Raw genomic sequence first — 60,948 nt, 5'->3', positions numbered from 1 at the left:
TTAACATAAATTCATATTAAAATGTGTTCTGGATATACCCCCAATACCTCAATTTGAAGGTTGTTACATATATCTTATTACAAACAATATCACCAGGTTGTGAACTCACCTCTACTTCCCATGACAATTTCGAATACAATTGTTCTTCAATCAACAATGAATGGAACGTTGGTTTGTCGAGAACGATTTTTTACGAATCTGTACAATATCTGTCATTTAACTATTAAAAAAGGTCTCTCAGCTTCAAGTAAAGAATATATTTCTGTATATCATTAAAGTTTAATTAAATATTCAATAAAAATAAAAATTAAATGTTCAATTCTCAACAAATCCTACCCAGAACTAGTGATTAATGTTTATTTCGTAAAGATATTCGCCAAAACTTATCATCAGAAGCCATTTAAGCAATGCTTTAAAAGAACAACTGTTGAAAAATTATGAACTGAACATTGTTATTGTGATGCATAGTGAACTTTAAAAGGTTTTCTGCAACAAAGAGCTATTCGTGCTATTGTAATGAACACTTAACATTTAAGATTGATTTCAAAGGACATGTAAATAGGACATTTTACTTAAATATAGATGTTTTATCTATAACCTATTATATTGTATGCAGGCCATTTTTAAAACTGCAAGAGATGATGTAAAACTACTTTTCTGCTTTATGATATATATTTTTTTTTCAACCCTCCGCGAGATTTTTTTGCACAATATTTTCATTACAGTAAAGTTACGTTTACGTATTTTTAAAAAACCGTTATCTGAAATGATCGGATATATTTACATAGATGGTATGTCTGTCATTTATGACTAGAAATTGTCATATTAGAGTATAACCTTTTTTATAAATTAAGTTAAAAAGTAGCCTTTGCGAATTATAAGATTTGTGTTTATTGATTATTTTATGAAATATTAAATCATTCAAAGTACTATAGTTTTGTTCTATCCCAGGCTTAATATTAGTTAGCCAGATTATATATACGCAATATCGAATGAATAATCCATTGCAAAGACCTTTAGGATAATTATAGTCGTATTTGTATAGTCTTGTCTTAAGGGCATTCGATACAGTGTTGATCCAACGGTGAAGTTTTAACGAACATTTGCATACAAGCTATTTTCAACCTAGTCAATTTAAATGTGTTATACAAAGTATACCTTCATATGATACTTTTAGAGATATATCATGTCAAAAGTTTAGACATTTGCTCCAAATTTTGATTTCTTAGAATTTTTATCCTTTGAACGGACATACCTTAATGTTTTTGTTTTAAAAGATAATCACAGGCGGATTTTTGTTAAAACATTTGGCATATCGTCTTAACATAGTATACCATAAGTTTATGTAACAATTCCTTTATTATTTTTTTCGGATTAAAAAAAAAAAAAACTTCGTTTTTCGCTAGTCAAATTTGTATTCTTGAACGAAGATAAATCGATAGAGTAATTATATCCTGTAATAAGTTACTTGTATACTTATTCAATTTAGAAAAAAAATTCCATCTAATGTCTTGATTAAAATCAGTCGAAAAATGCATTTTTTCCCAATATTTCACTGTTTGACGTCGCGCAAAATATCTTGTAGCGTAAGCAACGTCATCATCCCCCCCCTATACCTGTATCGCATGCCATTATATCAGGCCGTTTGGTTTTTACATTATAATTTAACAGTTTTTAATTTACTATGCTTACGCTATTGATTAATCTTTATTCACGTATAAATTTTCATTCGAGCTAGCTAATTTAATTAAACGAAAATAACATTAAATACATGACGGTTATCACTAGCAGGATGTCATAAATCTTCTGGAACACCTGAAAATTTCCCAGTTTCAGCAGTGCTCGTTTTGCTCATTCTCTAGTTTTGTGGACTGGCTTGTCGTTTCGTCGATTTCCAAATGTTTTCCATTGTCAGTGTCAGTTTTTTGCGACAAATGAGTTTGAATGCCCTTGGTATCTTTTTTTTTTCAAAATTCACAATATGTAAAAATGTTCCAATGTTATAGAACTGCATTAGGCGTGAAAAACGTTCAAAAATAGGACAGTTTTTTTGGTTTTTTTTTTTGGAGGGGAGGGGGAGGGGATAGTAGGGAGGGCACCTTGCTTTCTGTTAATACAAAATAAATGCAAAAAACATTAACGGTAAATATTTTGATGCATCATATGCAGATATATCATATGTGTTTTAATTAATGTTCAGTGATGCACAAGGCCAAAATAATGGAAACTAACAAAACTAATGCATCACCAAAACTAGACGAATAACAAAACGAATACAAATGGTTTTTTGACTGTAATTACTAAAGTTTTTTAACTATTGTTCTGATTTATTCTTTCTGTTCTCCATTTGAAAGTTAGTTAGAGTGTGTTCTAATATCTTTTAAGGTTCTTTCATTAAGAAAGGAAGATCTCACTGGATTCTTTTGATTATTTTTCTTCCTCAGAACTGTTGCTTTTACTTTATCATTACATTATCATTACATTTCCGTATACTTGGTGTAAGCTGTCCTCGATTAATATATCCAAATTGTTCTCTGCGAAAAAATGTCTACACAAATGAACGATTTAATGATGGAATACCAATGACGTTTACACATATAGATACCATGACGTTACAAAAAGACAGCACTAACGCATATAAGTACATGTATAATTCCTGCGGTACTACGATTTCCCCTCACATGTACAGACAGTTTCAATCAAAATCTATTCGGTGTAATTAAACAGAAATTTGGGACCAAATTTCCCTCGCCTAGCGGCTTGGGTAATTTCACACTCCCTTGACTGGTATTTTTCGCAAATACCCCTCCATAACATGATATATCTGTTCAAAGAACCTTGGGGTATTTTCTTTAATAATTTGGATGTAGTTTTTTCTTTTGAAGATCAAGTAAAGTTTTCTGTACACATTTTTAGTGTGGAAAATATTGCTGATACTGAAAGCATTAAAATCTTCATTTGCGAATTATGCCTTAAAAAGAAACAAACTACGTATTCATCGTCTTTGGAAGAAGTTATTACGTAATATAATAATAAATATATGGGGTAAGCAAAGTCAATATTAATTGCAACAAATATGTACTAAGCAGGTTTTGAACCAATACCAAAAGCGTTTCTTAACCTCTTGGAATAGAAAGTTGAGCTTTGATAATGATATGAAAACAATTTAAATCAGGTATTTAGAATTTTGTTTGGCTTTGAACAGAGATATCAAAACATCCATAAATAAAGTGTGAACTTCAAATGAAGTATACTTTGGATGGCCGAGACTCGTATAGCATCGAACAGAGCAAATTTGTTGATACATTTTTATCACTACAGCTGGGACTATACAAACGTCTTACACCATCAATTATGAAGATGCCTCCATAAGGAATAGCTGTTCACGAATATAGTTGTTTTACTCGTTGTAAGTGATATAGTGTTCTGAAGTGATATCATTGGTTGAATAATAGATTGTACAGGTAATCCTGTCTGTCATTGTAAAAACGGAATGACCAGGCTATATATAGTGTTGAAATGAAAGTTGAATTGTATTCAAGATCATTGACAATAAACCGGTGATTTTACATTATGTCTTTGTCATTTTTCACTGTCATCGCTCAATCCACAAAGTGTACACAATATTAAGTGCACTACAATTCGATTATAATGACTGCGTGTTTACTACCATGTGGTATTCTTTCAAACATGAAGGCAGGAAGCGTGATGCGTATGTGTATTTTACACAAATCGTAAGAAATTATACTGAACCCGCGCGCTTTCTAATTTTGAAGGGAAATTATTCAATGGTATATATAAATCGCTTTACATTTGTAAGTATGACTGAAACTGCAATGTACACGCGTTTAACTGCAATTTTCGTATTGTTATATAGTAATGGATAGGTCTATAGTACGGCTTGAAAATGATAAAAACAACACTTTATAACTTTATGCGTCAAAAGCGCTTTCCAGGATTTACCTGCATATGGAAAAGCCAATTTTTTGCTATTTTATATTACTACTTTAACTCAAATATAAAAACGCACTCATAAGTCAACATAATAAAATAAATCAGCCACAATAAATCATAGAGAAATACAATAAAAGAAGAAAACTTAATGACAAAAATAAAAAGAGTAGTGTAAAACCATGGCAAAAATCAGATAACTTTATAATCTTTTTTAGAAACGTTCTAGAATATTTTAATACAATTTGAAACAATGAGTAAACTACATTTTTTTTGTAAGTTGTTAAAGACTGAAGGATTTGAAAGCAATCGTTGACTTGAGAATCACGAACATTTAGATTTATCCAAAGCATAACAAAAATGATCACTTCAACGGACTTGCCAAAATTGGACAGATTGATCTACATTAGGTATAATTACATTTTAAAAGGTATTTACTATGACTAAAAATAAAATGAAAATTTCACGTGACCTCTGCATTCTTATATAACACAGCGAAGGAAAACTATCGACGCACTGAAGACAGACTATATGGAAAAGGCAGTAGAATATATCAAGAGGAAAATACAGAATTGTAAGTCAAATATTTCTGTAAAGTAAATGTATTTGCCGTAATATGTATTGACAAGTATAGAAAAATATTAAACGCATATCAAAGAAAGAAAGGTAAAAGACATAGTTCTGCTCTAAATGAAATAACATCTTTCTATACATAAAAACCTTTGATAACATTCGTGAATCACGATTCATGAATGGGTAACTGAATTGATGAATATTTGTTAATGAACGTATTTACATATTAAAATGAATTGTTAAATTTTGACTGCACTTATTTGAACTTAGCTACATGAATGTATACATCGCTAAACAAATCCCGAACTCCCTGAAGTTAACGCGTCAATATTTTGCATTGATGTCATTAAAAAAATATGAATCTATCAAAACAAATATTTGATAAAGATTTTATTGTTTTTTATCATAACTGTTCAGCAAGTTATTGTTTGCTAATTGTTTGAAAATACCAAATAGTTAATCCAACTTCTGGTTTTACAAGGAACAACAACGAATCATAATTATCATGATTCGATATTTTCGAAGAGAAGACACTTCTATCTATGTCGAACATTTGAATTGATGCTTAATGAAATAAAAATTGCGAAGGTTATACACATGAATATTATATATTATTATTTTTGCCTAATTACACGTTTGTCTTCATGAGTGATTTTTTAAGTACATTCTTTAACATTGAACCTATGACTATTGATGTCGATGTTACTACCCTCTTCAAATCAATGTTGTTAGTATCGTTGTATTCAGTCTGTTTAACAGCATATTGGCCAATATTGACATTATCAACAAGTAAAGTGCTAGAGCATCAAACACAGTCCAACGAAACAGACATGTTTTAAGAGTACAAAAATTGATAAAAAGTTTTCGTCGACAACAAGAAATGAACTAATTTAAAAATAAATAATATACAGTTTAGGTTTTCCATTTAAACATAATTACAACGATGACTGTAATAATTTAAATTCAGTGGATACATACAAATACGAATAGCAACAAATCAATACAAATGATTGACTCATTTTCAAAATCATAACATACAATGCGGGAAAATAAATACTGTGAAGTTGAAAATTTAGTTTGAACCTTTATTTCTGTTTTTTTCGTGGACAGATGTAATCAAAAAAATTAAACCCAAACGGAGATTTAATCAATATTGAAAAATACCTTCGTTCATATACGTCAAAGTAAATGCACGCACATGAAACATGTTGTCTTGCAGTTTGAGTTCAATAGAGGCTATTCTTACATGCTGTAAAACCGTATTCTTTCAAAAAAATGAATTGAGTGATATTAATCGTTCCACTTGAAAACCTATTTAGATATTTGATTTTGGAAAATCTCATTGATATTTTTGTATTTTTAGTCCCCATTATAAAGTATCGGAGGAGTTTGCATGTAGAAAAGGTTACCATATCTGGCTTTAGTTAAAATAGAAATATCTCGGAAATGTGAAGTGAACTATACATCGATGCCTTTTGAAAAAATAAATTACTGTTTTTTTTTTTTAAATGATATACCAAAACATTTTGTTTTATCCTTAAAACATTGGTATTGATAGCTACTATTTGTACTAACCATAATTATTTCCGTATGGACAAAAATCAATATTTGACTAACCTGAGGTTATTGAACATACTGGATTTTTAAAGTCGTCCGAATTTCAAAACCCATAACAGATTTTTTAAAGTTTTTTTTCTTTGTGAAACAACTCTTTCAATTTATACATGCACCTACACCAGTTTTCTAAGACTGAGCATTACAAATGAGCCTGGCCATAAGAATGTTGCAGACAGGAATACGTAAACGTGCTGTTGCTAGACACTTTCACTTTAAAAACCCGTCATACTGTCCTTACAACAACAGTACAGACAGACGAGATTTGTTGGTTACCACCCATGCCCGGATAATTGTGTAGTGACAACGCCAAGTAAAAAGATTTTGATAACGCAAAGTCATTTGCGAGACATCTTTACGGCCACAACGTCAAGTGCTACTGTAGTCGTCAGATCCACGCCATAATTGTTTCCCATATACTTAAATGCCAAATAATCGACTGCAGCAAAAAAATATTCAACGCCCTAAAGTTAAAACCTCATAATTCTAAAAACATTCAATAGAGAGTTGGACAGAGGCTAAATCAGAAGGTACATAACATGCCAACCGAATTGGTTGACCTTTCAATCTTCATTTAGGCGTTGGTTAAAGGCAGTCATTGTCTACAACGGTGACACATACATTGATAAGGTGAAAACCAGGGATTTAGGGCATACCTCATTATTTTAAAATCAAACATGTCGTTAACAATTCAACTTTCGAACTCCAAACTTTTTAATACAATGAAGTAATGAACGAAATGATAATTGTACCATCATTTTATAAAAATTGCATACTAATTATGTAAAAATGACGATTAAAAAATTAATGTTGTGTTTTGTTTTTAAAGTCCGTCAGTATATTACTATCAATTTGAAAGGCGCTACTGGAACAAAATGAAAACAGACACAACCCTTAAATACTTCAAATTGTACGCAATGTTCCCTAAGCTTAACAGTTCTTTATTCGTTAGAAAAGGAGTATTGGAAAAATACGGCATTCAGGTCAGAACGGAGTTTTTCAGGGACAGAGTAAACCGGCTTTAACGTAAACAAAACAAGTGCAGATATTTGCATTGGTCAATGATGGGAGAACACCATTCAAACAGTTTGGGCACATGGAAGCTGATTCAGTTTCAATCATGTCAGTTATGTATCAAGGTTTTTAAAAATATCATGACAGATTTTTAAATTGCAGATATGAAATTCAGAACTATGAGAAATAAAGAATGCTCAAACAGAAGGAATCTTCCTCATTTCATTCTGTTAAAAGGATAACTTTTTGCTTTCAATTCTAATAACTGCAAAAATAATGAATTTGAAGCGGCTATTCGCTGAATCATCTTTTTTGGAATTACCCCCATTTTATAAATGTAAAATGTCGATAGCAACTATTTATTTACAAATAACAGTTTATTAAGTTTTTTCTTGTCGATAGCTCTCACGTTGTCATTAATGTAATAATTATGATTCATGGTTGCCATTAAAAGGCATGCTAGAAAAAACATTTATTCGTTATAATGCAATGAATGAATACACACTTCACTTTTACATTTATTACAATGACAACTTAAAGAAATTCCCATAGGAAAATTTTTCACCTAAAAATAGATGTTTTATCGATAATTTTAGAGTTTACACGCAAGCTATTTTCGTTATAGGTGCAATAGATGCCCTTTAATACTTTTTAAAGCTTTGTATAATCAGGTAACCATTGAATGGATATAAAAGTGAATAGTTTAATAACAAAGTGTCAACGTTTCGTTAATATATTTGATTACTAACCAAATGTGACCTTCATATTTAATCTCCTTTATCTTGACTGTATGACTCTTCATTAGTCAATAAAGATTATGCTAGATAAATCTAACTGGTTTTTAATTGAGAAAAGTCCTACATTTAACATGGCAAATCGAATCATCATTAGAAAATTTCCTTTAAATATATATTTCAGATTAAGTAGATAAATTGTATGACATAATTTCTTACATGAAAAAGCGCTTTTTCGTTTAAGCAAGCTTAGGGTGATTGTCCAACATTTACGTTACCTTGTCTAAATATTATATTTAGACAGGGGATTATCAACATTGAAAATAAAGTGCATTTAGCTTTTTCGTCGTATCCTATTTTGATTAATTCTATGGTTTGTTCAACAAATCTTAAATAACGTAGTCTTTGTTTTTCTATCCTTATACAACACATCACAGCGTGTTTGTTTTCAAGTTGGAATTATGCAGAATTAGATAATGAAACTTAAATTTGGATTGGTATTCATGATTGATTTATAAAGAATTAAATCAAATAACATAAATGTTATCAACTTAAATGTACAAGAGGCGCATTTCAACAGCTCTGTCTCTTCATTGATGCTCGAGTCCATAATATCAAAAAATCCAAAACCATAAGCGAACGTTCAAAAACTCACAAATGACTAAAATGTATACAAAGTCCAGATAAAGATTCAGAGCTCAGCTTGAGATAAATATACTCTTTAATATTGTATAATCTACAAACTTTATAACAGCAAATTTCATTTCAACAATATCGGTATTTTCGTTCAAGTACAAGCTATACTGAAATAGTGATACCCTAGGAAGTAAGCATAAAATCCTTTTATGTGACCGTAGCGGTCATGCTTCAGAATAATAAAATACCATTATAGTCGCTTCCATATTAAACACAGTGAGTTCAGAGACTTAAACAAATTGTCACTCATATTTACATGACGACCGTTGACATCATAGCATCATAAATAGCTAGATACATTTCCTGTCAGAATGGCGTTCATTTATCAATTTTTATATCTAAGGTTGCGCTTTTTGGATTATCAAAAATCTATGAATACTATTAGTATTCCCTTCTGATTTGATTAAATTTCAATCAACTGGAAACAACTAATGTATGACGTAATCGATTAAATTATTGGTACTGTATACACTGGGACATAGTCTGATTATTTATCAGTATCCCCTATCTCTTGCATTGGATGTCAGGCATTTATTGGGGGTCATAAACCATGAACTGCTAGGGAAGTTAATATTGCTACCTGCTGGGTCAATTAACAGGTGGTCAACCAGGTGTGTAATTTTATTGCCACAGGTTGACAATTTTGTTTCATATTTTGTGCATGCAGAGGTTTGTGATTTTCTCTGTTTTATAGTTGAACTGAAAAATCAATAAACACAGGGAAAAAGATATATTTTGTATAATTCAAAATGATATTTATTAGTTGTACATTTTCAAAAATTATATAGATCATATTTAAATGCTAATTTCATTTTCATTACTTTCAAAATGATCAAAAGTATTATCAATTAATTGATGTTATTTATATATGCAGTATGAAAGGAATAAGGTTTAAGGAAGGTTAGCTAAATGCTATAAAATAAGATATCACATAAAACAAAAACCAATGATGGTGTCTGTTGCAATTGGAACGGGGATCCAATTATTTCCCCCATTACTTCAATGCAATTTTATCATAATTGAGGGGCAGATTTTTTTATTCCCTATATTAGACTGCAAATTTTCAATTACTTTGTCATACTAGTAGCCCCCTCAATGCTTTCTTGGAGAATTCCTGAAGGTTCATGACCGGCATTTAAGAGAGCAATACTATTTTGAGTATAAATAGGGTAATTTTTTTAACTTCCTGGTTACAATCGAAAATAAATGTTGGACCATTTACTCACACAATCATCCACCCTATACATTTCAGATTCACTTAAAATTTAACAGAAGTTGAAACTTTAATGCATACCCTTTAGATAAACTACAAATTTAAGTATCTTTCCATAATTTTCATCTCGGTACAATATCCCATTTAAAAGATTGTAGATTTATTAAAGGACTTCATTCGTGGGTACCGAACTGGTATCCCGTAACTGGGATCCCATTCCTATCAGACTTGATGATCATCTCAAAAAGAAGAAAAATCATGTTATTTGCTGAAAGAAAGCATTTATTTTCATTAAAATAAATTTGTTTTATGTCTTAGTCTTTGCTTTTGCATTTTATAGCCAGAAACAATAGGCCATCCCTTCACACCAAAAAGAGCATATTTTCAGCCAAAATTTAATGTTGACCAGAGAAGTCTCAAAATTATTTTTTCTTAAACCATTCAATTTGTCAGCTTTATAATGACTTTTTTCATGAAGGAAATGCTATATAAAAGCATTTTCTCTTTATTACAAGCACCAAAAACCTAATTTTAGCTTCATAGATATGCAAATATATGCAAAATGAGATAGTTTTTGAGATATGTATACAATGGCTTAAATCTCTATTTCTCTTCAAATTCAACCAGGGAAACAAATAATAAGTCATACATATTTGAAGAGTACTACATGTAGTAAAAAGTAAAATCACAAAAATACTGAACTCCGAGGAAAATTCAAAAGGAAATTCCCTAATCAAATGGCAAAATCAAAAGCCCAAACACATCAAACGAATGGATAACAACTGTCATATTCCTGACTTGATACAGGCATTCTCTTATATAGAAAATGGTGGATTGAACCTGATTTTATAGCTAGCTAAACCTCTCAGGTATATGACAGTCGCATCAAATTCTATGATATATTGACAACGATGCGTGAACAAAACAAACAGACACAATAGGTTAAAATGTCAAAAATAGGGGTACAACAGTCATCATGTTTGTTATCATCTTAATCGCTATAAAAACAAACAATGTAACATGCATACATGATCAGTGGCAGAATTCAATATTTACATGAAAACTTAATGAAAGAGTGTATTGGATTATGTTACAATATGATAGAAATCGGTTGCGTTGCTGTAGAAACAATAAATATGCTTTAATTTACCATTTTGTTTGCCAACATTGAATATTGTATGAATGAAAGAGTCACATCAGCAAGTCTTGCAACAACAAAAAAATATTTTCATAATTAGAAAATGGAGCATTCTCTCAATATATTGACTATTTTTACCAAAATTATCAAAATTTAGCTGAATTTTCATTGACCGTCTCATATGAAATTGCACATTACAGGCAAACTATGACTTTTAAGTATAAAACTAGGACTGTTTGACCCTAACTATATATCAGGCTTACCACAAAATTGTATAATTTGTGGTCCAAAGTTGCCTTTTTGCATCATTTTGTTTGTTCGGTATCAAATTACGCACACTTTATACGATTAACATGTTAATAAATAAGGGTCAACTGTACTTTAAATGAAAAATTTAACAGAAGTTGAAAGTTTAATGAATATCCTTTATATATACTACACATGTAAGCATCTTTACATAATTTCATCTCGGTACAATATTCTATTTAGATGATGGTAGATTTATTAAGGGAATTCATTCGTGAGTACCGAACTGGTATCCTGTAACTGGGATCCTATTCCAATTCCTTCTATCCCTTTTAACCACATGACAAATGACAACATTGGAAGTCAAGTTTAGATACATGTTTCAATATTTTATTTACGTTTTTTTCTTCACTAATTCAAGATAATACTTTTTAACACTGAAAGTCATAAGACAAAAAACTGACAGCTCTGTTTTGAGACAACATTTCTTTGATAAGCAAACAATGTACATGTATGTTCAATATTAATTTTTGTATTTTTCTTGAATGATAATACATTATATAACTTGGTAAACAAAATTTATAGTACAATCCTTAATCAAAACTATAAATTAAATAAGATAATGAGTTCTTTATATCATCAAATAAAAACAAAACAGTATACCTTTTTAACAGTAGAAACAGTATATAATAAATTGGTAAAAAATTATTTATTTTTATCACATGTGTATGTATGTCATAGCAATTTTTCCTTCTTTTTATATACATTTTGTATATATAAATGTAGTATTGTTTTTTTTAATCCAACTACTTTGGAACTATTATTCATACTGCGAAAGTTTGATTTATAGAAATTTCAGATACCATGTATATTAAAAAAATGAATGAAATTTAAATTATAACATATCATACTAGGAATATTGAAATCAACAAACGCTTCCTAAACAAAGTTGTTTAAAATTCATTTATCTTGATTTTATCTGTAATGTTTTGTTTTTTTATCTCTGTTGTACTTAATTATCCTTAATTATTTTATTACCTGACAATTTTATTAAACCTTTTTGTCACCTCTTCTCCTAATCACAACAGGTGATCAGAGCATGTACCTAAATGCCCAACATGTCAGACATACAAACAAATGCTCAGCATAATTCAGATTATTCCTAGTTTGTACTGTACATGTATCTTGAATGACACTTTCCTACAACTGTTTCAATACAAAATCTAATAAATATGTGTATGGATATAATGAAAACTTGCATTACTTAAATGCAAATGAAAATCGATGTATCTGTAACCTTATTTCGGATTGAAAACAAATCTCTATGAGAAGCTTGTAACTTTCAATTGAAAAGGAGGCGATATAAAAAAAAACCTACAAAAATGACCAAAATTTACAGATTGACTTAATTGTTTAACACTAGAATAGTGTAAAGAAATAGTTAACTTTAGTTAGATGAAACATTTGAATTTATTTAAGATACAACTTTTTATCGTCTTATACGGTTGCATAGACAGCTACCGGTTGATTAACTTTTATCATTCTATTTTAAGACGTAGAATATTAAGTACAATCAAATTTTAGTTTTTAAATGACACAATTATCATAATTTCAAAATTAGATAGTTGAAAAGAACTGTTTTCCCACCTGATATAATCACTTTTGGTTCTGGCTAAATAACCTCTAGATGTCAGTTTTAAATTTTATTTATATTAGTTTATAGCTATAGCACTACATTTGAATGACTTCGACATATTGCTGCTAGAACATATGAGAAGAAGGAACAAAGAAGATAATTAAAGAAGTGTAAGTTGAAACCCTTTAATTATTAAGTGACTGTCTTTTTAGTTAATATTTCCGCAGTAGATATATGCATAGCTGAAATATAATACTGTTCTTCCATCAAGTCTAATCGAATGTGATCATTTTTGATACTGCAAGGCCAATAAATGCGCATATATCGTTAGGTAATCACGACTTAACGGATATATTATGAAAATGCCAGAGAATCTTGATTTATAGACAAATATCATTTACAAAATTCCCAGCTTTAACTTGGGTTTGAAAAAAAACATTATTTATCATAGATCGGTCATTGATATTCAAATATCATTCAAATAACAAATCCAAAAGACAACTAATGGTGCGGATCTATGGCATTGGTAATTTATGTTTTTCTTATCTTTCACTGCTTTGTTAAATTTCAAAAGCTACTTGAATATTAAACGTAATCGGGTTATAAATAAGATAAAGGCAACAGTAGTATACCGCTGTTCAATAGTTATAATTCGATTAATCACAAACAAAAGCTTGGTCTAGTTTACCATAAATTTTGGAATTAATATTTAAATTGGAAGCTAATTTCACAAGTTCTAACAGTAAACTGATTACTATTATTAATATGTATTTAGTTACAGTTATTTGTGCTGAATTTGTTGCATGAATTGCTGGTGGTTTTTAGGAAATTTGACATATATGACATCGGCTTAATACAATGTAATATATGCATGAACTCTTAAGAGTATCAGCTTTTTTATTCAGTGAAATTGTGATTCAAAACACTTAAACGAAAAGAAAACTGTTTAGAAACAAAGCTTTTTACAAAACACCTGAACATGGCAAAGAAGCTATAAGTTTATCGGCTTGTATTTATTGACCGATACGATATGTCTGTTTCTAACCGCACTATTTTGGCACAGTTGTAGATCTGTACATGTAAGGAAAGACGTCTAATCTTGTAGTTTAACGATTCTGTCATAATTCCGATTGGGACATTTTGACTAAGTGTGGATTCACACAGCAGGCAAAACGGTCTCTCTCCCCTAATTTTTTTTTTTACAATACCCATGATTTGTCTTCTTGATCCTTTTCAGAGATTTGAACATTGGTAAAACAATGTCATCTTAATTAAGAAACCATAAGAAATAACAACTTTGTAGAATATAGGTCTTACGGATTGGTGCTTTATAAATTTTAATCGAGTATATTAAAGTAACTTTATTCTGCATTCACCAAAACACGATGAATACAGAGATTGTTTTAACTGGTCGTATAAATCCTTTGTATATATATATTACAGTCTAAAATGAAAATAAATGTATTCATTCGGGTATCCCCAAGTTTATTTGAACATATGTTGAATGCAAAGACCACTGAATACTAACAAAATTTACTTGTTTTTTAAGAACAATCATGTTATGAAAACAGGAAGAGATCTGAAACAAAATTGATATGATTTTCAAGTCATTTGACATAAAAACAAACACTTAAAGTGAGCTTATAAAAGTTAACACATTTGAAAATAACTTTTTAGAAAATCCTCTCAGCAATATATTTTTATATAACAAGATCCACATATAAACTAGAGGCTCAATTGTTTAAACAAAACCCTCGATAAAAGTTCATAATTTAGAAAAGACTTATCTTTTAATATAAAAACGTATAATGTATAATGTACAAATATACAAAATTTTGTATGTGTGAGGAGGGAGGGGCGTTTCAATTGTTAACATGTTTTGTACGATACTCTTTGATTTATTCGTTCTTGTTTTGGTAACAATTGTTTACTTAAGCAAAATTAATTTTAAAATTTGACAAATACAAGTCATGTTTCACGTATATTTTTAGATACTGGAAAATCTCAATCATTGCAGTATAAACGTGACTGATCATGACCTACTGATTTTATTTAAAAATCGACAAAAAATGATGAATCATTTTACATGTGACTCTCTTGAATTAATTTAAAGTTCTTACTTTTAATGCTTGAATGGGAATTTGTTCATGTGCTATATATTCTGACGTGGATTTCGAGGGTTGTCTTTTTACCGGACTGTTCGATCTATTTATAGTTATATTGTAACATAACTTCCCAAATCATAGGTATTAATCCCACAACAGTTTGAAACTCGACTATTATTCAAAATAAATTTTGAAATGGAAACTTTCAGAATTTAGTTTAATTCTTGGTGTCAAATGAAGAAGTTTTTTTTTTATTTGTTATTTTTCTTGTAACATTGTATTTTAAATAGAAAGATTTCAAAGCCCTTATGTCTTGCATTTGTTCACCAACATGAAAATTGTGTCAAGGTCAAAGGTCAAGCTCGTTTTCTTAATTTTGCACTCTGCTTGTGTGTGCATCTTATCTAATACTATAAAAACTATATATAAAAGAACTGATGCAAAATGTTTGGGGTGTTGAGACAAACAAATAATACATTTAGTCCAAAGCGATCTGATTATACCTTATAGGAGTTACTGCCCCTTAAATGTTGAAATTTAAGGTAAATCAAAAAGAACTTCATTCTGGTACATGATGAAGCCATACTGTTTTTTTCAAAGGGTTAGGTGACACATGACCTTGAAAAATATTAACCGGAAGTGATCTTGTGCAAACTTGAAGTAGTTTTTTTTTCCACTGATTGAAGGAAAAAATACGTATAAACTATATATTTTTTAAATCAGCATACAATAGCCTTGTAAATGACACCGGAAGTCGCCTTCTTTAAATTGGAAATAGCTTATTATCTCATTTACTTGAAGGAAAAGTATATAGAATAGGGACTTTGTGGGAACTTCACGTCAATAAACTCATATCTACCGTAATGCATAATTGGTGTTATCGACGTTTGTAAAGATAACAAAAAAAAACTTTTTCATTCGATGTCAGTTAAAAATAAAATATCACAGGAAACTTGATTTTTAGTTCTTCAAACTAGTCTAAAAGTTATAGACTTAACGTTTTTGTATCTGTATTTTATAACAATGTGAAAATCGGTAATATTATCCACAACGTTTATTTTTCGCTATCATATGCAACAATTTAATATCCTATCGGGACCTAACGCTATTTATAGAATCGTAAACAGACATCAACGTTTTGCATGCATCATCCTCAAGTTGAGAACAGTAAAAATTTTGTAGGTATCTTAGTCAAATTTCGTCAATAAGGTGTCTAATTTTGAAGAAAATCAACACAATTTAGAGTTTCCCCCCGAAAAGATACCCCATGTTTACATATTTTTCAAGGATCCATCGCTCCTCGCAATCTACGTCATAGTATCTTTATAACAATGTCCAGTTTATGTAAATGTGTTACGAATTGACGAGGCGCCAGTGAGTCAAGGACGGCAAGGTCCAGCCTTAAAAGAACAAAAAAAAAGCGCCGTAACGTTAGATTTATTCACTGTTCACATCATCATACAGTCAGTTTAACTTTCAATTTCTGCTAAAAAAAATTCACTGACGAACGTAATGGTTGCGTTATTCACGATCCATTGTTGTCAAATAGTTTGAGGTACTGTGCAGGTTATTCTGTTCACATGAATTCACATAACTTAATAAAAATTGTAATGCAATAGTGAGAGTTAAGTATAAATAATTTATTAACTCAACAAATTAATACTTTCCTTTAAAGAAAAAAAATATTTATCATTATAATTGAATTCAAACAAAATATGCAATACAAGCGACGAAAAATTTTTCTATTTCAAAAATCAGAATGGTCCAGGTTTTGTAAAATAAATGTTGAAAAAAAACTATCCCCATCCCTTCCAGTTTTCAAAAAATAAAACACAAATAAAGCATGACGAAAAAGAAAGGTCAAAATGATTGAAAGAAAAATTAAAATGAAAACAAGCAAAAAAGAATTAACCACTTCATGTTTTATCTCAAAATGATGTGGATACAAAAAAATAAAAATAAGGAGATGTGGTATGATTGCCAAAGAGACAACTATCCATCAAAGTTCAAATGAAGTGGATGTAAGCAATTATAGGCAACTGTAGGGCCTTTAACAATGAGAAAAAAAATGGTCGGCTATAAAAGCTTGTTATTAATTGTCCTCAGTTATTACCATTCAGTTTTGGTTAAATTTGAAGGAAACAAGTATAATATTTATAATAAGCATTTGATTCAACATTGAATTTGTGTCACGGAACACATAATACATGTAACACGTCTTCTTTAAAATATAGAAAGTTACATCAATGCTTCCAATCAAAAAACACTAAACCACTCACTAAATTCATTTCGAAATTGCAAAATTGCTGCACTTTTTTTAACCAAGCGTATGTCAACGTGTTACATGTATATGTTTAAAATCTAACAACATTTATCAAGTTGAATTTAGATTTTTTACTACTGTAATCACTAGCCAGTCAACACTGAGGTTGTGAGTTCGAACCCCGCTCGTGCGGGTGCACTCGACTCCAATCTTAATTGACTAGGATGTCAGTTCTATCGAAGGTCGGTGATTTTCTCCGGGCACTCCGGCTTCCTCCACCAATAAAAACTGGCAACCACGAAATAGCCCAAAATCGGTGCTTAAAAGTGGTGTTAAAACACCAAAAATCAAAATCAAATCAAACAATTTATACGCATTTGAAACTGACACCGCCTAAGCAAATATTTTCCAAGTAAGAGTTATCTCCCCTAACACTGTTTGTCTTGTTATTTCTAATACTTCACAACGGTAGAAAAAACCGACAAATTTAATTTTAACCGAAGCGGTATAGAGATTCGATGTGAGAGTTATTTAATCTTCTGTATTTGATATAAGTGAAATGTATTTGTAACTGGCAAACCATAAGTGATAGAGACCTAGGGTCATTGATTTGAGGTCATTTGTCCATGAAGAAGAAAATGAGGTCAAGGTCAAATGTCAAGGTAATTTTCAAAATTTTGACTTTGGCTTGTTATCACTTATTTTCAGAGATAGTATAAGATATCGACAAAATATTTTTACAGAATTGTTATTTGCAAGATGTTGTACCACGTAAATTTTAGTTGAAACGTTACATAGACACTAAATGGGAGTTTTTCTCCCCTCTAATATTTAAGATTAGCCATATGTTGTGGTGATATAACCCATTTACCATGATTTATTGTTCCTGGTTTATGATTTAGAAATTAAGGTCGAAGTCATATGTAGTTTTTAAGTTCTATATTTTGACCTTTGCTTTTTTCTTTATATGAACACATGATAAAGCCATGGAACTTTTTGCATTAGGCTGCAACCCATATCTATATATAACCATATAATTTTGAAAAGGGCAACCGGAAGTGACCTTTTTGTAAACCGGAAAAAGCTATTTTTTGTACTTATTTAATGTAAAAGTATCTAGAACAAAATATTTTAGAATCAGTGTCAAGTAAACTATCAAATACCGGAAATGATATTTTTCAAAACCGGAAGTAACAAATTATCTTCCTTATTTCACACAAAAGTGAATAGGAACCATATATTTTTGGAAAAAGTATACAAAAAGCTATAACTTGTCATTATAGATAACATGTTAAACTGGATTTAAATATTTTCATATGAAATATATCTATTCGGGTGGAAGGACTTCAATTGTTCTCTGAACAATTGGATTTTAATTATTATTAGGTCTTTCCACTTTTTTTGAAAAGACCTTTTGGTTCTGTTTTGCTTATTATAACTATTTTTTTCTTCTTCCGCCGAACCTATTCTTGCGGTATAAAAATGTTTCGCAAAATGTCGCTGAGATATTTTAGATATTATATCAAACAGTTATTGCTCTTTTAAAACTCATCTTTTTAAGCCGAAGACTTTTTCATTGTAAGTGTTATCTCCCCAAACACTGTTTTTTATTGTTATTGTATCACCTCCGTAACCAAAAAAGATAACGACGAAATTATTTTTGTCACAAATTAATTTGTCGTAATGTTTTTGTAACTCATAAACCAAGAGCCGTATAAACCTAGGGTCTTTTTATTTGAGGTCCTTGGATCCTAACTTAGAAAATGAGGTCAAGGTCAAAGGTCATGGTCATGTCCTCATTTTTGTCATTTGCTTGTGTTTGCATTTTCTCTGATACATTGGGTCTGAAATAATCCACTGACATCTTATAGGAGTTATTGCCCCTCAAATGATTTATTTTAAGGTAAATTAATTATTACTTCAGATTAGTACATGATAAAGGCTTAAGGTTTTTTACAAAATGTAAAATGACACATGACCTTGAAAAACATCAACCGGAAGTGACCTTGAGTGAACCGAAAGTAGTCATGTTTGCATTTATTTTATGCAAAAGTACCTAGAAACCATATATTTTTTAAATGAGCATACAAAAACCTTTCATTTAAGATCAGAAGTGACATTTTCTAAACCTGAAGTAGTCAATTATTTTCATTTTTAGAGGCATACGTAAATAAAAACTATATATTTATGGAATCATTGTAGAAAGAACTATCTTTTGAGACCGGCAGTGACATTTTCTTAACCTGAAGTCGGCAATTATCTCCCTGATTTTAGGCAAAAATATATAGAAACCGTATATTAAATGAATCATTACGAAGAAACCTATGACTGAACACCAAAAGTAACTTCAAATAAACCAGAAGTAGCTTCTTATCAATTATTTTTAAAATTGAAGTGGAAAGACCTCCAATTGTTCTCTGTACAATTGGTTTTTAATTATTATTATTATTCTTTTTTTTTCCGCCAAACTTTGACAAATTTTCCTCCCGTAACCTTCAGTTTCACTTGTATTGGTGTCACAAATACCCACCCAGAACTCATCTTTCGAGAAGTAAAATTTTGTCTGTCCGGAGTTATCTGCCCGAAACCTAAAAATTTTGTCATCAAACACCGTAACCGTAATAGGTAGAAAAAACTAAAGGGTGGAATTTGTTCAGGACCAGACCCTGGTTCTTCGTTACATTTGGATCGAAAAGATTCAAAGACTCATTGGAAGGGTTGTGCCCCTTTGAAAATTAACCGATGTCGGTTGGCCAATAGGAACCGTAAGTTGTAGCCACCTATGATCTTCCCCAATAAACATCAATTCATGTGACGTTGAAAGTGTCAAATTTGTATTTTGACCTTGACCTTTGACAATACACCTTGTTATGGGAAAATTTCAGAAACCATTACACTTACAAAAGTCCTGAATAGTGGAAAATGTTCGGTACATCACGTAAGGGGCATGACCCCCGTTAACGGTTTCTTAAAAGACACAAATTAGCTTTTAAAATTAAAGCAAAGATAGTCGACCCCTGAAGTAACATCAGAGACCAATGACCTTGACCAATGTCACAAGTTCAAAGGTCAAGGTCATAACCAAGATTTCGAATTATGTGTGTTTGACCTTAAAAAAAGGATATTTAGTGTGTTTAAAAAACAATTGGGTTGACCTTGACCTTTAACCTTACAATTTTTTATTGGATATCTTAAAAATCATTATATTTACAGAAATAGTGAATAGTGTTTAATGTTTGGGTCATATAGGCGCAACTTTTTGTTACGTTTGACCGAAGAGATTTGACCTATCCGTAAAGGGCATAACCCCGTTAACAGTTTCTCAAAGTTGAAAACTAGCTATTACTTTTAAACCAAAGGTCCTAGAGCCATGGAGCTTTTGCGTTGACATAAGGAGCCAATGCCCTTGAAAAAGGTCACAACGTCATAGGTCAAGGTCATGTGTCATGATAGTGAATTATGTGCATTTGACCTTATTTAAAAGAGTTTAGTGTGTTTTAAAACTTTTTAAGGTTGACCTTGACATTTGACCTTACAATTTGTTATTGGATATCTCAAAAACCATACTTACAGAAATAGTGAATAGTGAAAAATGTTTGGGTCATTGAGGCGCAACTTTTTTACATTCGACCAAAGAGATTTGACTTTGCCGTAAGGAGCATAACTCCAATTAACGGTTACTTAAAAAAAAAATCAAAATAAGCTTTAACTCTTGAATTAAATGTCCTAGAACCATGGAGTTTTGTGCACTGACATTGGGGACCAATGTCACAAGATCAAAGGTCAAGTTCAAGTCCCAAATAACTAATTTTATGTTTTTGACACTATTTTAAGGGTTTTATGTGTTTCAGAGAATTCAATGCATGTAACGCCTATCTTAACATACTTTACATTACAAAAAAAAATCCCTCTCAATTGTTCACGAAAAATTGACATTTTAATTATTTTTATTATTATTATTATTATTATTATTATTATTATTATTATTATTATTATTAGGTTTTTCCACTTTTCCGTGGAAAGACATAATGACATTGTTCATTGTTCTGATTATTTTATAAATTTTTTTCGTCTATTTTTTTTTTACTTTGCTGTTTGGCTGTTTCACATAATGTCGCTTAGATATTTTGTATATGATATCGAACAGTTTATACGCTTTTGAAATTGGCACCGCTTAACTAAAACTTTTCCATGCAAGAGTTATCTATCCGAACACTGTTTTTCTTGTTATTTCTTATACTTCGCAACCGAAGAAGAAACCGACATACTTATCTTTCCAAATTGCTCGTTATATCCTCAGGATGTTTCGTTTAGTTTTCACCGAAGTGGTATAGAGATTCCATATGAGAGTAATTTCCTCTTCTGTATTTGATATTAGTGAAAAATATATTTGTAACTGGCAAACCATAAGTGATTGAGTCCTAGGGTTTAGGTCCTTGGTCCATATAAAAGAAAATGAGATCAAGGTCATAGGTCATGGTTATGTTCAAAATTTGGATTTTCGTATCATATATATATATTTTTACAAAATTGTTTGTTGCGACAATTCGTTACACATACATTTTGATTGAAAGGTTACGTTGACATTTAAAGGGAGTTTTCTCCTCTCTTATATTTCAAATTAGCCGAGTGGTGATATAACTCATTTACCATATACAGTAGAGTCCTAGGGTCTTTTCATTTAAGGTCTTTGTTTAGTGACCTTGTAATTGAGGTCAAGAGCATAGCTTGATTTGACGTTCTAGCATATTTTGACATTTGCTCTTACTTATTATTGGTTTAAGATAAAGTCAGAGGGTCTTATTTATTTGGTAACAGATATATGACCGAATGTGACCTTTTGTAAACCGGAAGTAGCCATTTTTGCATTAGTCTCATGTACAATTTATGAGATCTTGGTATCTTTGGAATCAGTGTGAAATTAGGTTAAAATTTATCTGGAGTTAAGCTGTTTGTAAACAGGAAGTACCTACTTATCTCCCTTATTTTAAGCAAAAAGTATATAAAACCGTATATTTTCCGAATGATCATAAATTAAGCTATTATCTGACACTAGAATATTTTTTAAACTAAAATTTGATATTGTCCTGTCTAGATAAGTCTATTTGGGGTGAAAACACCTTCAATTGTTCTCTGAAGAATTGTGTTTTTATTATCATTTCTATCATTCAACCGAACTTTGACGAAGTTAGCAGCCTTTACCGTAGGACATGTCGCCTTCAGGTTCACACTTCGTATGGTTGTTACGAATACCTAATCGGAACTTACCCTGTCAGTCCGGATTTATCTGTCCTAAAACCTAAAAACCTTGTTTTCATTCATACACCGTAACCGTAATAGGTAGGAAAAACTAAGGGGTAGAATTTGTTCTGGACCAGACCCTGATTCTTCTTTACATTTGGACCCAAAAGATTCAACGACTTATCGGTAGGGTTACGCCCCATTGAAAATTAATCGATGTTGGTTGGCCACTTAAACTCAGAAACCGTCGTAGCAACCTATGATCTTCACCAATAAACATCAATTCATGTGACTTTGAAAATGTCAAATTTGTATTTTGACCTTGACCTTTGACCTTACACCTTGTTATGGGATAATCTCAGAAACCCTTATATTAAGAGAAGTCCTGAATAGTGGTTAATCTTTGGATCATTAAGGCGCTTCTTTGTTACATTTTAACCGTAGAGATATTTGACCTTTCTGTTAGGGGCATAACCACTGTTAACGGGTTCCGAAAAGACAAAATTAGCTTTACGGTCTTTTGATTTGAGGTCCTTGGTCTATAAAAATAAAAATGGGGTCAAGGTCAAAGGTCAAGGTCATGTTAAAAATTTTGATTTTGGCTTGTTATTACTCATTTTCAAAAATCGTATAAGATATCGACAAAATATTTTTACAGAATGGTTAGTTACAACATGTAATACATACATTATAGTTGAAAGGTTACGTTGACATTTAATGGGAGTTTTCTCCATTCTTATATTTTACATTAGCCGTATGGTAATATAAATTATTTACCATATATAGTAGAGACCTAGGGTTATTTGATTTTAGGTCCTTGTTTAATGACCTTGAAATTGGGGTAAAGGTCAAAGTTTAATTTCACGTTATAGATTTTGACATTTGCTCTTACTTATTATTGGTTCAAGATAAAGTCAGAAGGTCTTTTACATTTGGTTACAAAAATATGACCTTGAAGAAAGTCAACCGGATGTTACCTTTTGTACACCAGACGTAGCCATTTTTTGATTTTTTTTCATGTACAATTTACCAGAACTATCAATCTTTTCCCGCCAAACTTTGACGAAGTTACTAGCCTTAACTGTAAGACATGTCGCTTTCAGGTTCACACTTTGTATTGGTGTCACAAATACCTATCCAGAATTCATCCCTGTGAGTTGTAAAATTTTGTCGGTCCGATGTTATCTGCCCGAAACCTTTTTTTGATTTGTATTTTGACTTTGATCTTTAACCTAACACCTTGTTATAGGATAACCTTAGAAACCATTATATTTACAGAAGTTTTGAATAGTGGGATATGATTGGGTCATTAAGTCGCTACATTGTTACATTTTGACCGAAGAGATTTGGCCTTTCTGTAAGGGGCATAACCCCCGTTAAAGATTTCTGAAAAGGCAAAATTAGCTTTTACTATTAAACCAAAGGTAGTATGGGGACTTTTGCAAGGACATCAGGGATCATTGACCTTGACAACGGTCACAAGGTCAAAGATCAAAGGTCAAAGGTCAATGTCATGTCCCAAATACCGAATTATGTGTTTTTGACTTTTTTAAAAGGATTTTTGGTGTGTTTTAAAGTTTTATGGTTGATCTTGACCTTTGACCTTACAACTTTTTATGGGATATCTCAAAGACATTATACTTACAGAAATTTCGAAAAGTGAAAAAAATTTTGTGTCATAAAGACGCAACTTTTTTTTAGATTATGACCGAAGAGATTTGACCTATCCATAAAGGGTTTACCGAAGGGATTTGACCTATCCATAACGGGCATAACCGAGTTAACTAGCTTTTACTTTTGAATTAAAGGTCCTTAACCCATGAGGTCTTTTGCAGTTACATACGAAAAAAATGACCTTGACAAAAGTCACAAGGTCAAAGGCCAAGGTCAAGTCCCAATTAGCTGATTCTGTGATTTTCACACCATTTTAAGGATTTTATGTGTGTTTTTGAGCTTTCCAATAAATTCTACGCCTATTTAAACATATATTTTACATTACGAAACAGAAAAAACCTTAATTATTATTATTTTTATTTTACCGCCAAGCTTTGACGAAGTAAGCAGCCTTCAACGAAGGACATGTCGCTTTCCGATCCGTACTTCGTAACGGTGCCACAAATACCTATATGGAACTCACCCTGTGACAGGTAAAATTTTGTCGGTCCGGCGATATCTGCCCAAAACTTAAAAAGCTTGTTATTATTCAAGCACCGTAACCGTAATAGGTAGAAAGAAACCAAAGAGTGCGATTTGTTCAGGACCAGACAGTGGTTCTTCGTTACATTTGGATCCAAAAGATTCAACGAATCATTAGTAGGGTTATGCCCCTTTGAAAATTAACCGATGTCGGTTGGCCACTTAAATTCAGAAACCGTAAGTCGTAGCCACCTAGGATCTTCTTACATAATCATCAATTCATGTGACTTTGAAAATGCCCCAATGGTCACATGTTGACCTTGACCTTTGAACCTACAACTTTTTATAGGATATCTCAAAAACCATTATACTTACAGAAGACGTAAATAGTGAAAAATGTTTTGGTCATTAAGACGCATTTTTTTTTACATTTTGACCGAAGAGATTTGACTTTTCCGTAAGGGGCATAGCCCCATTTAACAGTTTCTGAAAAGACAAAATTACCTTTAACTTTTGAACCAAAGGTCTTAGACCCATGGGGTCTTTTATAGTAAAATTGGGGACCAATGGTCTAAGGCCAAACTCAATTTCCAAATAACAAATTTTGTGTTTTTAACTCTATTTTTAGGGTTTTATGTGTGTTGTGGAGATTTCAATGCATTTTACGCCTATTTAAACATACTGTAGACCAACTAATTTTCGCAAGCGATTTATTGTCGTGTCTTTCGCGAGTAGAAAAAAAAACTCGAATATAAATCATAGCGAATATGTTAAACTTAGATCCTCTTTTATATTGATACATCGATGAAATTACGACATCGCGAAAATAAATCGAATAGAAACGGCTAAACGCTAAATAAAGTATCCGTGAAATTAAATTTGTTTGTAGTATATTTTACGATCCGAAAAAGAAAGACCTCTCAATTGTTCATGAACAATTAATATTTCAATTATTATTACTATTATCATTATTAATATTATAAGTAGTAGTACTAGCAGTAGTAGTAGTAGTAGTAGTAGTAGTAGCAGTAGTTGTAGTAGGATTATTGTTATCAGTAGTATTTATTTCGCTTCCGCTGTCGAATTTGTCTATTGCAAAGTCCTCTCAATAACTTACATTTTTATCTCTTCAAGCAAAACAAGTACCTTTTTATTTACTAACTATGTTTACCATTTTTTACAGAAACTATCCTTTTTATGGAATTTTCTACCTTAGCGTCGCTTTAACAATGAATCAAAGAAGACGCCGTCCACCCTTTGAGAAAGTTGGTAATGTCAATTTAAAGCATACGCATTTATAACTTCAGGATTTTAAATTAAAATGGCAAGTAAAGGACAACTAAATGACAAGCTCATAAAGTAAAAGTAACGTTCATCAAATAATTTATATTTTAGAACTGGTGCAAGTAATATTAATTTCTAATAATTTAAGAGAGAAGCATTTGAAAATTCACACTTATTTTCTAGAAACATTTATACATTAAATTAGAAAATTTACTGATTTCTTAATGTGTTGATTACTAATGTTTCTCTGTGACATTTAAAGTAATATTTTCCAGATTGTCAAAGCCTTATTGCTTTAGGTGTGAATTTCTTTGGATGGCTAAGAAGTCGGAACATTATGAATAAATGTAAGCATATTTGAAACAAGACACATATTTTATTATATTAATTAAAGTTCAAAATAACAAGAACTCAAACGCAAAAAAGAAAATGTATTGATAAAAATATGTGGTGAAACATCAATGAAACGGCACCCATAAGATCATAGAAAACCAAAACCCTCTCAAGATCAACAATCTTAAACAATAGACACGTGAATGGCATAAAATGAGTCATTGTAATCCATATCTTTAACCAGCCATCAACTAAAAGTATAATATAGTACGGTATATGAGGTTTTGTGTAATTCTATAATGCAAGATGTGAAAATTTCACAGCAATGCTTCCTATAAAATGTGCATTAAATATTTAATTCCTACATTTTGCTTTTTTTTTTTGTCTTTTTTTTTTTCATTTAGGGTCAAAGAAATTTGCAGTGTTATACAAAGGTCATGTCTATATTTTCAAGAATGAGAACAGTACAAATCACTTTAAAGAAACTTCTTTCTCATTGTATGGATATAAAAGGTGATTCTTTAACATCATTAGTTTTTCAGTAGTAATTATTATATGTTCTGCTTTTCAAGTAAACTAAAAGGTAGGGCTTATGTTCCTTGTATTTTATTCCAACAAATACAATTTAAAAACCACAATATTTTAAAACCAACCGTTACTTGAATATAAAACAGCGTGAAGTATACACGTTTAAAAAATAAATATAATTTTACACTAAACAACAAAAATGATTAATACTTCTCTTTGCTGTTCAAGACTTATTGAATGTGTAATACCACAAAATCATAGTACGTCACATCCGGTTGCATACAAAAAAGGGTAAAAAAAAAATAATTTCCTTGAATTTGACAGTTGTAGGAAATATTTTCTACATTTCATTGCAGTAAAATGTCGGAGTCATAAACATATATCTTGGGTGTTTCAAAGCACCATAATTTTTGTTTTTGGTGTTTTTATAGAACATTTTAGAAACATGAGGTTACATGGTTACTTAAGCTTGTACACAGGAAAAAAGGGTTGACAGTTTGATCGGTTAACCTCCAGTGTTGGTTATTTTCTTATATGGAATGAAATGCTATGTGAAATTTTTACATTAGTACTGGACAGGATAAAACGTTTAACTTTACTCATTCCAAGTATGTCTTTATTTGAAACAAAGATAAATTCTGCACAATTTTTTGAAAAAGTGAAAATTTAACAAAGACTAGTAGGGGAAAATCAATGGTGGTATTAAACCTGAATTCAATATCCCAATTCGAAAAGAGTATGATTTTCAGTTAAAAATTTTCTATCGACATGGATGAAACTTTGTACTTCCTTAACTTGCACAAACAATGAAAACAAAAGTATTATCTGGCAAAAAACAGCATAATAGTCAGGGTCTTCATTAAGTCAAAACATAGACCTCTTTTTATCTTATCTTATTATTGGCAAAGATGACCCCGGTCTTTATGGGGTTGGTGTTGCGCAGTTTTTCAATTTCTTTGTTGTGCTCTGTATACTGTTGTTTGTCTTTTATTTTTGCCACGGCATTTTCAGTTTGTTTGGGACTTATGATTTTAAATAACCCTTTGGTATATTTCACCCCTCTTTTATCATCTATCTAATATAACGATTGGGAATTTATAGATATCATATTTTAATATTTATATGATTATAACGACACTCAAACCAGGAATATCTTGTAAACTATCTATCATATTATACCGGAAGTGACACTCTCGGTGATTTATATTCCATAAGCAGGGATGAGGGCGATTACTTTAAAAATCTAATCGATTAAATTATAATTACTATGCTAATTTTATGTAATCGATTACATAAGAATTACACCTATATTCAAATGTAATTGGTAACATTAGATTACTTTTCTTTAAAGTAGTTATGATTACTTAAAATTACTTATGATTACATTGGATATTGTGGTATTGAAAACAAATTTAAAAATGCTATCTGCACATTGAAAAAGCTAATAAAAATTGTGTTGTTAATATTTCAAGTATAAACATGTTACGCATAAGAACTAAGAAAAGGAGCAGTGTGATGGTTGTATCGTTTGATAACATAGTTTATATTATTTTATTTGACATATTTACTTTGAATGTAAATGTCTCTGTGCTCTCTTTTAAAGGAATAGCATTTTCTATTAAGAAGACAACACTAACAAATAGTGAATATTTAATAATCAGATAGCCTTTGATATAATTGAAACTACAGTGTGTTTTTACAGTTGTAACTTACCACTTCAAATTCTATACAAACAATAAGTAAGCTTGGGTAATTAAAATGAATTGTTTTGATTGGAATAAACAATTAATTTGTATACAATATATTGTTATTATATACATGATTGTAAAATTTATATTTCTATACAAACATATTAAGAAAACACATGATAAACAATTATGGAATATTTGTAATACAAATTGTGAAAAAAATAGTTGGTACTAAAATCCATTATCATTTAAAGTCAAACATCAAAATCAATATAAAGAGCAAAGTTTGCACTTAATCTTAACAGTCCGAGAATTTTCTGCATGCTAAGACAATAGCAAAGTATTTAAAAAGCAAACACCTTATATCACAAGGGCTAGATCCCAAAATGAAACTTTTGGAAAAGTAAATGTATGCAGTAAACTGTTCAAAAAGCCACACATGTACACCTTTCATACCTTTAAGCATGAGTGTACTAAAAACTGAAAGTATAGAATAGTTAATGGGATCAATCATGTTGAACCAAGATTATTCATAGTGAACGTTAGTTTGAGGATTATTTTTATTTATTCTTGTATATACAAAAAATTATGTATACAATGTGTAATCAGCAAGTAATCATTTGAATGTTACCTAAAAGTAGTCTTAAAGTAATCATGATTACATGTACATCTGTTTTTGCATTGTAGTCGATTTCATTACGATTACTTGTAATCATAAAATTCATGATTACTGGCTACATGTAATTACACTGCAAAATGTAATCGAATACAGCTGATTACGATAACTGATTACTATTATCCCATACCTGTCCACATGCAGCAATATTAGTTGAGGTATAGTGAAATCCTGAGTTAATTTGATAAGTCAACGTTTTGCATTGCAAATAAAAGATCATATTACCACTATTTTTACAGTGTTCAGCTACCAATACTTGAAGAAAATGAAGTTTTATGGGTTTTCAAACTAGTCCATTCGGATGCTGCTAAGTCGAAATGTTTTGCAACGTCTTCGGAGATAGAGTTACAAGTACGTATATATGTGCTACATGTAGTATGGCAATACACAGAAGTTGACATTATTGATATTAGTCAAGAGAAGAAAGTATAAAGCCAATGGTTTTATAAAATATTCTCCCGAAATATTTCCCATCTTACATTAACAATTGACAAGAGGCTAAGACAGTTCAGAATTATGCAAGGTTATCTAAATTTAGAACATAACAACGTCAGTTTATACATATAAATGAAATACAGTTACTCAAAATATAAAGATTTTAATGTTTATGGAGAGATTTGAATGATAATTTCATGTTGATTTAATACATTTTATTTTCATAATGCACTTGTGATGAAAAGTTCAACTACATGTAGGCATCATGCTTAGCGAGTCATTTTCAAAATCCCCCAAAAAGATGTCCAGTTCAGGACTAACTGTACACTTACGTAACATGCGTAACGTGAGAAACTGTTAATAATGTATAGATATACAAATTTCATATTGTCTTCCACTTTCATTTCGTCCCTTAAATCTAACCTTGAATGCGCAAAAATATCCCAAAAAATAAAAACGCAAAACAAAACAGTTTATTCTTTTTTTCATCAAAATCAGCATATGACCAAATATATACATATATATGCTATTGCCAATATAAATACAACAATACAAATATGGATAACGAATAGTATTTTTAATGTACCTATCTAAAGGGAAACATTTATAAACCACGATATTGAAACTACGTAATGGTTAGTTTTGTAAATGCACTGCTTTTATCAATTTAATGAGCTGATTCGTAAAGTGTCTAACTGAAGCCAGATTCAAATTAAAAACAAAAGAGATTCGTTTACAGAAGTGTACGGTGTTTTCAATCCTGCGTAACTTATTTTCAATTGCATATTAAGTTTGTTAACATATTCATCGTAAAGCCTAATAAACATATCTGGTTTACACAGAAACACCTCCGGTCACTTATCCCTTTGTATTTTGTTCGCATAATTCTTCTTGTCGCGTATGTAGAATGCATAACCATTTTTTATGATTGGTGATGATGTCACAATAAACATGCTAAAATGTCTTCACGACACCAACAGGCTCCCATATCACAAACTCGACATGAACTTTGTTTATATGAGTAACGTATCATTTTATTCTCTTACCTCTCCCTTCAAAACTTGATCCGTGGATAACCTACTGCATCTTAAACAATGTAAAATAAAAAACAGTAAAAGCGCTTATCCCAATAAATAATAAACAACAAGTATAATATACCGATTAAAAGCAACGCTTAACGCTATTACAATATACTTAACTTGGAAACGAAACATCTTATCCTCTAATTTTCTTCAAAATGATATCACTAGATTCTTCCATTTTTCTTCAGGAATGGACAGACAGGCTTCAAGAAGGAATCAATTTTGCTAACGACATGCTGTAAGTACACCAGGTCGTTTTAAACTCACGTTTAGTTACTGCGTTCTTACTATTTTAGTAGTATTTTGGAAATATTAAAAATGAATACCCAGTTGAGAATTAAATTTATCCTCAAAATATTAATTGTATCGCAAAATCTTTCCGTCAGCTGGTGTGAGAAAATCAATGATACTAGCTATTGCTACATTCTAAAGAAATACTGCCAATCATTTATTAATAAAGAAAACATTACATAAAGAATTTACAAAATAGAACCTTAGTCATGTCAAAATAGAAATGTGATGACATCCGCATAACATTCTATCCTAAATTGCAGTTAATTCTATATGTATCTCACTGAGGCTTTGCGGAAAAAGTAAAAAAAAAAAATACCGAACTCCGATGATAATTCTAAACAGAAGGTCCCTAACCAAATGGCAAAATCAAAAGCTCAAACACATCAAATCAATGGTAAACAACTATCTTATTCCTGACTTGGTACAGGCATTTCCTTATGTAGAAATTAACAGTTCACTACATGAATTTACTTTTCCAAAAGTTTCATTTTGGGATCGAACCGTTTTGATATAAGATGTGTGCTTTTCAAATATTTTGCTATTCTCTTATAAAAAAACTTTTCGAGAGGAATTTCGGTTGCCCATTGTTTCACCCTTCTACCATATCAACTTATTAAACAATTACAGATTAGTTCTACCAGTACAAAATGACACACAAATGTGGAGCTTACTCAAAAATTCACAATTTACAATTGTTTATTTTGCTTTACGATATATTTTCATATACAAGAAGCAGACAATCCTACGCAAACTGGCCAGACAGAACAACTAGTCAACTTGATATTTACGATGGTGTAAGACGTTCTCAAGAAGGAGGTATTATTAAAAACACTTTCCGCTACTAATATTACTATTAATATAATCATACATACCAAAACAAAGATAATGTTGAACACTTCTTTAATGTATATTTGGTTTCATGTTTGCCAGCCGCAGGCATTATTTTATGGTACATCATCGATCCTGGTCAGTTAAGATCGAAGTCAGATGTACAGTACATTTTAAGTCTTGCTCCTATAAATGTCCCTAAGCGACAAGAATTCCGACTAGTCCGACATATGGCGGACTGTAGTTAACCCTTGCAATGATATTACCTGTGTAATACTTTGCTAGAAAGTCGTAAATTAATCTGTAGCTGTGATTGGTAAATTTGTAATCTTCCTGTAAAGATTTTTAAAGATTGATAGATGATATATTCCTGTAACATATTTCACTGTTTTAATATAGAAAATTAGGGATAAAAAATGGCACAGGATATTATTTGTTTTTAAGATAATAACTATCTAAAAGGGAACTTCGAAATTGTGTATTTCAACTATGCTTAATTTATTTCAACATTCTAGTTATAAGTCATAGACAAATCAATTGCATTTTATTCAAAACTCGGGAAATTATTCAGTTTAATAACACAAAACATGTCAGCCAAATCAATTGTGCAGATAAAAGATTTAGGTAACATATTAAAGAAAATTACGGATGAAAAAAACGGAACGGGATATTATTATAAACTCTTAAGACAAACTTCGAAATTGTTCAATCATCCTGAGCTTCACTTTTTTCGATATTCTTGTCATTCATGTACATAATGTCAGTGAATAAATCAATTGCGGTTTTTAATCAAAACTCGGAGAATTGATCAGTTCTAAAAAATAAACTTTTATTTTTTTTTCTTCCGACAGTATGTTTCCCGTAAGAGCATTATCATTTATTCTTCTCTATCAATTATTTCACTCTCTAATCCTGGTCATCACAATCACTCGTGTTTACTGTCAAGTTATTTCCCGCCAATCTTAGTTCGTGCAATCGGCAGGTTTTTGTAAAATGTTGGAAGCCTGTTCTAATTTTTTTTAGAAATTAAGTGAGGTCAAGCTCATTTTACGAATCAATCAAGGGGTTTTAAATGATATTCGTATTAATTGAATCTATTGGAATATATGTTTCCAAATGTTAACAATGCCGTTCAGGCAGAATTCTACTTCGTCAAAATATATCCCAATTACGCCACCTATTTCTTATAATCGTAAAAATGGAAGCCAGTGTAGTGATGACGCGCTGTGAATTTAGCTCTTGAAAACCGATAAATTTGTCCACATATTATAAATACGATCCTTGTATGCCTGTTGTATTTTAAAAGTCAAAAGTATCTACTAGCTTCACATGTACTGAGCATCATTTCATGTAGTTTATGCAATTGGTAAACTTAAAACTATTGTCTTATCGGTTGTCAGGGGGAATTTTCGAATGCTCAAAAACATATTAAAACCTTCCAATTAAATATTTCGTGGAAGGGCAGACTAACAGTGTTGAGAGGTTGAAGACTAATTACCCTAGATGACACACAAAACAAAATTAGATTTTTTTGAAGTTATGCATTTGTAGGATCCTCTTGAAAAGTCTGTCGTCAAGTACTTTCAGTAAAATGTTGTTACTCGAACACACCTTCTCTGTTGTTATGACTCATTAGAGAGGTATTTCAGATGACCCATATATATTTTATTTTTAGTACTGTAAATTTCTAATGTTATTATATCAACCTAGAGCTTAAATAAATTAAAAAACATAGAATCTGAAGCGAGATTATGTATCAAATATTTTTCTTTTATACGATTTCAAGACGGAATAGCCATCTAGAACACGCCTGAGCATAAAAAGGTGTACTCGACTTTCTCTTTTTGATGAAATGATTGCCTATTTTGGGGATTTTTTCCTAACAAACTCTCGCCGGGTGCAGAGATGCAAATTAATGCTTTAAAAAGATCAATTTGTTATCTTTCTTTGAATTTTTTTCGGCGGAATTTATGCTTATGCACAAAACAGATCCACATGTATTTGTACTTCCACAATCGACTGTTTTGTAAAAAATTGCCTTAGATTTAAAGTTTACAAATATCTTGAATAATTTAAGTAAAGACACGTACAAAAGACGCTAAAACCCTATATTAGGTACATTCATTAAACTTTTAAAGCCCATAGAAACAGATGTAAACAATTAAAATTTACCAACTTGGTCTTTTTTACTTTTTGTAACAAAGAGTTCCATTCCTTTTGTTTAATTTCAACTGGGTTTCCGCCTGCGTTAACATGCGTCTTATTTATTCCTTTTTGTCGTCATTCGTTTATTTAATTATAAAATAACAGCTTTGTTTGCAACCGTGTCCAAAATTATTTCGTATTCAATTTTCTAACGGTATTAATGGATTGTAATGCGTGATTAATTTTATGGTTGTATTTGAAATGTTACTTAACAAAAAGAAATTATACTTATTTGATTGTATAAACTACGTAGAATTGCATCTCTTTTTCAGGAAATGTATGGCGATGTGGAGATACATGAAACACATAAATTACTCATTTAATTAAAGAGTGGCTTTTCCTTTCGGAAATATTTTTTCATGTGTCATCGATTTATAAAAGAATGAATAAGCTATAAATATAATAAATTGATCATGACATCACAATTTAACTAATAAAATGTATCTATATAAAATAAGCGACACAAGAGAGAGGTAATGCTTATTTCGAAACAGAATAATACCGGCAACGAGGTCTTCTTGTGTATTGTGTAATTTGTATCGTAGGCCTATTAAGTTAAATTAAGATTGTTTAACTTTGTTGATTACATATTTGATTTTTTTAAACTTAGAATAAATAATAATAACCATGCACCATTTTGCTCTCGTAAATACAAATATAGACTTTGAAGTAGGATGGATGGTTGTTTATCCCCAGTGGTAATTTCTACATATTCAGGACAACGTTCTTTCTCTTTGTATTCAGATTATTCAGTTTGTTATGATTACGAATCTTGTTCTCATTTTTACCTTTTCTGGTGAAAAAAAAAATCTTATTTTCGTTATTATTCTTACCATTATACAATTTGAGTTGAACGTTTCCCATAACGACAACCTTTTAAAAGTTCATTCAAAATCCCTTGTATTTCCGATAATAATAATGAAAGAATAATCAAATTTTAATAAAAGTTATAAATATATATACAATATATAAAAAGAACTATATTTTGTATCCGTATCATTCTTATTCTCGGAAATGCAATCGACTTTTTGTACCTACACAGGAGAGAGAGAAAGAGAAAAAACATCACTGGTACGCATTGTATGAAATGAAATCAACCTAATTATCGAAAATTAAAACAACTACGATGTAGGTGTTCTATATCCGGTCATAAATTACAGTCATGTAAAACTTCAAATTAAAAAAAAATTGAATATAATTTATATACTTGAATGGCTAAGTTTTACTATAAAAGAAGTGAACGTGAACTTTTTTAAAAGAAAATCATCTACATTATCAAAATCTTCATAAATGTACCGATATTGAATTATTGACTTCCCAGACACTAATTCGCCGATATTTTCCCGTATACAGTGACCTTAACAATGAGACCTATCGATATATTTTTGGCCACCGCACTTCGCAAGTTCGAGGGGAAATCCATGCTTTTAAAGGTACATAGTAATAACAGATTCTTAAAGAACAAATTTAATACAGCAAATCATTTAACAACTGTTAAGAACTAGTTTAATTAATAAATTGGAACTCATTGAAAATATCAATACAAATGTCATGGCTCTCTCAATTCACTTATTTGTCAAGTTTTCCACGTGCTCTGTTTTTATTGTTTATCATGTCACGATCAGGTAAACTTCAGCAACTAACTCAAAATATAATTAGCTTGCGATCAACAACCACTGAATGAATTATTATTAGTCGATAATACGTTATAGATGTGTAATAAATATAAAAAATGTGATGCAAGACATAGTTTAGTATATATAGAAATAAGAAGATGTGGCATGAATGCCAATGAGACAACCTTCCATCAAAGTCACAAAGTTTACAAATTAAATCCTTATAGGTCAAAGTACGGCCTTCAGCACGGAGCATGCATTAGTTTCAATAATTTCGATAACATTTAACTCTAAAGAAACTCGTTTCATACATGTATGACTTTAAATTATATGGGGATTGACGACTTTGGTTTTATCGCTATATATGTATTGTATACTCGGACTTCTCTTGAACTGAATTTTAGTGTGCGTATCGTTATGCATTTACTTTTCTACATTGGCTAGAGGTATAGGGGGAGGGTTGAGATCTCACAAACATGTTAAACCCCGCCGCATTTTTGCGCCTGTCCCAAGTCAGGAGCCTCTAGCCTTTGTTAGTCTTGTATTATTTTTAATTTTAGTTTCTTGTGTACAATTTGGAGTTTAGTATGGCGTTCATTATCACTGAACTAGTATATATATTTGTTTAGGGGCCAGCTGAAGGACGCCTCCGGGTGCGGGAATTTCTCGCTGCATTGAAGACCTGTTGGTGACCTTCTGCTGTTGTCTGTTCTGTGGTCGGGTTGTTGTCTCTTTGACACATTCCCCATTTCCATTCTCAATTTTATACTAGAATTGAAGGACCAGAAATAAATACATATTTAATTAAAAATAATTTCTCCATTTTTAAATTTTATGATTTATTTACATTGATTCAAACGTGCCTTAAAAAGTTATCATATTAATTATTTAATGTTTGTAATAAAGTTACATTAATATCATTTTCGTTGATTGCATCCAAAAAGAGAATGATTATGTAAAAAACTATTTACTGGTCAACACGGGTAGATTAAATGCGTTGAACCGTAACAGAACAAAAAACGCGCGCTGTCTTACATTGGAGATTAAGAATGAAAGGGTTTATGTACGGTGCTGTACTTGTCAATTATTTAATTTATGACTACATGACATATGTCTGAAATGAGATGACGGACAGGTTAGATGTACGACTATCGTCGTAGCAAGACTCAAAATGTACTGGAACAAGCGAGGTTACAACTCACAAGTTCATGTGGACAGGCTTTTGATCGAGCTCCGCTTTCAAATTGGATATGGAATTATTATTTAACAATGTTAATTACTACGTATGTCATTAAGAAGGTGTGTACACTTGTCGGCACAACAGATCTCCTTCATTGGCAATATCCAATGTGTTATATTTTTTCATGCTGATTTGAATTTTCCTTTGTATTGGCGAATAACAAATGTATTTTCATTGTTTAAAAAATAATCTCTTTTTATACAATCATTGTGTCATTCGACATGTTTTTGTTTGGTTTTGATGTTAAGATAAAAATTGATGAACGGTTAATGTAATAATAACACAATAATATTCGAAAGAGGCTTTCGGATTTTAGATGTGGGCTTTATTGTACAAAAACGGTTTATATTTGAGTGAGTATCATTTGTTTTTAAACTTCAAATATTTTTTAAACTTCTTGATATATTCAATAAAAAAAATCTAAATATCATTTTAGGTCGTTATATGTATGAAGGACTATCAGTACATAACGGGCAATCAATAACACCGTCTTATTCCCAGATGAACATTGATTCTAACAATGTGGGTTCAGATGTTTATGAAGGTGAGCTCAATAAATATAAATAAAATAGCATATTAGATAAACTCATCAAAGATACCTAAAATTTTGTACGCCAGACGCGCGTTTCGTCTACAAAAGACTAATCAGTGACGTTTGAATCAAAACAGTTCAAAAGATAAAATAAAATACGGAGCTGAGTTAAATAGCATTAAGGACTCAAAATTCAAAATGCTAAGGTAATATATTCCTTGGGTAGAAAATCCCGACTACAAATGTACTTCGAACAATTTTCAAATATTATGGCCTCAAACTTCACCAAATAGACATTTATTGTCGAAATGGGCATCTGGTGCAGAACAATGGGTACCATTTACGTAATGACCGGAGAGAGATATTATGTTAATGTATAAAACTTAAATAAAATCTTCCTGCAAATATGTTCATGCAAAATTCAGGAACAAAAATTACTATTGGTTATTGTGAAAAATTAGACTACTGGTATTCGAATTCATAAACAAAAAACAAATGTCCTTTATTATGAAAGCAAACTCTAAGAAAAACTATTAACTAGAAGTTAATTAAGTTTTACTTTATTATAGAAGTAAATAGGCAAAGTACTGCTCCTATTGAACGTCCACCTATGTTACCTCCGCGACCAAAGAAGGAAAACAGGACGCCGAATAATTACATAGGTAACTTAATATATTTATATGCTACAAATTTATCATACGGTGTACGAACACTTGTGTGGAAATGATTTTATGTCATATTTTTTTTTTATGTTCATGAATCCTTTAAGTAGAATGAGCTCTTCAATAATAGGGATATAAACTTTATAAATGTATCCTCTATAACTGATTAAACTTAACTACACGTCACCAATATGACACTAGAAGGTTTTATATAAACCTTTATACTGCACTCGTTCTATTTGAGCAGTCAAAATGCGTTGACTGTATATTTCTATGTCATATACGGTCACTGACCCGATATCACTTTTCCTCATGAATATCTAAATAGTAGAGCCGGAACTATTTTTTTATTGACCTTTTCAACCAGTCCTTGTTTCCAATGTATACAACGAAGCGTATAACGACTGAAATTTATTTCTTTTACAATTGTTGGAAAAACATATTTCGCTTGTTAATATCTTGTGTTTAAATCATTATGTTTTATGCTTATTGTTGATATTTTAGTCCATACTCAAACTAATTCGTTCACCATTGATTTGTTTTAACAGGTAATGTCCATTTCATTGTGTTGTATATTTCTCTGCCAGATATGAGGCATTTTTAAAGGGAGCTTTTTACAAATATTTACATCAAACAAATAACAATAACACAATAAACAACAATTAAAAATGATAGTTTTCTACATTGCGGTATAAAGACAATAATAGTGTATTGACTTGCCATACCAACGATATAAGGATTCGGCCCGAAACGGGGAAAAGGCTTGGCAGAGCCTCGCATTTCCCCGTTTCTGAGCCTCATCCTTATATCTTTGATTTGTCAAGTCAATACACTATTATTGTCTATGTAATAATATAATACAAACTCAAAGGAATCAAAAATCATTTGACTTTTCTTATTAGTATACTAGTTAGAAATACCTATTTATTTGTTGATATGGAATTGAATTTGGAAAAGAAATAAAATGGTAGTTTTAAAAATTCAAATCCTAAATAAATAAGGATTTACACATGAGTAAAACTTGTACTTAGACGCGCAGCAGAATGACATAATTTTATAATCCACATCAAGAACAATGCAAATTAAGAACCATTTGCATTTGCGATTCCCTAAGTTCAATGCAACAAAAAACGTATTTTGAAATCAATATGTAGAAAGTCCGATTCACTCTTCATGGATTATGGCAACATTATCTGAGAATAAAAATTCATTTGTCTGATAAAATATGCTTAAAAGTCTAATAGATATTTGTAAACAAAATGCTCAACCTCGCGCCTGTCTAAAGTCAGGAGCCTCTGGCCTTTGTTGGTCTTGTATTTTTCTTTTTTTTTAATTTTAGTTCATTTATATGTTTTTGAGTTTAGTGTGCCTCTATATTCACTGAACGTGTAAACATTTTTGTTAAGGGGCTAGCTGAAGCCTGCCTCCGGGTGCTAGATTTTCTCGCTGTGTTGAAGACCCATTGGTAGCGTTGGGCAGTTTTCTGCTCTTTGCTCGGGTTTTGTCTCTTTGACCAATTCCCCATATCCATTCTCAATTTTAGTTGTAATACATTAAAAGACAATAGTTAAAGAAAAAGAAATGACAAACACTGCATTGCATTTTAACCTAAATGGTTGTAAAACACCTGTTTTAGCATTGCTACTATATGAGAAGAATAAATAACAAAAGTTGAAAATAAAATTGTTTCAGTGTTTTAAATGAGGGCAAATCCAGAACAAAAACGCCTCCAACGAACAACTTTATAAGTGTTATCGTCATTTTCTAGCAATTGTTTGATACTGCTGTTAGCGAAATATTAGATCCTGGTGGTTTAATCAGCTAAGTAGTCAGAGCTTGGTCTGACATCATTTATAACACACTTTTCTTAAATCTTTGGTCTTTTTCCTGCTTTGATTTGAGCATTACTGAGTAGTCTTTTGTTAACGAAATATGCGTCTTGCGTACAAGATTTAAGTCTTGGTATCTATGATGAGTTTGTCCCACGTTGATAATATAAGAAATTATTTTGGAACTAAATTTCCAATTACCAATGAGGCAAAGTTAACTTTAAGTAAATTAAGCTTTTCATTCAAGTCCAGTTTGTTCATTTAGCTCCTAGTGTGTTTGCCTATTTGTTTTAGAATGTTAAGGTGTGAGCGCTGCTGAAGTCGGTATATCTAGGAAATAGCTAAGAACGCACTTCATTTATTTAGTGTTAATTTCATTTATTATATCATTTAGTAAATATACAAACTTACGGACTGAAAAACGCTGCCAAATATAGTTAACTCAGTTTATAAGCCTAATTAAAAGGACTGAGCTAACAATCTCAATAATCTCAATTCACTTAATCGTGATTTGACAATGTTTTATTTAAATATAAGGAAAATCTGCAAATTTTGCATTGTTTTTTTCATTTGTAGAGTTAGAAAATCAACCGATTGAATCTGGTAAGTTTATCAAGTGAACAGTGTTATAGGAAAACTAAATACGATGGATGTCATTAATTCCAACTAATAATTAATATAAATGTTTATAGACTTTCTTTAACTTCCCGAATGTTGGTGCTTCTTTTGCGACAAACCTATATATATTGAAGTTCAAACTTTTTTAAAAGCGAAAGCAAGACAGTTTACTGGTTTGGATTAAAATACTTTGACTGTATATTGTTTGTATTTCCAGTGCTTCAATAACACTTATCCACCTGATATGCTTCAATGCGTCTTACAACTCAGTTGTACTCACCTTGATAAGGAAGTTCAACAGGGTATAGGTACAGTTAACATTGGTAGAAACAGAACACAAATTTTCAAACGAAAATGGAACATTTAATTTTTGTTTTTTTCAAACAGAATCATGCAGTGATTTTGAAGATGATGACGATGATTCGTCTGAAGGATATTGTATCTATGAAAACACGAATGATGTACACTACTACAATGTGTCCGCTGACACAAGTGACGTCTGTAAAGGAGGTAATATGTATTCTAATTGGTCGAAAATTTACCAATGAGTGGGATGATGAAAGCCTTAATTTAGCCCGAAAATTTTGACTTTCAAATATTATGTATAAAAACCAATATCTACGATTTATCTATACACCTACCTACCTATCTATCTATCTATATATCCATTAAAATGTTGGTGGTTTGTATAATGATGTTATGCAACGTCTTTTGATAGTATGGTAGTGACCTTTTCTTAAAATGCCAGTTAGTGAGTCTGACGCTGTGAAGAAATGTTAAAGACAAGATGTTTTAAAACGGCAGGAGATATCGAAGGAACTATCAAAAGTCATAAGTAGGAGATTTCTGGCAAGGTCATAAATAAATACTAGAAACATCGAAAAGACAGTCTACTTAACTCTAGATATAACTATCAAGACGAAGTAACATGCACCCCATTATAAAACTTTATTAAATGTGTAACAAATTACACATTGCTTATGATACCCACGACCGTAAATTTTGTTATCGTTGTTACGAAATATCAGAAATTGAAAAGGTTTCCGTTTTGAATACTCAACTAAATTAAAAAAAATTCATGCACTTTACGCATAAAAAGACATAAGATACAACATATTAATTTAAATTTTAGAACAATGTGAACAAATTGAATTTGCTTCCTTCTATTTCAGGGAGCTCGGAAGATGAGGAACCGGTAACTAAAAGAAATGTGCGAAGGAAAACACAACGAAGGACCCTAGGTGTGTAAAGTAACGCCTCAAAGTCTAACAATACAAAGCGTTTCCTCACATCTTTTCAGTGGCGAGTGTATTTTGTGATAACATCCGAATACATTTTCTTCTCTTCTACAGATATTGTTCCCACTGCAATGAGACCTTTAAAGACAGATTCAGTCGTTTAAAAAGTATAACCCTCCAAACTGAAGAAACCAAAATCAAGAACATTAAAAACATTTTGATACATGCAAACGAGATTTTGTTTGAAACGTTCATTTTATCCTTAAAATAAGTGGTGAGCAGAAAAGTATTATGTTTTTGTTGTAGATTTACGCGATAAAACAACTTCCATGAAACATGTAAAATGTGTATAAGAATTACTAGTTATCGATAGGAATTTGAACATAATCAGTTATTGAATAATTACATCTGGATGTTTTCACCTTAAACACAAATGTGTTAATGTTATGTATTTGAGACGTAAATAGTTATCAAAGGTACCAGGATTATAATTTAATACGCCAGACGCGCGTTTCGTGTACATAAGACTCATCAGTTACACTGAGATCAAACAAATTATTAAGCCAAACAAGTACAAAGTTGAAGAGCATTGAGGACCCAAAATTTTAAAAAAGTTGTGCCAAATACGGATAGGTAATCTATGCCTAGAATAAGCAAATCCTTAGTTAACAGGTGCGAAATTCTTATAAAAACTTAATGTTTGGTATTCATTTTGCATGGATAATTATTTCGAGTAAACATTAAATTATATATTACTCTTTATTATATAGCAAAGATAGAGATGTCTGAAGAATCACGTTACAGTGTCATCTCCATTAAGTCGTACAAAGCCAAGACGAGCGACGAATTGGATTTCCCGAAAGAAGTAAAATTTGATGTTATTGGCCAAGAAACTAAGCGGTGGCTTATTGGGGAAATAGGTAGAAGGAAAGGATTTTTTCCTGCAGAGTATGTTAAGGTAATTGATAGACACGAAAAGGCATTATTAACGTCATTAAAAATCCTCAATCTAGAAAAGCGCTTCTATTAAAAAAGGAAACAATTGAATAGCAAATAAACAGTAAAGTCGAAAAAAGATTGAGAAATAAAGATGCAATTAAAACAGACAAATTTAAGTAGAGACGGCGTCAAAATCGAAATTTGATACTTGAAATTATATCTTTTTACAATAGATCTACACAACTCCATGTCTTTCTTCCAGCGTCTCTTTCAAAATTCATAATGATTGCTTTACTCAAAGCCTTCAAATATGTAATGCATTTCCATGGACCTGAGCCAATGTAAAAAAATGATATATAGAATTAAGGTAGGACGAGTTAAATGCAGAATACTATTATGTTTTTAAAGCAAACTGCTGTAAAAAAAAGATGATAAATTATGATTTTATCTGGAGGGGACACGTATTAATTACAGACATAACACTCCTATGGACATAATGATAACTATCTCTCATCGGTTATCTACTTTTGGGATCTTCTGAAGCTTCATATTTCCTGCAACACATAAGTATACAATAACTTTTTGATAATCTGGAAAGGTTAGTTTTTGACATAACTCTTTGTTAACACGAATGAGCGCGTAATTTGTCTGTGTTTACCCGTGCCTCAGTTGGATACAACAACTTAACATCCTCCCCCAATATATACATTCTACAATACATATATTACGTTTAAACAATAACAGTTGAATACGACTACACTTTAAATAATATACAGCAATATTCATCAATGAATCGTTTTGTATGATGTATATAACTATGTATATTTCTGAAAAGGATTGTGTTTATTTCAAAAATAATTTCGTCTGTTCCAAATAGAATATGATCTATGAAAATAGCACCTAAATGTTGGATATTTTCAAAGGCTGATTTCTAAGATATAAGTAGAGTTGGACATTCTAAGAACAAAATGAATCAAACCTTCCAATGAACATCCACAAGCACACATTTTTCCTATTTCCAATAAGATTATATTTAGGTACCAAAAGTCATTTCCCGGATTGTATTTGTGAAATTTCGTGATGATTGAATGGATCTAATATTTAACGGCTATAAATTCCATGCACGAATTGAGGACGGGAAAAAAATTAAGAATATATGTCCAATATCTTTATTGAGAACGGTTTCTAATATTATGATTGTTATCAATTATTATCTGCATAATCTGAGAAACAATCCATTAGATATTCTGAAACATTATTATTGTGTATTTTATGAAATAAACATAATTTACGTCTATTTGTTCAAGACCTCAAATTCTCCAATCCGGTTTCAAAAATTAGGGATTCTTTGCTTGCAAATTTTGGGAGTCCAGTAATATCGTCGTATCAAAAATGTGTTTCATCCATTCATTGAAATATCATGGGACATGCTCAAGCGTAATCAATTGATAAGGAAATAAACTAATTAATTCAAGGATATTAAACCAGCAGCAAAAACAAAATCAAAGTGGCAAAGAAAAATACTGCAATTGAAAGAAAGTTACTGGATTCGTGATATACCACACTAAGTCATTTCTTTTTCGTGTTTCCATTTCGCGTAACCAATGACGAACGTACTTTATTCCCAATTCCACTAGAGGCGTGCAATTACATCTAAACAGCGCCTGACTTCATCAATGGCTACAACTGATCCAAATTATAGTCATAGGATACATCTTAATGATGTAACGTAGAAATATTATGACAGTTTTAATGCAGACCTTTTAGCAATAATATATTCCATAACAGAGTTTCACTTTGCATCTTTTCCCCTAGAACATATCCTAATAATTTTATCCATGAATATTTTTACAGTAGATTTACTCTAGAACAGTGCAGAGCTCTTTTATAACAGATTATGTTAACCGTTTTGAAGATGTGTTTGAACTGACCCCAACAGTTTAATTTCAGCTAAGGAAAACATTGTCAATTATATGCACGTAATCCTTTTTATAAGTATTATTTAACAAGTTTCTTCTTTTTTCAGAGAATTCAGTTGCCTGGTAAGTTCCTTACTTAGTACACAATACGAAACATATACGTGGAATATGAAATCAGAAAAAAAATGTAGATTAGAAAACGCAAAAATATACACACAAGAAAAACTATCAATAATATCCGTAAAGGAATAAGAAAAAGACCTAAACGTTCGAACTTCAAGCATAACTGGAAAAGAGTGTCAGTGCTTGGCAAGTGCAATTTGTCAATTAGCAATATTCATTTCTAGGATGTTTGTATTAGAAATTACATGATATGAAAAGTAATGTTAAAGGTTGAAGTAGCGAAACACTTGTTGCTCTTTCAATTAAAGATATAATAAAACGTACGTACGTCGACAATTGAACATTTTAAAAGTATTTTAAAAAGCTAAATGTATTATTGAAAGATATGATTTTCTATCAATAAGTTATGTACTTTTGACTTACTTTCAATACATTTTGGATCTTTTTAAAGTTTCATCTTAAGAAGTCAACGGTCAACACTCTTTCACTCCTACCACTAATATTGTTTACTGGAATCTTTAATGAATATAATCACGCACGCTAACGTAGGCTTAAACATTAATTTAAGTCTAATTTAAATACCTTTATTATTCACTGAATCTTCTGTTTTTTGTCTAATTAAACATCTTTGGTGTAAGGGCTTGGTTAGCGTTTTATCATTATCAAATCACCAATCTTTATACAGTGGGAAAGCCAGTGACATTGAAGAGTTCCTTTTGTCAGTAACGCGGGAAAGGGGACATAATCGAAAAATTTCGTGGTGGCGCTGTAAACGGCGTGTAAACAAAATCGTAGCCTGTGTTTCAGACGATAAATTTATCAAAACGCTATATTATTCAACAGTTTTTGCGGTTTAATTTTCATCAGAATAGATTTTATAACCCGACTGCCAAAAATATATTAAAATAATTGCTTCGTTAATGAAATATGATAAATCAAAAGACGACCTCCGTTGAATACCGAAAAAATCACGGGTAATTCCCCGCGTCTGAAAATAACTGAAACAATTGCATCCTAAAGCTTTTTATTGGTTGAGATATAAATAAATGTGACCCGAATCATTTAGGCACATGACTATGTAAAGAATTTTTCGTCACTCCTTCTTGTTTACATAATAAATGCTTGAACCGGAGGTCAAAATTCAACATTTTTCTAACGTTTTTGGAGTTATTTCATTGCAAAATGGAGCATTAGATGTTATGGTGGCTGGAGCGTCTTAATTAAAACTGATAGATTTTTTTAATAATTTGTCATAATGAAGTTTTTATTATGCTTTTTTCAAATATATAATAAAAAGTAAGGGTCACCGGACTTTTTTTCACGCTATAGGTTGTGCAAAATTGTCAGATTTTGTATAGATTATGCATTGAAAATCAAATTGTGTGTGATAAAAAGAAACCTACATAATAGAATTTTAAGATAAAATGTGAGAAGATAGCTCTCATAACATGCTTTCAGATAAGAAAAGAAAAAATGGGGTCACCGAACTTGTTTTCTTGCTATACATTAAAATAGGTAAATTCACAACACTTTCTATTATAAAAATTACTTTATCTGAGTTATCTCCATTTATTTGGCAAAGTTGAAAAAAAATTAATTAAACACAAATAAGGTGTTTTTTTTTTTAAGAAATTACAGTCATAATTATTATAAAACCCACAATTTTTTTATACTAGTATATACATCAAAAGTCTTACACATAAATTACATACTACTCTCAAAATTTGCACATTTCATCAAAGATCTAGACTAACGTTATCTGCTATTTCAAAATCCAAAATGGAGGAAGACTCCCGAGCCATATTAAATTTACCAGATTTTAACCAGGGAATTCATTCAGAAATGAAGTGTATCCATGTTTTCTGGTTTTTAAATATATTTTTTATAAAAATGGTGACAGGTTGAAGGCTTTGCTCCGTCTTTGATCTTTTCCATGTTGCTCAGACTCCTCGTATCAGTAATTTTCTGCAGTTATTTAATTATACTGCAGTTAATAACAGATTTATGTAGTGCATTGAAACTGGTTTTGTCTATGAATGAATTTTCACATAAATGACTTCAGTTTTCTGGAAGCGTCCCCCACCCTTTTTCCAACTTTCAAGAAATATCAGTGGGGTAATACAAGATTTTTCTGTAATAGCAATACTCTTTCACACATTTTTTGTCCATTCTTCAAAAATTGATATAATAAAAGCACAAAATGATTTGCAAACTCATGTGATTACATATATGAAAAGACCACTTGAGCATCTCATTCTTAATACTACACATGGAACAGGATCTCCTTACTCTTTCAGAGCACTTGAGATCATCTGTATTTTTGTGGGATTCTAGCTGCTCAGTTTTCATTTTTCAATATAAACTTTTATTTCTTGTCCGTATTTTGTTCTTATAACGAGTTTCAGAGTCTCGATGTGTATAAGTTATATACATTTATAGGTTTGTCTCAAATTATAGGTTTATTATATTATTATTTTGTTGATGCACGATTTGGTGATCCATACATGTAAAATTGAGAATGGAAATAGGGAATGTGTGAAAGTGATAACAACCCGACCAAAGAGCAGAAAACAGCCGAAAGCCACCAATAGGTCTTCAACACAATGAGCATATCCCGCACCCTGAGGCGGGCTTCAAATGGCCCCTAAACAAAAATGTGTTCAGTGAAAAATGGACGTCATACTAAACTCCAAAACATATAAATGAACTAAAATTAGAAATCATACAAGACTAACAAAGGCCAGGGCCTCCTGACTTGGGACAGGCGCAAAAATGCGGCGGGGTTAAACATGTTCTGTGATACCTCAACCCTCTCCCTATACCTCTGGCCAATGTAGAAAAAAACCAAGCTTAGAGCAATACGCACAGTAAAACTCAGTTTAAAAGAAGTCCGAGTCCGATGTCAGAATAGGTAACAAAAGAAACTAAGCAAAATGACAATGATACATTAATTAACAAAGAACTACTAGCAGTTACTGACATGCCAGCTCCAGACCTCAATTAAACTGCTTGAAAGATTGTGTCTTCATCATATGAAAATCAAGCACTATCCCACTCGTTAGCTGTTTAGTATTATACCATCATAAAATATATGAGAAGAACATATTTCATGCCAACAACTGGTTTTAAAATAAATGTGTTTATTTCCGATGCAAAGACCCTATGCGTGAATCAATATTATTATCCAAATATGCCATCTTTAATGACCTGACAACAGTATTATCACTATATACCTTCTGAATAAGTCTGTTTTAAGGTTTGGTTAGCTTTTGAGGTGAATGACGACATTTGTGTACTTTGTTTAGAATATTACCTTTAAAGATTGGATGTGAAATATCTGAACGTATAAGATATCTTGCATGTTGATTTATATTTACTAATTATGTCCTTGAACCGATGGTAAAATTATTAAAATGTTTTGACTAGTTTGTGATATCAAAAACCCTGGTGTAATAATTTTTCAGTAATACAGAGATTTCTTTCGTTAAAATCAGATACGTTGTTACATACACGAGCGAATCGAACAAGTTGAGATATATAAACACCATAAGATGGTGACAAGCATGTTTCAAGTTGAATATATATAATATTCAATTGACTTTCTTAAACTTTTGAAACCTGATTGTCCTTTCTTTTTGGTAAATTGTTCTATAATAAATCATAGATGTTTTACACATCTATATATTTGAAAAGATTTTCCTAGAGTTATGATCTGTGGTAATAATAATCTACTACAAATGTCTATGATTTGACGATATTACATCTTGTGTTTCGCATATCATTTAGGTCATATTCGACCAAGGCCGTACATTCTCTTCAAGAACCCTAGCCTAATTTATTTTTATTTTACTATAATATTTGATTATAATTACTTTTTAGTTATGATCAATATATTTTTTATCGTTTAACGTATCAAATGCAGTTACATTTTCAGGGCACTTCACTGGGTGAATCTGCAATACTCTTAAAGTTTAATGTCAATTCCTTATCTAATTACTTTATTATTTTGCTTACATCAAATAATCCTTCGCATTCTTGTGTTTACGATAAGTATTATATGCAGTCTGGGAAGTAGATGTTAAGCGATTACGTCGTCTTCAATCAAATGGCAGTGTTTTCCTATTCGTCCTCCAAACTGCTTAAATACAGGATTAAATTTCGTTGCCAGGACTAGGGTGGACTTTTTTGTTTGTTTAGAGTTTTTTTATATCATTTTCCTTGAATCCTATACGTATAAGCTTGTGTATGAATAGTTTGATCTGTGTGTTGAGATCATTTTTGGTATTACACAACCGAATGAACCATGTTATTTGACAAATAATAAATCCCTTGAATACAGAGGCGGGATCGATGAGCCCATGAGTAATCAAAATAATAGTATTTATCCGTAGTTTTTCTATATAATTTGATAACTAATAATTGTTTAGTTTTAAATCTATCTCTTTTAAATATCGTTACGTCCAGAAATTGTATTTGATTATCTGAAATTTCAAATGTGAATTTTAACAATGGATGAATACTGTTTTCAAAGTGGTAAATTTTAATCAACTCTGATAGATTGCGTTGCTAAATAGTTATCAAAGGTACCAGACTTATAATTTGATACGCCAGACGTTCGTTTCGTCTACATAAGATTCATCAGTGACGCCCAGATCAAAATAGTTAGAAAGCCAAACAAGTACAAAGATGAAGAGCATTGAGGACCCACAATTCTAAAAAGTTGTGCCAAATACGGCCAAGGTAATCTATGCCTGAGATAAGAAAATCCTTAGTGTTTCGAATAATTCATACTTTTACAAACAGTAAATTTATGAAAATGACCATATAATTGATATTCATGTCAACACCGACGTATTATAATATGCGTAGTATTATATTTTACGATCAATTTTATATGTAGAATTTTCAAATTCTAAACCAGGAATTGCGCTTCTGGCATACCATTATCATAATTCATAATTCAGCAACTTGATGTTAAAAATGCAAGTATACCTGAATTCCTATCCAAAAGTGTATCAATCAAAAATCAAAAGTCGAAGGAATAACCGAATATACTATGGAAAAAACAATACATCCTGTACATAGATTATCAACTACTTTTGCAACACTACCCTGATCAATTGCATGCGATATGAGGTTATCCGACCAGGTGAGCTGACTAGATTCAACACGTAGCATCCTACTTGTTGTTTATGGTAAGTACAAATTTGGTGATAAGTCTCGGTGGTTGATCTCACAACCAAAGGAATGAGGACTAGATTGCGTCCAGTAAAAAATGCCACATAAATATCAACATTAACATAGACGCAATACTTCTAAAATACGCAGCTCTAAATTTGATCATTGATGAAGGTACTCTAACGGAGTGAAGTTATTTCCGCATATAATGAATATAATTATTTCAGATAATGAAACTGTTACACAGAATTTAACATTCAGTGTTATCGCTTTGCGATCATACAAAGGGCAATCGTACGACGAAATAAGTTTCCGGAAAGAAGATAAATTCAACGTCGTTGGTCAGGAATCTGAACGCTGGCTTGTTGGAGAAGTAAATGGCAATAAAGGACTTTTCCCAGCTGAATTTGTCAAGGTAAAACAAACTGATATATATATATATATATATATATATATATATATATATATATATATATTGTTTCAATAGGACTGCTGAATCAGCAAACACAAAACGGAAGAGGACGATGGTACATTTGAGAAAACTGTTCCGGAATCTAGAGATTTAAGATCGCGAAAACATGTGGTATGGGATCTTTCGTGTTTAAATCAAATAAATCCATTAATAAGATGAAAAAAATCAAGGTAAAAAAAAATGAGGGAATTGCACGAAGTTCTCATGGAGCAAGACTGGATGAGTCGATAGGTATGCATCTCATATAGTGCTTGCATCTGGGGCCTTTTAAATATAATTCTTGATTTATTTAAAGAGGATTGCCACCAACTAAAAGTTACGTGTGGTCTCCTCAACAAGAATATATACAGTTTCACAATTGAAAAATATTGTTACAAACATGTTTATTAGAAGACAAGACAATATCTACAGGACACGATATAAAGATGTAAACTTCATATTCATCATACCATTCACTCATTCTTACTCATTTTGCTCAGACGCACACGACTTACGACTATTTTGAACTCAGTTATATAAAGTAATGATAAAGATTATGAATAGAATCAGGTCAAATAAATAAAAAAATAGTTAATATATAAATGTATGTATGTGTTTCGTACATGATGTATTTTGGTACCAATAAAAAAGATAATACAAATAAGTTATTGATATATCTAGAAAAAACTGTTTAAAGATTTCATGTATAGAAATACAAATTAAAACAGCATCATCCGACAAATATTCTTGTATTAAAATTTTGCTCAGGTAGCTAGGGACATAGATCCCGCAACATTGCTATATTTAGTTCTGAACAAATCAGATTATTAATACCATAAGCAATATAAGTTCATATAAGTTTTTTTTTAATCAACAAACAGTCTAAAATTATGTCTTTGAAACACATTTTATTCTATTTCTTATTAATTATCATTTCTCTAATGTCATACAATTACTTTTGAGTGTCATCGTATATACTTTAACTTATGTCTATCGTGTAACGGATGAGCATACACAACATACAAATACAATCGAGTTTAATAATAATTTAGACTTGATAATCTTTGTAGAAATGCCAGATAGTTTCATCCAAAACATTAAGCAAGACCAAAAGACGGGAGAGCAAGGGTAAATATTTGTATGAATTAGTTAATAGGAAACCAAATGTAATTAGCCGATAGCAACGTAAATAATTTATTTTCTGTTGTAAATATTAGAAGAATTCATTACAGGTATTACATCATTATTCGCTAGGCAACAGAAAATGGTGATTATTGTTCATACAAAATAGTGCAGAGAGTATTTTAATTTATTGAAAAGCTATGGCGTGCTTGCGCATACCAACCTGTTTTATTTGTTATCACACTTTCTGGTTATCAGATATACAAATTTGTTAGAAATCAAATGCTTATTTATTATATTTTAAGAAAATTACAAAGACGGAACTAAACACTGGAAAAGGTTTGTCCAACCTCCATGTTGTTGAAGGTCTTTTGGTGCCTTCTTTATATGACTCATATCGACCCCATGACCATTTGTGTTATTTTATGTAAAATATTATATATTTTTTGCTTAAATGCATTACATGATATGTCAGATGTGGCTGCAAAGAGCTTATACAATGTATAATGGTGATAAACTATAATGTTGTTTTTTTAACAGACAGTACAAGGCAGTCAAAATATTGTGTCATAGCAACAAAATCATATAAAGCAAAAAACTTCTCACAGATAAGTTTCCAAAAGGAAGACAAGTTTATCGTGGTTGGAGAAAAGTCAAGTGGATGGCTCATTGGAGAGATAAATGGAGAGAAAGGATTATTCCCATCGGAATATGTCAAGGTAAAAATGATTTTGGACTTATATTTATCTGGTCATAAAGTGCATGTATTTAGATATAATCTTTAAACACACTCATTTCAAAACATTCCAGTAGTATTTCCTTGATGCATTTTACCGTAACGATTTTATTCTAAAACATGTTTAAATCTACGATAAAAAAATACTGTATCATGAAATAATGAATAGCTGTTTTAATGTATGCAAACCTATTTCTGTGCGCAACATGCTCGTTAGCAATTAGTCGGAAAACAAAGGTAATGGTGAATAAGTATGTTTTTTTTAACCTAAGAAAATGTTGAAAAAATTATAGGAAGGAATTGTATACTTATATGTATGTTATGGTTTGTATATAAATAAATACTTATTTTAACATGCAACATTCGTTTTACCGTTTGAAAAATCCCTTTGAGAAATAGTATTAGGGACGTTTTATTCAATTAAGTTTTAGAAACAAGGTTACACAATGACAATATATACCTAATGAATATTCATTGTCACTCGAAAACGAACTGACAGTAGTAAGGCAAAAATGACGATAAGATTAATAACAGTATACAAAACACAACACAGAAAACATAAAACTGAGCAACACGAACTCTACCAAAACCGGGTATGATGTCAAATGCATAATAATTTGTGGCAGCTGTTTTAAAACGAATACATTTCGTGAATGCTCTTAAAAATCCTTTCTTGTATTTCAGGCTGTAAAACATTTAGGTATGTATTGTTCTTATGTGGATATCTTACATTATATCTCGTTTGTATAAACAAGACTTTAAAATAAAAAGAGATATCGTTAACCCTTTTTCATTCTTCTTTTACGTGAGCCATTAGTGTTTTGTTACGCTGTCGCTCAAGTTAAATGTTAAACAATGTGTGATTATCAGAAACGATATTACTGCATCAATAAACAGACGATAATAGTCATATCATTTTCCATTACAGTAAAGAAATTATGTAGGAAACGTAAAAATACGACATTTTGAATGACTAGAATATTGGCTTTTTCATCCGTCTTTCTTTTATCGAAGGATATTCAAGCACAAAGAATAACTATTTCCTGTGCAAGGGCCTTCTTTTGGTACTTTATAACATTAAAAGATTATTCTGATAGTTCACTCTTTCAACCGCTTTGTACCACTTTGTTGTGTTTTTTTTTCAGGTGTGCACACCTCTGTCTAAACAAAAGCCTATGCGAAAAGTGGATGTTATCAGCATGATGGTACACAGAGAATGTTATATACTGTTATATATATATTTATATATGACATGTGCTCATGTGTTTTATTGTTATTGGACATGTGATACTGTATTCTGTTTATTTGATCTATGATCACGTATGCATGTTCAAAGATTATGTTACATGTTAACTTGTGTTTTAAGTTTATGTTAAACATAACCAATTGCTCTTTATGCATATGACATGTTGCCTTGTGTTTTAGGGTAATATCACATGCTACTCTGTGTTGTTGATTAATACTAGTTTGGAATAGACCCATCTGTATTTTGCCTTTTTAATTTACTGAGAAATGAAAAAAAGACGGAAACCAATGTTTTTTTTTAAACAAGGAATTTATGAAGATACTAGTAACAGATTAGCCTAGACGAAACAGTTAGACAGTGTCTCTATTAAACATGTTAAAGTGAAGTCACAATTAAGATCTTTCATATTTTCATCAAAAATAGGCTTTTGCATGGGTTAATTTGTTATTCACACTGCACACAGAGTTGACAAACAAGATGCTTTCCTCAGTGATCAGAAAACACAAACAACACAAAATACACTCACTGTGTTATTGTCTGAAAGGTAGTAATCAATATGCATAGTTTCTTTCTACATAACTCATTTAACTGTCACTTTATGGAACTAAAACTCTAGACAAATTATACATTTTACGTATAATTTGAATAAGCTTTTTTTAATTGAAGTATGTGTTATCGTTTTTAGGTCTCTTGTATTTATACTATCTTTTCTGAATCTTGTTTTTTACTCAGCCTGATATTTGTTGTAAAATAAAATAGGTTTACAATGTAGATTTCAGCCAGTTGCAATCTATTTAGTAACTTTAAAAACTCCTCGAACTTTTCTTCTTTTTTTTTCTTTTAATCGTTGAATGCATGCTATGATAATAACAAACACTCTTTATGTAGATGCTCATTCTGAAAATAAACTTAACGGATATTGATTTGCAACTAGAAATTGTTACACAAATTATGTTTTTGCTATGGAAACACTTGACCTGATTGCACGTTTATACAAGTCAATGACATTTTTTTAATTGAAAGTTGTAAGTTGACATAAAAAACATGAGTGAAAATGTCTAAAATTTGCGTTGTGAATACGATAGTTAAATGAATGTTTAATATTGATAAAAAACTTTCTCTTAAAATGCACTTACTTCATACTAAACAGTTAGTTTGGTACTGGTCTGTCCGCTACCTTTTCTTATCCATTCATTCCAAAACATAAAGGTTAGTCTCAGGACCATAGAAAATAGACCTTCTAACAGAGGTTACCTTTCAAATGCGAATAAAAATGAAAGGGTATAAAAAAGGCTAGATAATTCGACTGTTACCTGTAAAGACAGATTTATGTCTAATAATAAACTCATCAGAGATACCAGGATTAAAAGTTAAAACGCAAGACGAGCATGTTGTCTGCAAAAGACTCATCAGTGTCTCTCGAGACAAAGACGTGAAAAAGCAACATAAAGTAAAAATTAAAGTTTTCCTTTTTAGCAGTTTTGACTCTATATAATCCTGAATAATATTGATCAATCTTCCTCAATCTTCAATAATTAAATATATATTATGTTGTACCTGATGTAATCCGTTTGACGGATCACCTGACAATCAAAAGTAGATATCCGCAGCAAGTTAAAAACTGTACAAACAAAACATGAAACAAAACCGGCTTCAAATCAAGGTCAGCTATTTTAGCAGTTTTAAGCATATAGACGAAAGATTACTTGTAACTTCCGCATTTCTTTAAATTAAAAACTATTATCTTGATTAAGGATTTTGATGCGTGTTCACCGATTGAACGTTGTCGGAAAAAAACAACAATTTATCATTTCGTTATGTACATATGCATTTAAAAAATATATATTTTTTGATTTTAATTTACTGATAACAAAACTATTATCAATACCAATAAAACCAATATTCAAAGATCTATTTACAGTGTTGCATCTCTTCGTGTGGGAAAACGATAATAGGCCAAAACATAAAAGAAATATCATTGTAAATCTAAATTAAGAAATCTATACAATAATTAATATAACTCGGCAATAAGGGAAAATAAAAAAAGTATTATTATCAATCGAGAAAAGCGTTTAAAGAAAACAGAAACATAAAAAAAATCTGAAAAGCAAAGTAATGGACTGTGTTCCAGTATAAACAGAAATCAATTTAAATCCTTGTGGCTTGATATATCTTAAATTGAACACTGAAAAAAGCAAACATCCAAATTTTCTTCCAAATCAAACCTACCAAAGAACTCTACATTTATATGACAACAAATCATCAATATGCCAGGTTTATAATTTTGTACGACATACGCGCGTACGGTCTTCAAAAGACTCTCCATTGACACTCAAATCAGGCAAGTTAAGGGTTCAATCAAATACAAGAATTGAAAAACATTACGGACCATATATTTCCGAAAGGTTTTGGAATATAAAGCTATATTTACGGAAGTAGAAATACACAATGTTAAAGCAGTGAACTTTATATGACCATATTATAGTATAATACAAGGAAAATAAAAATAAAAGTAAAAGATTGCACATGACTGTTAACGTTTCAGAACGATATTTGATTATATCATTGTTTGCAAACCAATGTTAACATTAAATGAAGACATCGGATTTTTATGAAATGATCTCCAATAACAGATTTCAAGCTTTCATTTTTATTTTTAAATCTTAAAATGGTTAGTTTCTGAAACGTTGAAATGGGATTGTGTGTAATATGACTGATTGATAATAGTGTACGATGTAAATAATGTACTTAAAAACAACCAAATAGAGGTTTATACATCGTCTTATTGAAAATAACTCATATGTAAAGTTTTACAGATATTTCATGAAGATTGGGAAAATCATATGCCTTAACTATGATGACTCAGCATAAATTCACAGTTTATAATATGCATAGTTTACCTAAAGCCCTTTATGCAAAGTAAATTCTTAAATATTGCACATCTGTAATTTCAATCGTTAAGCAGTGCTTATACTTACTCTTCCGAGTGTTTGATATTCATAGATCAGTGATGAGTATTGTTGTTTGGTGTTTTTGTCCTGTCGAAAATCCAAAAGTAAGCGTAACACCTGATGGTGCTTTTTTGTGACCGCGGCATAAAAAATACTAGTATAAGATTCATAAATACCTCAATAATACTAACAATAGTGTGTTCTATCCTAAAGAATGTACTAAATAACAGCAGATTTTTTGTTTGCAAATTTGAGGCCCCAAGGGCAAAAAAACAGTGAAAAATACCTAGCCACTGGGTCATGAAACAGATAATTTAGCCTGTTAAGGCTATGACTGTATTATCAAAAAGGTCTTGTGTATAGAAAACAATACCTGTGCTTTGAATTTATGCTAAAAACAGATTCCATCACTCAGTTCTATAAAACGTTTAGTGAATTTATATATATGAGACTTGTTCATTCATACATACAATTTATGCAAACATGGCTTTGTTTATACATTTCTAGTCATATATTAGCTAAATTATGGTAGGTGTATAGTAAGAGATAATATCATTGTGACTAGATTTATAAACTGACCATTTGAGGCAGAAATTGTGAACTTTTATATAGGCATACAGTAAGATGTAGACTGGAGATAGAGGCAGGAATGGATACTTCATATAATCTTGAATGTTGTATTGATTACCTACTAAACTTTACATTTATAGTATTCTGAAATGTTTTCAATTTGTTATCAGAATAGTTTCATACATGTTCTAGGCAATTGATGTCAGAAAACATGCACATTGAATAAGCTGACAATTATTAAAGTCTTGTTTTCAAATTCATAAAAAATTGAAACAGGGGTGGTGGAATAAAATTTACTGTAAAAGAAAAGTTAGAGTATATGTTGTTATTTGTTTTAAGCTATGATTCTGATAAATAAATAATGGTGTGCGACAGAGTGTTTTTCTCTTGAAATAAATGTTAGTTTTGGTTGCGTTTTGTAAATACAGCTGTTTCATACACCACGATATTTTGGAGAAATATATAATATTCATAGATATTTTGTTTTGTTTTCCTAGTGGTTCCAAGATATGAGCTCTATATTTCATCTCGAAGAGACATAACTTATGAATGCTACGAGTATGAATATACAATGTATCAGCCAATCAAAATCAAGAATACTTAAATTAAGTTGTAATTAAATCTGATATAACATTCAACATACTCACAGGAGCATCAGATCAGGGTCGTCGTAGTCCTTTCACTGTATAAATAACTATTTGGAGAAGCATTTTGGTCATTTAACAACATATAGTCTGCAGATCAATTTTTTGGAACACATGGTGCTATTCATATGATACAGAATGAGTTCATAATTTGAATAAATAGCAAGAACATAACGTTTAACTGATGACATTAACAAACACTTTAAGATTAAACGTACGACATGGTCATATTGGAAGATAGTCATAATTCATTATAGCTACGATTGTACACCAATAAGAAGGTTACTTGTTTTTAAAAATAAAAATAAACAATATACTACATTTTCGCAAAATATAAAAGTTATAGCTCTGAGATTAGTATTATTCACACATTACTTGTGTCAACGTTATCTTGCATACATGGATTAGTAATACAGATTATGCTTTTGAATGTCCGTTATATTTCAATGATATCCAAAGTTAATGAACATGCGTTAACATTTAAGTCAACTGATCGCGATTAAATGGGAACGGTTGATAATACCATATTAAGTGAGCACGACCTGTGTTTCTGATTTTCCTCTCATCATGTCTATAATTGTACGCTTGAAGCTTAAAGATTGGAAAATGAAAAACTAAAATCGTTTAAATGAATAAAAAACATAACATAGCAGCTAAATAAAGGCAACAGTAGTATACCGGTGTTCAAAAGTCATAAATCGATTGAGAGAAAACAAATCCTGGTTACAAACTAAAACCAAGGGAAACACATCAACTATATATAAGATGAAAACAAGTTAATATATGCTTGGAACCTTAATATTTTTTAAAATAAAAAATTATAAGTGTATGAGTTTAAGCATAGCGATGACGAAGCGCTATCTGCTTTGCAGATGGTTTAAGGCATGATTTATCATTGTGTTTTTAAGAGTTGTCCCTAATGAAAAAAAAAACATAATTGTATTTATCAAACCAGATTATTTCGATGTTGTTAAAACAACTGTTAGAAGGGAAAATGTTGCTTGAACTTTGTATGATATAGGGTAGGAAACCTACGTCAGATTTAGGCCGTTTCATACAAACAAACATATCAACATAAACACACGCATTACGGTAAGTTGTCTGCATATTTCTCTTGAGCACATCGGTATCAAACAATAATTGTTGTGCAGAGTACTTAACTACATTATAGTTATCAACTTATATTATAAGAAAAAAAGGGACAATATTTGTGCAAACTAGAATCTATAACAAACGTGATGATATCACATTTCCAATTGTCATCTTCCTACTGTTCAGCAATAACATTGCCTCTGATCCGACGCATGGCGTTTATTTATCTCAGTCTGTGTTATCTTTGAAACAGCCAAGGAAGGAGGACTCCATCTGATGATGGAACTGGATCAGCAATCTTACGATGTTTACAAGGTAATCATGTTCTGGAAACCCAGTGACTACAAGGAAAGTCTGGTTGACGACTGTGATGAGAACAGTGGCGACCTGGAGAGACAGGAGGCAGCCAGGAGAGACTGGTACTTAGGGCATTAGGCTTGACTGGCCAAAGTACATCTGCCTTCTATATTGCCATATACAAAAATGTACAATTGACAAAATTCAAACACCCCTACAATTTAAATACAAAAGCATTACTTCGTGTGGGATCATTTATCTCATTACAAAGTCTCCAGATTCTGAAAACTATTAGTCATAATTTGTATGAATTTTGTCTTAACATTTTGAAAATTCTTGAATTATTCTGAGCTCACTTAACGTTGTGTCTTTGCAGTGTTTACACTGTCTGATGTTGTCTCAATACTGTCTCAAGAGTCTTAAAACCGTCGTTATTTGTTTCAACACATTCGTGACATCCAAAACACATTCGCAACAGTCTTTACTCTGATATTGTCTGCAACATTATATTAGTCAGGATACGTGTATTACCTTATCTAATTTCATATCTGCATGACCACAAAACTAATGTTCAGTTAAGATATCATGTACATTTTTACATACATACAAGTAAGAGTTGTCTCATTGGCACTCATACCACATTTTCCTATATCAAGTTAAGAAACTTTTAAAAAAATTCTCTCCGAGAGTATCACCAAACCAGTAGTCTGCACTTCTATGTTGACATGAATTATCATTGACATGGTCATAAATATAAATTAACTGTTTACAAACCTTTGAGTTTTTTCGAATAACTAAGAAGTTTCTACCCCAGAAAAGGATTACCTTAGCTGTATTTGTTTTTAAATACTAAAAAAAAAAAAAACGTTGCTTTCACGTTACACTTTGTGCCCGGATTTCCCTAAAGATCGCCCAATTCGGACTAAGACCGGTGATGAATTTGTTATGTACGTTCATATCCGGAGATATAGATATTTTAACACCCTTCAGTACCCATATCTACAGATATGAACGTAGATAACTTATATTATTTATGTTTTTTCTAGTAATTTTTTACAGCATATTAAATGTCAATAGTTTATACAAACCTACCAATGTTCCAGACTTTACAATATGTTTTGATATAAATTATAGAATGCGTAATTTCAGAATTAAAAAACAATTGTTTGTGCACACACAAAATTTAAGCCCAAAACATCGGTTGTGCAGCACAAATCGTCAAAGCATTTGCTCAATGATCGGAATAATAGGATAACATCGTTAGTGGATTACATATTTAATTACAGACATAATGGATAATCTATAGAATTTATTTTCTCACTGGAACAACCACGAAACAAAGAAAAAAAAATACTGCCATCATCCTAAAAAAAAAACGTGGATCAACTCGTACATGCGGACGGAAAAGTTATTTATTTTTTGTTCCTGTTTACATTGATGTATCGAATGTACCAACAAGGGAATATTAGCATTTGTGGAACAGAATCAAAGTTACTTATTGATCAACTCACTAAAGTTTATACCAGAGAGTTGATTTCTAAACTCTGTCATTTGCGTTACTTGTGAAGAGGACGCCATTGTTGAGGATCTACCGGAGTGGGAAGTGCCAACGGTTGAACAGGCGAAAGTAATGTTAGTTGTTGATTTAATCTGGAGCAGGCAGGGCATTTCCATCAGCATCTCTACCATTCATTGCAGCATCAATCATTTGTCCCATTTGAAATGTTTTCCTTGTCGGCAGTTCTTTGATAGTTTGCAAAACTCGAGACACTTGTGTGGCCAGTGACAGACACGATTTGAGCATCAGCAAAGTACCCGCTTTCTGTGAGAATAGTTGCACCGGTCGCTCGGATTGAAGGGTTAGTGTTAACTTGTGATAAGCAACAAAGTTTACTTAACTTATTCATAAATTGAGCTAAAGTGTCACGATCAACGGGAGAATTGCAATGTTAATAGCGGAATCTTCTTTAAAGGATCCAAGTGGCCCTTGAAATAATCTGTTGCATTGAGGATTTAGTTTGGAAATGTACTT

The 60,948-nt window shown here is 31.0% G+C and overlaps 1 protein-coding gene across 3 annotated transcripts; it reads left to right on the top strand.

Annotated features, from left to right (window-relative positions):
- The first annotated feature begins 4,424 nt into the window (after positions 1–4,424).
- LOC127716223 (SH3 domain-containing protein 19-like) lies at positions 4,425–54,285 on the top strand. Of its 3 annotated transcripts, none has more exons than XM_052222337.1 (20): positions 4,425–4,525; positions 12,896–12,985; positions 25,744–25,829; positions 26,120–26,191; positions 26,582–26,690; positions 29,309–29,420; positions 30,775–30,824; positions 31,614–31,696; positions 37,206–37,313; positions 37,871–37,963; positions 40,369–40,395; positions 40,798–40,920; positions 41,583–41,651; positions 42,419–42,606; positions 44,614–44,629; positions 50,035–50,222; positions 51,329–51,386; positions 51,921–52,099; positions 52,801–52,816; positions 53,262–54,285. In XM_052222337.1, exons 3-20 carry the CDS (start codon positions 25,790–25,792, stop codon positions 53,279–53,281), a joined length of 1,551 nt encoding a protein of 516 aa, XP_052078297.1. In that variant the 5' UTR covers positions 4,425–4,525; positions 12,896–12,985; positions 25,744–25,789; the 3' UTR covers positions 53,282–54,285. The 3 variants fall into 3 exon arrangements, with proteins under 3 accessions (XP_052078297.1, XP_052078295.1, XP_052078296.1); XM_052222335.1 differs by having other exon boundaries at positions 31,611–31,696; XM_052222336.1 differs by lacking the exon at positions 12,896–12,985 and having other exon boundaries at positions 4,432–4,525; positions 31,611–31,696.
- Positions 54,286–60,948: the final 6,663 nt, after the last annotated feature.

This window comes from Mytilus californianus, unplaced genomic scaffold (assembly GCF_021869535.1).
Source record: "Mytilus californianus isolate M0D057914Y unplaced genomic scaffold, xbMytCali1.0.p SCAF_9, whole genome shotgun sequence".
Classification (NCBI taxonomy): Eukaryota; Metazoa; Mollusca; class Bivalvia; order Mytilida; family Mytilidae; genus Mytilus; species Mytilus californianus.
This window is presented reverse-complemented; position numbering and strand designations above follow the sequence as displayed.

Excerpts from the sequence above, each read along its gene's own strand:
- LOC127716223 (XM_052222335.1), top strand. The coding sequence starts at position 25,790 with ATGAATCAAAGAAGACGCCGTCCACCCTTTGAGAAAGTTG. Across the intron at positions 26,192-26,581 it reads TCGGAACATTATGAATAAAT|GGTCAAAGAAATTTGCAGTG; the intron begins GTAAGCATATTT and ends TTTTTCATTTAG. Across the intron at positions 30,825-31,610 it reads AATTTTGCTAACGACATGCT|AAGCAGACAATCCTACGCAA; the intron begins GTAAGTACACCA and ends TTCATATACAAG.